This window comes from Phaethon aethereus (genome assembly GCF_964289735.1).
Source record: "Phaethon aethereus genome assembly, chromosome: 12".
Classification (NCBI taxonomy): Eukaryota; Metazoa; Chordata; class Aves; order Phaethontiformes; family Phaethontidae; genus Phaethon; species Phaethon aethereus.
Window position 1 is genome coordinate 9409001 of NC_138588.1, and position 71314 is coordinate 9480314.

General features: G+C 43.8%; 3 protein-coding genes across 6 annotated transcripts; 2 read left to right on the top strand and 1 right to left on the bottom strand.

Moving 5' to 3' along the window:
- Window positions 1-15589: 15589 nt before the first annotated feature.
- On the top strand, window positions 15590-28441 carry ZFAND6 (zinc finger AN1-type containing 6; the record flags this gene model as incomplete). Of its 4 annotated transcripts, none has more annotated exons than XM_082004878.1 (5): window positions 15590-15752; window positions 16951-17062; window positions 19230-19330; window positions 26367-26480; window positions 27081-28441. In XM_082004878.1, the coding sequence occupies 5 exons, from the start codon at window positions 15602-15604 to the stop codon at window positions 27227-27229; spliced, it is 627 nt and encodes a 208-aa protein (XP_081861004.1). In that variant the 3' UTR covers window positions 27230-28441. The 4 variants fall into 4 exon arrangements, with proteins under 4 accessions (XP_081861004.1, XP_081861002.1, XP_081861001.1 ...); XM_082004876.1 differs by having other exon boundaries at window positions 15602-15752; window positions 19287-19330; XM_082004875.1 differs by having other exon boundaries at window positions 15602-15734.
- Window positions 28442-31225: 2784 nt separating this feature from the next.
- FAH (fumarylacetoacetate hydrolase) lies at window positions 31226-49161 on the top strand (the record flags this gene model as incomplete). The annotated part of the gene is made up of 14 exons (XM_082005451.1): window positions 31226-31306; window positions 33731-33841; window positions 34469-34590; window positions 35665-35714; window positions 37085-37175; window positions 37718-37815; window positions 38077-38129; window positions 39549-39648; window positions 40399-40529; window positions 41307-41382; window positions 41968-42014; window positions 42987-43088; window positions 44082-44199; window positions 47928-49161. 14 exons carry the CDS (start codon window positions 31226-31228, stop codon window positions 48005-48007), a joined length of 1260 nt encoding a protein of 419 aa, XP_081861577.1. The 3' UTR covers window positions 48008-49161.
- A 9630-nt stretch (window positions 49162-58791) lies between these two features.
- On the bottom strand, window positions 58792-58971 carry CTXND1 (cortexin domain containing 1; the record flags this gene model as incomplete). The annotated part of the gene is made up of 1 exon (XM_082004974.1): window positions 58792-58971. The coding sequence occupies one exon, from the start codon at window positions 58969-58971 to the stop codon at window positions 58792-58794; it is 180 nt and encodes a 59-aa protein (XP_081861100.1).
- Between the last annotated feature and the right edge of the window lie 12343 nt (window positions 58972-71314).

Sequence of the window (71314 nt, forward strand, 5' to 3'; positions counted from 1 at the left end):
AACCCAACTGGCTCTTTTTCCCCTCCTCTTCCTCCTCCCATTTCCCAAGTGGTTTAGTGATCGTTTCTGCTAATTGCTGTGTGCCCAAGGCAGAAGGAGTAATGTCATCTTGGAGAGTTCCAACCCTATCCAAAAAGGGACATCTGCCCATAGTTGTAGACGTGGGGTTAGGCCTATTAACGAGTTTGCCTGCAGTTTCTAGGAAAGACAGGGTGAAGGGGCGAGCTCGGGAGCTGTTGATCATTACGGTGTGCTGCTGCAGGGAAGATTGGCATTGGAGGGACAGCCCTTGCATGCAGATACAGGGACTCTGCAGAGATAGTTGGCCTCCTGTGGTGTGGAGCTCAGTCTGGGTGGGGCAGATGATCTGGCCGTGATGTTTACACTGTAATAAGGTTTTGTGAAAATAAGCAGTTAATTACACATGACCTACAAAGAAACAAAAATAGCTTGGATCTGTTCTTGCTTTAAAATCTATTTAACAGAGGCATGAAACATTTGGGATTTTTAAACCTGGTTATTCTTTTTTACCTTTAGAAATATCAGGAACATTAAGTCCTTCTTCCCTGTTCTTGTTGGATGTCTCAGATGTGTCATAAGCTTCTCAGCCCTTAATTGAAGGGGTGGGGTGATATATTTTTAACAGATCCCTTCTTCCAACTGTGTTTATAGGGCTTTTGAGCTAAATAGAGATTAGTAAAAACAAAGCTTTGATAGTGTAAAAATCATTTCTCCTTGATCAAGTTGTGTTTTCTTGCTCATTCTCCAGTTGTTGACAGAAACTGAGATTTTTTCATTTGAAAAGTAACTTTTTTGGCTATTAAATTATGCATTAACAGATAAACTGAATTAAATCCTAACTTGATCCTTCTTCTGCTCCATTTAGATCAACTTAAGACAATCTTTTGAGTATTACTTAGACAAATGAACTCTTGCATTTAAGTATTTCCTAAAAATAACTCCTTTTTAAGCAGCGGTTTTATTAAACACACAGCTCTTCCTTTAACTTAATGGTTCAGCAATCTTGTGGAAGCTGAAGCCATCTCTACGCTGAAGACCACTCCTGCTCAGCCATCTGCCCTGTCAGGACATATTTGTATCGCAGCACTCTAACCTTCAGGATACGGTATTTGTCAGTCTGAAACGTAGTAATACTGTATCTGGAGAACTGAACTATAAACAGTGTGGCTGACTTGGCAGGCCCAAACAACCACCTGAACAGTTTAACTAGCCCAGGGTTTAAGACAACACTGCACTGGTATGTCCTGTGATTCATGATGCTAATGCATTTATATCCTTGTGAAGGATTAGGGGAACAAATACGAACTTAACAACCAAATTGGAGTGGGATCATAACAACAGTATATCTGAGAGGTGAGGTGCTTTCAGCTTGTTTCAATGTTTTGCATTGGATTTGTTTTTTGTTTTTTTTTTAAACAAGGACTTAAGTTTTCACCATTAGTTTGAACAAGGCAGGAGTCTAGACAGTTTTCGTGTGTGTGCCATTGAATATAATTGGGCTGATAAAAGCAGAATATTGCATGGAAATTTGGAATTGGAAAGTGCATATTTTCCATTTAAAGTTTTAAATTATATTTGGAGGTGCCAGGCAAGAGAACCACTAATTCTGCAGGCAAAAATGTAGAATTTCTGTACCTAAATTGGGCATGTTCATGCCTTTTTATACAAAAGACTATCTTTGAGTTAAATTGTCAGAAGAAAACATTTAACGAGTTATTAATCATGCTGGTTTTGAGGATGGGGTGGCAGGGGTGATATGAGATTGAAAAGAAGGATAAATTTTTTTCTCTACTACCTCTTGTATGAATTCAAGGTGTTTTTTTCTGTAATCATATAGAATCAAGGCTTTAATGCAATGTAATATTGTTATGTAGCAGAATGTTTTATGTGCAACAGAATGGCCTTGCTTTGGAATCTGCACCATTATCAAGGTGGGGCAAAAGAAGTGACTGTTTTGAGTGTTAAACGGAAGTGTTTGGAGATGGTTTTTCCTCCCTAGCTCCTTCAGATTTGGTTAAGAAGCTCACAAGGTTGTTTTTGTTGCTGATACAGGAGAGTTTTCTAAGTGATCTTCACCAGACTTCTTATGTTGGGATTATGCTATCCAAAATATCATGCTAGTATGACATACTGTTGGATATTGGTGTGAAGTCCTTGAATAAAGTGATTTTGTAGGTATTAGAATTAGTTATCAAACAAATGTTATTGTCCTGGTGAAAAACTAGAAAAGTAATTATTTTAGTGGTTTATGATATCAAAAACATTTGATTACTAACTTGCAAAAAAAAAAAGTTGTGGCAATACTGAAGGACTTACCGGGAACATTTTTTAGGGAAGAGACTTTAGAATTGCTCAATAGGATTGTTTTGAATATCAGCATGTTTTCATGGGGTTTGTTTAAAGTATCCTGGGAGAGGAGGAAGGCAGCATTAGTAAGAATAGGTCAAGGTAAGCATGTTATTAGTTAAATAACAAACATTGTCAGCTGAGTGTGACAAACCATGCAGGGGCTGAGGCTAGTGCTGAGATCAAGGAGTATTTGATTTGTTGTGGACTGGCCTGGCAGCTGTGCATGGATTGTTTGCCTTCCTAACAAGTCTAGTCAAACTTGACTTCGTGCTTTGATTGCGATTTAAAAACTCCTGTGTGTAGCAGTGGGGTAATTAACTGGCTTAATTTTTTTTTTAAATAACAACGAAAAAATCTAATGTCACACTCTGGTCACTTAGTTGCCTGTGGTGTCTTCCTGCATTTGTTTTTCTCTAACTTGGTGTGTGTGAAACTTTTCACTGTTGCCTATGGTCTCTCTTACTGCAAGAATTAGCTTGTTATTCTGCAAAGTCATAACATGACTGTGACCCATGGTCTTAAGTTTTTATACCTAGTCATTCTGTATATAAATAAATCCCTGATTAGTTGCTACCTACTTTTCCTTCCATCTTCTACCTCAGATCCCCACTGCACAATCAGAATGCTTGAAATGTCAGTCTGCTCTGAGGAATATCTCTGTCCTTGTCGCAGCTCTGACACCTTAATTTCTCAGACTGTCAAGGCCCGTGATGAAGAATTTATTGAAACTTCTTTGTATGGCCTAATAACTCTATCTGGTGAACTTACACAGAGTGGCACGTACAGTGTAGAATGTGTGTTGCAGTGTTGCTGGGTTTACTTAAGCAGCATCAAGTTATTTGTTAAAATGGGAAGGTCTTCTCTTGAAACACAGGGTTATGGGTTAAAATTAATTATTTTTAATGTAAGGGATACAAATATTCTTCAACAGTAGTGTGGGTTCTTTTGTCCTCATAAAAAGAGTGCGAGACAGAAAAGGTTTCTGGGAGATGGGGCATTGAGCTTTTGTTTTTCAAGCTATAGTGAGGACATGGTAATTGTGGAATTAGCCTAGTGTAGTGCAGCAGCTGAAGCTGTGGTGACTGTGAATGCATCTTTAGGCTAAGCTGAAGAGCACTGGTCTTGCTCTTGTTTCTGACCTTATACCATCATAAAAATACTGTGTTCTCTTTCCATTGTTTCCTAATAGAAGCCCCATTGGCCTCTGTTTGTGAATGAAAGGGAATGAGCATCATGATAGAGTCACACCTTGCTGACAGTTGAGGTTCAATATCTTCTGAGCAGATCTTGTTCCTTCTTCATCCATTCTAAAGTGCTATACAGACTTTAATATGCCAAGCAAAATAATTGAAGAGAGATCTGGCTTGCATTTTCTATGTTTGTCTACTTCTCCTTTATATCATGAATTTTCCTTTCTCTAGAAAGTGCTGTTACTCTGTCGTCTCAGTCTGTTCTCTGGCAGAATACAATCATTATGGCAAGAGGATAAAAAGAGAAGTCAGATGAACTTAAAGAGTTATTGTTCGAAATGCTTCTAAAAATGCAAGTTTCTGTTTATGTGGATTGAGGAAAAAGGGGAATCCCATGGCACTACTTAACAGCTTGGCCCTTTTGGAGGCAAGTCCCTCCCTTAAAGCCATTTATGGCTGTATTTTTCTATGTAGAATTGTAGAAAGAACTCTGTACAAAGGTACCATCATAATAAATGGGGAGACAGTGGCATCCAGCCATGCTATTTTTAGGCTATTGTGCTCTTAACTTGCTGATCTAAGTGTTCTGGACAGTAAGTGGGGGGAGACATTGTACTAGAAATGCATGCTCACATAGCTGAATCTTGTCTGAAAACAGAATGAATAGCAAACTTGGTTATCAGAAAGGCAGGTTACAGAGTTGTACCTGGAGTATTAGTAGGTAGAAAGGATGCCCTAGTGGTTAAAGCACAATGTTTGCAATGCTGACTTTTACTCGAAAGCTGTCAGTTCGGCTTTCTCATCAGTTGAGAAACTGAAATGCATGCAGTCTGTTCTGTATGGGCTTAGGAAAGAAATATACACCCCCACCCCATTTTGCCTTCCATGATGGCAGTGGGAAAAATGCCAGTTATCCTCAGTCAAGTTTCTTCCAATAGTTGTTAAGCTTTTCCTAAACAGTGTAATGACCTCTCCATCTGAGCAAGTGGTGTAGTTTTGGAAACCTTCAGAAAGGAGAGTGCCTTACACTCTGCAAATTTCTGATCATTCCTTAGCCCATTATCTATTAACCTGACACTATCTTGGATAAGGCTGACGCAAGGCAACTCTTACTTAATTCTTTCTCTGACCTCTTGGTGGTGCATGCATTTTTCCTTGGCTTATACTATGAGTGAGGCTATGCATTAGAGTTTAGCTTTGATACTAAGTAGTTTCACATTCCTTCTGCCAGTGCAGTGTTAATCTTGACTCTTCTGGCACAGAGCTGTAGAACTTCACCATAAACCAGATACAGGAACCAATCCAAGCTTTTGAAGACCGAAGGCTTCAAGGCAGATCAGTTCCTGGCCCAGTAACACTCTTGACAGAAGTATCTAAAGCCCCAAATCAGCTGTATCATGACGTTGTATTTGGGCATTTACGTGTTTGGAGTGTTTCAGGCAGTGTAAGGTGACAGTTCAGAGGGAACTAAGGAAAGATGCAAAACTTCACATTGTGACCAGTGAGTTGGTATCTTCATATCTTCAGTGAACCTTGGCAGTATATTAAGTGTTAGATAAATATCAGTTGCCCATGGTGGCTGCTTATGAACTGTTTAATACTTTCCTGTGCTTTGTGCACAGGGATAGATTTTAATATTTAGACATCCAGTAACTTGTTTGGGAACATGTAAGCTGGCTTCCCCAGTGATTGAAATGACAATTATGGAAAAAAAAAACCCCAACAAAACAAAAAAACACCAACAACCAAAAAAACCCCTTAGAATAGCATTAGGGTTAAGACAAAGGAGCACCTTTGAGTCCCTTGGCTAAATTTAAGTGTGTTGCAAAAGATGAAGAATGCAGCTTTGCCACAGGGGAATGTCATACTTATACCTCTTCTGCTGAAAACTTGTCCCTAAATACCCTCTTCATTTGGTCAGGCTTTAGCTTTAGGTTGAGTTCCCCATCAAACCACAGTAAGGGTATTGTATAATTTTGAACACTTAAATTAGACATAGAGCAACACATCATGCATGATAATCATAATGCTCTTGGAAGTTAAGTTGAATTCAAGATGTGCTAGCCAGAAATGATGATGATGATCGTTTTATTTATTAACAGCTAGGAACCCTGATATTAGAGCAGGACCTCCCTTAGCATTAGGCTCATGTAGAACTGTAGCATTATAAGCTAATTAAAATTCTAGACAATGCTGTTTACAAAAGCAAATTATATATTTTGTGCTTACTGTCAGTTCTCAGCAACAGGTGTTTTGTTAACAAGAAGCTGTTTATTTTGGGAACCCGTGTTAAAGCGGCTTTTATCTCTTCTGGGTTTGATATGCTTAAAATAAGTGAAACTTATGCTGTATTGAGAGAAGATTACTTATTCACTGAAGCTCAAAAGAAGCGATTACTGAATCTGTATCTATTCTTTCAGTAATCATATGGGTAATCTTGTAAGTGTTTGAATCCTTCTTACAGATTATTTTTTATCAGTTTGTGAAACCAAACCTGTTTTAAAATACAGCATCAAAGTTAGTTTATGGCATTGTCCTCCTGCAACCCTTAAATTTTGGTCTGGTATCTTAAGGGAATGTAGAGAATTTTAGAATCTCCTGATTCTAATTTTACACAACCTCTGATTTCTGAAATGGTTGACTTCAATATATGATGCCAAAGAAAGCAGAACATAGCCTTGTCTTGTCTTTTTCAGAGTAGCTTTCTTTTTTATAGAGCATTGTAAAAGAAGGCATTTCTAATTTGACAGATTTCAAGTAAACTCTAAATTTACAGGACTCTGTAGAAATATGGAGAGCAACTTGAAGAGTCCTGCAATCTTTGATGTAGGTACCTTTATGCTGAAGTACAGCTATGAGATAGCACAAACTGTAGAGGAAAGAAAAGGGCTCCTCAAGTAGTATCTGCAACTAGTACAGCTCGACACCGGTTCAGCTACACATGATGGAAACTGTGGTTTGTGCGAGTTGACATAGCAGACTGCTGACAAGTAATTACTGAAATGGTTTGATTTTTGCAATGGGTGTAACTCTGGAATTTTTATTCCTCTTGAGCAGAGACGCCAGTGCAAGCACTGCTCTTTTATTAGTAGTTCTATCACAAGTGTAACTTCATGTAAGGTTTTTGCGGCAGTCTTGTCATAGAGACAGCCATCTCCCAAAAATGGACCTGCTGAGCCTGTCTGCCTCTAGCCTTGAATCTTGGGTGATCTGGGTAGGCTAAACTGAGTAAGTACAACCTCAGATTTTGGGAGAAAAATGCCTTGGTCTGTCCTCTGGCTTGTGTGTGGACATACAGTGCTTTGGGTAGGACAGCATGACCAGTGGGGCAGCTGGCCAGTATCCTCTTGGAATTCCTCGGATATGCCTCTTGGACTTCTTTGACCATGACTCTCCCAGAGGTACCAGTACAAAAACAGCTTCCTGAAACATGTGACATGCTCTTTTCTCATCTTCACTTTTCTTGGTCTGTAATTCACTCAGAAATTGTCTTGTCTTTATACAGAATGACTATAGTTACTCTGTTGCTCTCGGTGCTTTTAATGTTTAACTAGTTATCTTTACTGAAGGTCCCTGTTGTGTCTTGCTGTAAACAAGCATGTCCAGCTCCAAGGGTTATTTTCTGTCTTTTCTCTTGAACTCAAGAAGTGACTTTTGTGGTGTGGGGGGGGTTTTTTGTTTTGGGTTTTTTTTTTTGTTGTGGTTTTTTTTCCTCTTGCACTTAGGTTGACCTCTTCAAAAAGGCAGCTTGTCAGCTTAGATTTTCTGATAGTCATCACTGAAAATATGGAAACTTAGAACATGCTAGTGGTGCTCTTTCTGAAAGCATCTACATATTTCTCTGGGCTGGAGTATCCTGGATTAACTGGGGTTGCCTACAAGTGTATTGTGCTGCTGGGGAGTAAGAAGTAAATAAGAGGCTATTAAGCTTTCAACGTCGGAGAAGAAAAAATTTGTTTCCTTGATTTTTCACAAAGTTTGGATACTGTCATGTGCAAGGGCCTAATTCAAGTGGTGCTGCAGTGCTAGCTTTGAACAACTAAGAAGTCCAAATGTGCATGCTTAAATGTACTAACTGTGATAATCCTTGGCATCTTGAGTTGTATTTTGCTGCTTTAGTCTCAAATTGAAATACATGACAGGTAGGAGAAAAATTCTTGAAGGGTTTATACAGAGTGCTGCATTTAGTCGTCTTGGTGCCACAGCAGTTGCCATATGCTCCAGCATAAAGTAGTGGTCATTCCTGCAAAAAACCCACCATCATGTAGTGAAAGCCTGTAGCTCTGTGTGGCAGCTTTCTGGAATTCCAGCACTTTCATGAAACTCCTTTTGTCTGTACTCTGCCTGTTCGAAATACCATGTAAATAAAATGTGGTTCCTCTTCCTAGTTAATAAAATGTACCTGTTACATCGCTCGTTACTTTTTTTAGAATTAATCTGTAGTAGAGTAGTGAGCTTAATGGAATTTCCCCTTTATTTGGTATGGTGACTATACTAAAAACTTTGGAAATTAAATAAGAAAAACTTGCTTATAGTTCTGGATTTTGTTTGTATTCTTTAAGTGGTCACTGCATTTGCATGAGGTGAATGAGAGTTTCTGAGGTACCCTGTTTCACAGCAGTTAATCTTTGGTTCTAGTAATCTGTATTTTGTACAGGTTGAATGTGGCCACAAGTAGTAATTACAGTTTCAAAGTAACATCTATTAATAGCATATGCAGACAAGCGTAGAAAGCTGAATCCTTACTATCAGTGATCTTGATACCCGTATAGAATCTGTGCGTCTTTGTTCTTGCCTAGTACGAGTGAAGAGATTGTAGTGAAATGTTTTCATGTTCCTTGTGTAACCTTGAGCATAAGAGCAGACAGCTGTAGTTAGCAATATACATGCTTTAACACTAGAGGCTTTGTCTATACCAAGTGTTCCTGGGTTGTATAATGATGTAACATTTGTAGTATGATATTCTGGCTCAGATTAGTTATTAAAGTTGCTGATGTTCCTTCCCTTGCTGAGACCTGAACTCTCTCTTCTGTCCATCTGCCCCTCCTCTGACTGTACTTTCTCTCATATGTGTGGCTCTTTTTTTCACCAGTGTGATTCTTTCACAGTCTTTCTGCAATCTTAAACCCAGGATTTACACTGTACAGGGAATGGAGCTTTCCTGAGGATCCAATTTTACTTATATTTTAATTCTTGCACTGAAGGATTTAAACTTGCTGACTACTTAGAATTAGAAGTGAAGAAAAGACTTCTGTAATTCTTTCCATCTTTTTGTAGAGTTTCTGCTAAGAGTGTCTAATACAAGTGCTTGATTTTAGCCTAAAATAAGTCTCTGCATGAAACAAAAATAAAAAGCTGTCCAACAGGAATAGACTGGAACATAAGTAGATATTGGATGACTTGTCAAGTGAGTTGAGAGAACATCTTATGTAAGTCTTTGGTCACTAGTTTGACTACTTTGTTTTCAATATTAAGTCATTATATAAATTCTACTTCCATAGTTCAAACTGCAACTTAAAACTGCATTTAGTTGTGAGCAGGAAGAAAACTGGAGGCCTAGTGGAATGAATTGAAAGCTTTAAAATGCATGGATTCTCTTGGTGCTGAGGAAGTTGGATAACTCCTGTGTTTTGAAAAATGCAGCTGCTGTGTGTTCTGCTGCTTACAGGAACAGTGAGGTCACTGCTCCTACAGATCTGCTTGCATAGTTGGTCCTTAACCATATTCACTTTTTTTAACTCAAAGCATTCTGATGAAAGTGGGTCAGAGTGTAGCTACACGTGCAGCTATGCTGGCAAATCTGAACCAGCTGTAGTGTTTTAGCCAGGGTGAGCTGTAGATGAAATTACATGTCTGACTGCAGCCAGCAAGCAGGGCTGAGCTGTAATGACTGAGGCCCCTATTCAAATCTGCCAGTTCTGCTTGGCTCCATAGTAAGTGGTTGGGACGTGGTAATGCCTTAAAGCAGCTACAAATGTCTTCTCAGTGAATGTAAATTGGGGCCTTTTGGGACAGAGCAACGGGGTAACAAGAAAACAGGACCATGCTGTAACTTGCTATTAATTTGTGAGTCTAGTGCTTTATACTCCAAGTAGTGTCCTGCTTCCAGGAGGACACCTGAACAGCTGTATCTCTTCAAACTCCACTATGAAGCGGTATCCCTGAACACAGCCAGTGCTTTGGTAGCTTCTGCAGCAGGATTCAACAGAGCTTTACTCTTAGCCCTTTATTTGCCATTTGTTTTGATAAGCCTGTAGAGGAATGCATTTCCTATCTATTGTTTTTTGTACCAACATGCCTTTTCATATGGTGATACAGGTCTTGTCGGATATCTGTACCAGTGCATGCTCTAAAATGAAATGTAGCTTTGGCTACGCAACTTCATATCTTGCTTTTATTTGTGCCTGGGATGAAGCTTTATATGTTTCAGCAGCACAAATTACCATTTTCGCAGATTATTCCTTGCTTCCTTAGTGCAAAGGGAAAATGTCCATGAGTACTGGTGCTACTTAAATCTGTGCTGAACTGCTTAATTATAAAGGCGATTATGATAGAGAAGGGAATATTTTAATCAGTTATTAAAAATTGCATTCATCCTTTGAGGTGAGTGTCAGCTGAAATCTGTCAGTGCATTGATCTTTGATAGAGAAGAGAGTAGCTTATACTAAATGCTCTGCTCTCTCTTTGAGAAGCATTTTCAAAGCTGACATCAGTATGGTTCAAACTGTGTCCAGTTTGGTACCGCGGCTGAAGTGGAATGCTGTTTGGGTGGTCTGTTTGCATTTGGGAAGGATCCTTCCCATACCAGTCACAAATTTTACGAGTGTTTGCAGAACACAACACTGTACTTCAGCTGGGGTAGTGGATGTGAGGATTTGCTCACTTTCCCTGCAACAACTTGAAGTATGAGGACAATTAGAATTCCAGACACCTTTTTCTTTGGGGAAGACAGATGAAGGGAAGGCTGGCTTCTGTGTGGGATTTATTTTTTCCCTTGGTGGGGCAGGAGGGGAGAAAGAGATTATTCCTAAACCGTGTGTGTTTAATCCTGCTAAATGCTGCGCTCTCTGATCTTACTGATTAACATTTGAAGCCTATAAAGCTAGGGTATCAGTTTTTTGAAACTAGTAGCATATAAACATTTTAATTAAAAGGAAAAAGGAGGGGGAAGACCAGTATCAAGGTGCCTGCTCTGTGGGGAATGGATATACACAAGTATTTTGTTACTTGCTTTGCAGAGTATTGAAGAGGTGTCTCTCTTCCCAGACAACCTGATGTCCAAAAGATTTACCCTGCTTGAGTGTTTCTACAGCTCTAGCTCTATACATTTTATAATTGGGAATGTCTGTTATGTGATATATTGTGGGTTTTGTGTGGTACAGAGAATAATTTACTCTCTGAGGATGTGCACTGGTGCAGGGGGAATGGTAGGACCAGTAGCAGCAGCAGTATGCAGGTCTTAAAGATGCATGAAGTTGTGTGTGTATGACAGGAGTAGCAGGAATGGGTACACTTTTAAGCAGCGAATTTATAGGAAGAGGACTTAGCCTGCCCAGCTCTGTGCTACCATACTTCTTGTGGCAATAAATATTTTTGAGAAGAAAATTATCAGAGGTAAGTTTGGCTTAAGCTTAGCAGTTTTTAGGTAATACAAAAAGAGGGTGTTTATTCCATAATCTTCACCAAAGTGGTTGTTCTGGGGTTGTGTTGAGTGGGGTTGTTTAAGGCTCTTGCCTTTCCCTCTAGTGTGCTTCCCTCTTGTTAGAGCTTGTACTACTGGTTATACAGCTATATTGTAAAGCAAAGTGGGGAACGTGCTTAAAATATTCTAAAGAGTTTGTTTTTTTTTTTTCTTTAAGACTAATCAATTCTGCATTCAGACTAGCAGGATGACCCTATAAACATTGTGTAAGCACAGCTCAGGGAAAACAGGCAGAGCACAGAGGTATTTCCAGCAGCTTTACAAACTCTATGCTTGTTTTGTGACATCTCAAACCGAGCAGGACATACATGTAGCCACGTTGATCCCAAGACCTTGCTGTCACTTCATCTATGAAGTTGCTTCAAGTTTTGTGCTGAAGCCAAGCTAGGAGACCAATTTTGAAACTATGGATAGAGTATGAACTTGGGATATATTTTACAGTAGGCTTGATGCTCAGCGAGGGCTAGCTGTCCCTAGAAAAGGTTGTCCTATTTTTAACCTTGTCATTCCCTTTGCACTGTATGTCAGTTCTCTAGAGTTGATCTTCTGTCAGATCAGCAAGCTCTCCAGTCCACCAGAGTAAATATTCCTGTGTTTTCCATCAGATGGATGAACTGATCTGATGTGAGGAAGGGATGGGGGTGAGCAGAAGGGGCCAGGGCTGTGGGAGCAGGCTCACCCCTTTCACAGCGCTTCCAAGACTGTCATTTCAGTGACAGCCCACCATTACTGGCTTATGTGATGGTTGGGCTGGGCAATACTATGGATCTTCCTGCGTGAGGAATTATGGACAGTTTTGAAACAAAAATAATCTGAAGCTGAGCCAAGAACTGTGGTGAGGGGAGATCTTCCCTCCCCCAAAACATCTGTTCAATGGTCTCTTGCTGTCCATGTTTGCAGAGATGGGGACAGAGTCCGGCTGCTCTGCTTGTGGCTGTTTGACTCCTGCCCGAGCGGTGAGGAGGAAGAGTCCCTGAGGCCCAGTGCTGTGTCATCTGGGCCTTTGCCCTCCTGCAGTAGTGGATGTGTACAGGAGAGGCACGTCTGAAGTGCAGTGGCAGGAACTGCCAGCACTTGGATCTCTGTTCCCTTATATTTTCAATGCCTGTTTTTGGCTAGTGATTCTCGTAATGCTTTAAGCCTGCTCTGCTGCTGAAACAAGTGGTTCCACACATGTCTTTAGCTAGATCCTGTCTCATGCCTAAACAGCACACGTGACAAACACAAGCTCAGAAATCAGTCTATATTAAATCTAATTAGCAAAAGATGGAGTGGTTGGTTTTCTAAGTTTGATCACTTCCTTGATTTATTTTGGTGCATGTGAGCACTAAGAGGGAGGGAACAGTATGGAAGAGGGAGTGAGAAGCTGGGGAGCAAGAGTTTATTATACTGGTTTGGCATTCTGTGGCTTTAGGGTTCAGATAGATCAGTTCAACCATCTCAGCAGCTTACAGGCTGCGAAAATGTGTGTTGTCCCTCCTGGTCACATGTCATCCCTCGCATCGGTTCCAGAGTTTTTCCCTTGTGTGTTGTGCTTTTTTCTTTTTGTTTTTTCTTTTTTGTGTATGTGTGAACTGATTGAGCTCACTGAACTGTCAGAAAATGTCCTGTGGTGGTGATGGCCCCTTTTTTTTTCTGGTGGGTTTTTTTGGTGGCTCAGGGAACTAATTGGGTTGATGAGAGTCCAGCTGAGCACTGGAGCTGGTGTGGGGGATTGTATGTGATTGCCCCCTTCTGAATGTAACAAGCTATTGTATTGGTTCAGCTTCTTTCTTGTTTGACTTCATAACATTGCTTCAGTTTGATCCTATCTCTTCTCCATTTTATTCCCCAAATATTAGCAACCAATGAAGGCTCTTCCGCTTCCTGTGGCTTTTAATAAAACTCTTCAGAAGAATCCCTGGCACTTCCCCTTGGAAATTTAAGTGTTCTGGAGCCTCATGCCAGTGGCTTGTGCTTCAGCTGGTGGCAGGATCCATTGGTTAATCAACTCGGGAACTGGCTTAGCTGGAACTCAGTCCAGCTTTTCTTGTTTTTCTTCTGGGCATCTTTGTGCGCCTTTCACAATTTGTTTATTGAATTGAAGCAGGCTTTTTTTTTATGTACATGTTAGAAATTGTTACGCTGTGATTGCATTAGCACCTGGTCCTTTCATCAACGATTGTATTGGGGGAAATAAGCAAATTACCAGTAACTGGTGCTGTTACTGAGTTTGTGTGTGCTGCTTGAAGCTAACTGTTGAACAGAAAGGCAATCATGGTAAATTTTGAAAGTTAGTGTAGTGGGGTTCTTTTAATGTGCTGCTGTCTAAAATTAAAAGGATTAATACTTGTATTGTGACATTGAGTCTCTATTAGCCCTTGAAATACTCTGTCCAAAGTGTTTTTTTAATTAGTCTTCCAATCTTAAACACTCTATGCCAAGAGTGACTTGCATAAGGTTTCGTCTTTAAATTCCTTTGAATTACCAAATCACAGAAAACTCGTGTTCATTTACACTTTCCTGAAATGGCTTTGCTGAATGTTGGGCCCAGCATAAGAATTGAATTCCCACATGCGCTACTTACATTTTCATTCTAAAGGGCTGTCTGGAGAAAGGCAGGAATGAAAGTGCTCTTTCAGCTACAAGTACAGTACTTCAGCAAAATCAAATTTAGCTGTCGTTTGAGGTCAATGGGGGCTTTGTATGTCAAAAGCAAATGCTTCTATATTGGGGTGGGGGAGTGCAGTTAAACTGCTGAAATAAGCTTAATTGTTGAAGGTTGAAGCTGAATAAGATACTATCAGAGACTTTTTATTTTTGTCTTCCTGCCTGTACATCTTCCTTGTCTTATACCTTGAATGCTTTCTCATCCATAGAGTATCTTATTGCTGTGAATGGAAGACTTGACTGTTGTTTCTGTGTTGCTGTTAGCTTTGCTATCCAGAGGTTGCTTTTGAGGTATCAATTTTATATGCTTTGGGGAAATCAAAATGCAATGGATGTGGGTGTGAGAAGAGATGAGGATATTTGTCTAAAAACAAAATAATGGGGTACTTGTTTGTGTTTGGCTTCAAATACATCTTGTGTAAAAGGAAATCTTTTTACCCTGGTGTACTTCATACTGTGGTTTAATCTAGTTTTATAACTTGGCAGTTGGTGAAGTATTCAAGCGTCTTGAAACCCCTTCCCCTCTGGGTTTTCTTTTCTTTGCTTTTGAAATATGTAATGATGTTACATGAAAGATGGATTTTTTTTTTCAGTAATATTGCTCATCTTTTGGTTTGACTTGCAAGAATTAAAATTATTCATGACTAACTTTTAATCAGGCAGTATAAAATGGTAGACCTAAGTTGATCTTGAATTAATTAAATAATTGATACCTTGAGATACTTCGTTTCTTAATGAGAAGGGTTTTTTTTCTTTCAAAACTGATACAAAGAAAGGCAAGAATATATTGGAGGGGCAAAAAATGGAAAATTACTTTTATCTCACTTGAGTGACGGATGTCAATAACTGATTTACAAGCTAGAACATTTGAGAATACTTACAAGGCTCAGAACAGTGTTGAAAATGGTAATTTGTTGTCATTTTCTTGTATTAAGAAGGCTTACATATTTTTACAAACTGGGGATGAAAAATACAAGTTATTACAGTTTATGAAAACAAAATCTAAAGGTGTTTTATGAGTTGCCCTGATGCTTATTTCTTGCTGCTCACTTTAGTATATTTTCATACGAACTTGATATATAGGAGGTATGTGTATGTAGTCTAATATTTTTGACTGAAAGGGTGATTTTTCTTTTTGCATGTGAAAAATCATAATACGGGTTTTGTGGTAAGGCATTGTCTTTCACTAATGACGTGGTGACTAAACAGTAACTTGCGAATTCATATGACTATTGTCAATTATCATTATTATGCAATAAGTCAGCCTGTATTGCTGTGCTTGTCTTTCATTTTACAGTTCTCATTCACAGTATCAGGTGTTTAGGTTTCAAGAAGAGTTCGGCACAGTTTCTCCTTAACTTACTGCTAGAAGCAGTAATACTTCCAATATTTTCTAAAATAACACCTCTTTGTGGGCTATATATTAATCATAAAATGGCGGGGCTGGAAGGGTCTGTATATATGGGTCATGCAAAGCATACATATGGCTATATTTGTATTATTGGGCAGACTTTATAGACTTTTTAGGAAAGGGCACTGAGTTACCCCCAAGGCGTCTTTGCTAGAAGATCTTTTTGCTGAGCTATAGGAAACTCCAGATTTTCAAATGTCAACTGTTAAAGAAGGGTATTCTCAGACCTCTAAATGCTGGGTTGTATGTATCAATTTCAGGTTTATAGAAGAAGGGAAAATGGCTCAAGAAACTAACCGTAGCCAAGTGCCTATGCTTTGTTCCACTGGTTGCGGATTTTATGGGAATCCTCGTACAAATGGCATGTGTTCAGTGTGCTACAAAGAACACCTTCAGCGGCAGAACAGTAACGGTAGAATTAGCCCTCCTGGTAAGTAATGCTAACATACATCTGCTTGAACAACTTGGTGACATAATAGCAACTTGCTTCCTGGTCGTGTCCAAATGCTAAAAGTATAGAAGCAGTAGTGCAAACCATTTTATTCGCGTATCTTACCTTATGGAATGAGCTTGGATGAAATGCTTATAATATAATTGTGCTGTGATTAATCTTGCTGATACCTTGTATTAATCTGAGTGTTTCCAATTTGAAGATACAAAAATGCAGAAAAAAATACTATACCAGCATATTTTTCCTGAAATTACTGACAATAAAGATAACATTTAAGTTGGAGAATGTTTGTAAAAAGCATTTACAATACAGGCATTTAATTTCTGCAGGCTGATGCTGAAGGATTAACCTGTAGACACTTCTTAAGAACAGTGTCTCCTAATTTCAGAGAGAGATACTTTTTGTTCTTTTTGGCCCACTTGCCCCCATGTACTGTGGTCTTTCCTGCAAAGCAGATTTCCCATTGAAATAAGTGCTGTCTTCCTACATTCACTCTCTAGAAAAAGATAGAGGGCTCTTCCTCCTTTAAATTAATGGTAGTGCCCTCAGAAAGAGGAACCCTTTCTTTGCTCTGTATGCATCAAAGTTTTCAACTTCAGCATCTTCTGCTGGGGGAAGGAGGGTTAGGGAGTGCTTCCCTGGAGCTTCTAAAATGTCTCTTCTGCCTTGGCTGACTACTGACAGCAAGGAATCTCATGGTGCACTTTTGAAGAGTTTCCTCCTTAATATTAACTTGACTTTTAAAATTGAAGCAATAGCTTCCATTGAAATCTGGGGGTCTAGGTGGACAACTTCAAAATGGATCCTAAGTTGGCATTAGAATGCTACATTACTGTTTCTCACAGATCCATCTTGTTTTTTTTAAACAAGAACCAAGCTTATGTCAGAATACTGCCATTTATGCCAAGAAAGCTGTTTGTAGATGCTTTAATTAGCAGAAGATACTCTAAAGTTCCAGCTTCAAAATTGTGTGCTATGTAACTTCTGGGGGCCTGGGGCTGGAATGTGATCAAAATATGGCCATAACTACTTTTTGTAAAACTAAGTTTCATTATAATTTAGGCTAAAATTCAATTATTTTCCTGGTGTCATGGGTGTCAAAGAATAATTGCATTGTATAACTTTTGTAATCCCAGGAAGTAATGTTACACATTTTACATTAGTGTTTTCCTTCCAGCAACTTCTGTCAGTAGTATAACTGAGTCCTTACCGGTTCAGTGCACAGAAGGCAGCACCCAGGAAACTCAGTCAACTTTAGATTCTACATCGACTCCATCTATGCAGCCAAGGTAAACTGTTCCTGTCTGTAGTTCTGTGTTAAGTAAAAATCTGTATCAAGATGACTAAATGAAGAGTACTGATAACTGCATAACTAAATGCTAGGACCTGGATTAGGAAAACATGTAAGATTTAACTGCTAACTTTAAAGCATGGGGTCTCACAGTAAATAGTAACTGGTCTGTTAGCTACGTCTTGCATTCAAATGCAAATTCATCTTCAGAATTTAGCCTCAAATAGGAGCATTGCCAGCTTCACACTGTTACAGAGATTTATCTGGCTAGTCTTCTGACTTTACAACATGTAGTTGGTTGTACATTTACCGAAGGAGAGCCCTTTCCATTTTACAAATTTGAGGATTTTGTAAAATGGCAGAAAGCTCTTTACTAGCACTCTCATAAATAAATGTATGATAATGTGTTAACAAACCAGTGGCTTTGCAAAAAGTGGAGCGTACTAGAACGGGGGAAGGTATCTGAATCTTAGTACAAGTTGTGCCACTGAACTGATTTTTTATTAAACAAGTAATTTCCAACTGGATTGTTCAAGGAGACCTAATGTCCTCTTGTAAATCACTCAGACTTACTAAGTGCTCTCCATTTGTAAAAGCTAAATATTTGTTTATATTTAGTGGCTGCATTTCAGGTTAGAATGACACAACTAACAGTGACTTAAGTGCTTCGGAAATTTTTTGAGTGAAAAATGTTAGTGTGTTGTACTGTGGAAGCAACTTGCAGTAATATTCATTCTAACTTTCCTTTAAAAATCAGAACGTAGTAAAACACAGGCTGAGGGTGAGTTCATCAGTTATTGTTGGCTGATTCTGTTCAGACTGTGTTTTCTGCTCCTTAGCTTTTTATAGGAGGTGTTATCTCATGCTTAGATCCTGCCTATGAACTGAGAGCTAGGTGCCATGCTTGATGCTATATTTGGCCTTTCCATTCTGGGATTTCTAATTGGGATAGAAAATATATATCTTGCCCTGATACAACTCTTCTGGTATGTGAAGGGAAAAAAAAAAAAATCATCCAGGTCAATGCACAGAGGTGAACCAATTACAGTACCTTGGGTTTGTTTTCTCACACAACCTTTATAATACCGTGAAAGAGAGAAAAAGTATCTCTGATCACCAGCTTGCTTACTGGTTACAGGAGAGAATGAGTTACTGGTTAAACTGGTTACAGGAGTGGATGGTTGCTTAGACTTGCACTTCAAAAAAAAATTTTTTTTTCCATAATAAAGCAGGGATTCAACTTCGGTCTCTGGTAATACCTCAGAGTTATGATACTCTGAGGAAACATCTAGTAAATTGGCAATGCCGTTTTGTAGGTGACCAAACCTGCAGTTTGAGGCCTACATGCAATTCTTGGCAATTAAAATTGTGTTTCAGATGCCCTGGTTGTGTCATGGACTACGGGTAGGGCTTTGCTGGTTCGTGGGCTGCTGGATAATCCAATTTCTGAGATTCCTTAAAATGGAAAGAGAGAAACAAATTGGGCAAATGGGGTAGTGCTACCTCTCGCTTGGGACTTCAGCTCTGTTTTGTTCCATAGTAGAGCTGCTGGATGAGCAGTTTGGCTGTGAGGGACTGCTAGTATTGAGTCTCCCATAACTGTCTGGGATATTCATCTGAGTGTTCAGCCATGCTGTGATTTTTAGCAGTATGGCTGACGGGGTTGGAAAGGTTGGTCAGCACTGCTTTACAGTGCAAAAATCTAAGGGGTTCTGTGTACAGCTGTGCAGATGCTTTATTACTGGAAGCATTGACATGCTGCAGTTTTCCTGTTTGTATCACTAGAACAGCAAAAGTAGCTCCTCTACAATTAGCTTGCTGACTTAACGTTACAAAAAATCCTTGCATGTTGAATGTTGCATTGTTGCTTCTGCGTGGAAGGATGATATCCCAAACTACCACAAAATATTTCTTCCCTTTTTATAGTTGAACTTGCTTATTGCATTCAATATGAATGCAAAAATGTTTAACTTTTTCATCAGTTCAGATTGTCCGATATTCTTAGACACTGTGGTGTTTTGAAATGGTTACAGAAACAACTTCAGAGTGAAAAGTTTTGGCATGCTCTTTCATCGAGACACACTCCAATCTATTTCTTTCAGGAATGCTCTGTAGAACATGGACATACCTCATAAAAATCATAACTTTTTTTTCCCCCCCTCCAGCCCTGCGTCAAGTCAGTCACTTTTAACAGAATCTGTAGCGTCATCCCAACCGGATAGTACGGCTGTGGACAAAACAGTACCTGAGACAGAAGATTTGCAAGGTCAGTGCCTAGTTTTCAGAGGCAGAACTTAAGAATAATGTTTCTAAAACTTTGACTGTTCTTAATATACTCTTGTTCAAGAGATGGCTTATTCTCAAACCCAAATATTCTGTGAAATCAGAAGGCAAAATAGGGATAAACCTTCTTTTCTTAAAAGGCAACTCTTAAACTGAAAACTTCTATGTTTAACTGGTGATTTCAATATCTGCCATAACAAGTGTGTTAATTGGAGCTGGAAATGCACATTGTAAATCAATCTACTGTTCTGTCTTTATGCCACAACTATTACACATAAGTAGAGTTTTGAGTATCTGTTACTTCTCAGAGTAGTCATTTGCAGCAAATATCACAGAATTTTATGAGCATAGTTGTGATAGAGGATGTTATGACTTAGCTGTTACAGGAGCAGTGTTAGTATCTGGTATAAACATGAAACACCTATAAAAAAACCTTTTACCTATGAAATGTAGTGGTGTGATATTTTGACTCACTGAAATTGACTTTATCAAATATAAAATTACCAAACCACAAACTCTGGTTGCTTGAGGAAAAATGGTTGAGTGGGTGCTTTTAACAATATTGACCTAAAATCCTTATTGCTGGTACAATTTAAAGGTTTTTTTTTTCCCCTCTTTGAATTTTTTTTTGTTATTTGTTTTTCTGTGCAGGCTTGCAGAGCTTAAAACTAAAGAGTTTTTAGTAGTATTTCTTAGGAAAATGCAAAAATGCCAAATAGTATACAAAATTTGCTCAGACTTGTAATCAATAGACATTATAAAAGGTATTTAAAGGTAAGTCAGTATGTATTCTGCCTTTACTTCTGACACAGCTGAGACTTCAGTGGGTAGAATTATGTTTCTGTAGACCAGTCTAAAGATAAGAGTTTGGGTTTTCAACAGATACAATGTGCAATTCCTCTTAAAAATGCTAAATATAAGTTCTTTCATTGTACCTCTGGTATCAAAGTCCTGCTTTTCAGATACTTTTCTAAACGTGAGCTCTCCCTTTTTGTAGGGTGGAAGAGTTGTTATTCAGCTACTATGCTGAGTAAGGCCACCTCCTTGGTCACACAAACAGTAGCTGTAAGACTCGAAGAATATGTTTTAGTGGTGATTGTCAGTTATTAGAAACATGTTTACTCTTAAAAATATATATTCTAGACATGTTCTAATACCTGCTGTTTAGTTAGTTTTCTTGGAGCTGAGAGCTCTTGTGGCCTCAGTTTTGACAGGGCACATAACGTGTATTCTTAATACTGATCAATGATGTGTGGCCTTACCTAGCTTGAGAGAAGAGCAAGTGCTGAAAAGGCTTATGTTTCTCAAGTTCTGTGTATTTGCACAGCAGAGGTAGGTTTGAAAGCTAGACTTTTAATTGATGTAGCTCTGAGTAATACAGCTGTGGCTCTACTTTCATCCATGTTCTGCAGTATGGGCAGCCTGGGATGTGCTGCACACCAGTTGTAATGCAGCTCCCATGCAGGTACATCACCTTCTGGGAACCTCAGAAGTAGAACATGTCGGTCAGGCACATAAATATTGCACTGCAGGTTTACGCTAGTATGGATGTGGCCTATATCAGAGAATATAAAGGTAACTTCTGTAAGCTGATCCTGCTATCTTTTTTTTTTTTCTTCCTATTAGTCTCATGATTCTTCATCTTGCATCCAGTGCCTGAATTAGTCTCTCTGTTTACATATGTATCTTACTTGCTTGGCTTAGCTGTGAGTTGAAACTCTAGGTTTGCAGCATCTACTGTCTTTTCACTGGGAGGTGGAAGGAGTTCTTTATTTTAAAATAATCTTTGGTGGTTGTACTGTGAGGTGACTTGGGCCTGTGAGAAGACTTTTCCCAGCAAGTTTTCAGAGGAATGTCTCTCCTCATGCACATTTGGATGAATTTATGCTCCTTCTAATTTTCCACCTTTAAAGCTAATTCTCCCTGTGAGAAGATAAGATAGGTTTCTCAACTAGAATCTTTGATTTCAGGGGTGTATTCACATTTTGGAGTATGTATTTCAAGGATCAACCTTTATCAGGTGTTTAGAGTACTCAGCTGTGTCCTGTGTCCTTTTCTTTGTACCATAGTGATTTCTAAACTAAGAACACTACCACCATGTAATTAAGTTTTAAATTACAATCCCTATTTATAACTCACTGTGGCAGAGTCAGCCTCACTTTCTGGAGTTGCTTCTGTGCTACCCCTTAACTGAAAATCATGGAAATAACAGTGTTTCTAGTTTTCAAGTATTTTGCTGTGAAAGTGTAAGTTCGTAAAGAAAGCAGCTTATAATGGCTGCTAAGTGAATTTCATTGAATTCTTACAACTGTGGATCCTAAAGCTTTTTAGTTTGGTTTGTTTGTTTGTGTTTCCCCCATGTCATTCAGAATTTGATTTTTAGGCTGCTAACAAGAATGTAATAGAAAGATGTTCATCACAGTTACTTAGTATTGTCTGGCTTTGTAGCATTTAAAAAAACCCACAGAGTCACAGAACTGTGGGAGTTAGTCCCAGACTGAAGAGCTTATAATGCTACTTCTGTTGATGTAGGGGAGGAAAAAAGAAATTATGTCTGGTTTGTTCACTTGTTCAGTATTTATTCTGATAAAAATCTTGCTTCATTGGAACATCTGTTCTGGAGCAAATTGTTTTATGCTACTTGTATAGTAAGTTACTCTATTGTAGTTGTATGTAGTAGAGGTACCCTTAACTTGCTGTTTAACAAAATGTACTAGGCTACAATAACAATAAATGAAAGATTGGGTGAATAGTTAGGCTTTCTTTAGATTACTGTATTTTTTAAAGCAGATGGATAAATGAGACTTGAGCTGTGTGCACACAGTCCTTGCTTTTTGCAGACAAGCTAAAACTACAAAAGGATAAAAAACTCCAAGAGCAGTTTGGATTTGTTTGTCTTCATTGGACTTATGCATTGCAAAAGGAATGGAGGAGAATGATAGACTATATTAATAAATGTAGGTTTTTATGTTTAATGACTGTCATAATACTTGTAGGTACTGAACACTGCAAAAAGCCCAGATACTAGGTAGTGGCTAGCAGATACTATTTTTTTAAGCTTAATGTTCTTTAATGAACGTATCATTAACAATGACCTAAAATGAAATGCATTAAGGTGCAATCCAGCTTTTGTAGTAGCAGCTTTCTTCTATTTTGAGCATTTCTCCAACTCATTTTGGATTGTCTCGTGGACTGTTGTACCTTTTGGTCAACATTACGGCCCTGTTAGGATTAGCTAGTCAAGATTCCTTATTTATTAGCCAGGGGATTAACAGGGCAGCCTCCCGGCAAGCCTGCAAGTGGGTAAAGAGGTGCTTCACTTCTCTAGGATTAATGAGTTTAAAACCATCCATGGTTTTAAACCATATGCTTTATATTTCAGGGAGGCTTTTAAAGGTAAATGAAACTTGGCATGGAAGGCAGGAGCACTCTACCACATACGTATGGAGCTCTTACAACTAAGAACAGGGCTAGAAGTATAAATCATGTTAACAGGTGAACTTTTAGCCTCTTGGAGGCTGAAAACTTTGGAGAACCAAAACAGCTGCTCTGATTTTTTAACCCATTGCTAAATTGGAGAGGTCCATATATGTTAGCATTGCAAAATGCAATCAGTCATGTAATATACTGTGGTCAGTATTTTGAAAGATAAAAATACTAACTAGGATTAGGTAACTAACTAGCTAAAAGGTGCATGGCTGTTCTTTTCAATGAAATCACCTGGTTTTGCACTTGTCAAGGATTTTTGTGAGGTAAAACAGTTTAAAAATTCATTAATTGCTGACTAAATTTAAAAAAAAAAAAATTAAAACATCATGGAGATGTTCACATGGACATAACGTAGACCTAAGGTGGATGCTGTTGAACTAATGGCATCAACTTCAGTGGACCTTATCAAGGCTAGCTTAGTAGGACACAACTGGAAAGGAGTTGATGGATACTTCAGATTTGTGATGGTACCAGGTCCTCAGAGGTAGAGTATGATTATGATAAAAGTGTAGAAAATAATGTAGGACATCCTGATTTACTGGATGAATGCTCCAGAGAGAGAGGAAACATTCACAAGAAGGATTTAAAACTGAATTCTGTAGGTAAGTGTGCTTTTATTTAATTTGCCTCTTCCTAACGCTGAAACGGTGTATTTTAGGCTGATTACTTCAGCTTAGTGTTAAAATGTTAGGAAGCAGGCATCTTCTGTTACGATTAGCTCCACATTTCATTCCTCTGGAGGAGTGGGTATTCTTTGCAGGCCTGGTCAGATGCAGTTAAGAGGTAAAGGTAGCTGTTCATACTCTTCCTGTGGGATTGAGGAACCTTTTTTGAGAAGCTCTGCCTGGTAATACAGAGGCGATAAACGTAAAACATCCAGAGAACAGATGAGGTGTCAGCGGTCTTGCAGCAGATGCACAGAGTTCTGTGTTGTTCCTGCAGAGGTGCAAGGACTGGAGTGTGCTCTCTCTCACGGTGCCGTTGTCACGGGCAGTCAGAGTACACTGAAGTTCAAGCAGGTTTGGCACAAGCTTCAGCTGTTATGAGGAAATCCAGACTCTGCTTGTTCTGATCAGCTGAGAACGTGCTCTGTAAAAGGGGAATTCTAGCAGCCAGCCCAATTTTTCAGCTCTAGAAAAATGAGTGTGTTCATGCTTTATTCCCTTTTGGTTAGTTGGCAGCTCGTACTGGTGCTGCCAGTGCTTCTCTTCTCTAGCTAAAGGCAGAGCTGGGGCTGGGGGAAGGAAGGGAATCGGTTCAAGCACAGCAGGCAGCAGCATCCTGGAATCCAGACAAAATACAGCAGCTGGGAGAGGCTGCAACATGTTTCCTGTGAGCTCCAAGCTGGGTGGTATTGCATTTTACCTGGCTTTTTTCTATTGTGTTCATCACAGCTAGCTTATAGATGGAGTACTAAACATTGGCACTTTGTCACATAAAGGTGGCTTAGTGGTTGGGATATTCATGGTTATCTTAGAGGATTTTGAGTCAAATCTCTGGCTTTTATACAAAAAGCAAATTGAGATATAAAATTTATGGTTACTACAGTTGATACAAAGTGACTCGTGGCAACAGTAGAAGAATCTTCCCACTCGGTTTTACAGTGAGCAGCAGCCCTTAAATATTTTTAAACTTTTTTAATGTGATAGCCATATGCACAAAGACAATGTAAGCATGTATGTATTAGAGAGTTGTGTTATGCAGGGAACAGTGCCAGATTTCCCTAAATTTGGCTAATAGTTTGAGAGCCTTTTAGTAAAACTTACATTGAGGTAACTGGATTTTGCTACAACAGGGAATGGAAATTTAAGAACGTTAGCTGCTAAATGTGAATTCATGGTATGAAGCTTTCTTAATGAATTATAAACACTTCAATGTCTGTCCTGTATAACACTGCAAGAGTTCATTTGAGTAAGTCTTACCACTTCTGATACTTATCGCCCATCTTTTAATCCTTACTGCTTTCAACTCTTATCTTGCAAACCTTTGGATATAATCTGTCCACTCAGAAATGTGTCCTTTAACAGCCATTTAAAGCTATTGAACCTTCTTTGCAAACTGCCAATTCTTACAAATTTCAGGACACAGAAAAAAGCTCTGCTTGTAACATAGATGGTGGTTTTTAGAGGATTTAATAAACTATGTAGAACAGCCTATCTTTGCCAGATTAACCTTTGGAATATGTCCACCTGGGCAAAGTCTTTGCTGTTGGTCAGTTATTTTGCTACCCATTGATGTTGCTTGGTACAGACTACAATGTTCTGATACATTGCAAAAGTGGAAAGTGCCCTTTCCTTTAAAAAAAAAAAAAAATCATAAGAATAGCAACACAGGAAAAAAAAAACCCCACCACAATTGTCATGCAGAATAGCAGTCAGCGCATAGAACTGCATCGGACAGTCTCTGCCTAACAAAAGTCCAGCTGCACAGAGGTTGCTGCAGCTTTTTCCATGACAGATGTCTGGGCTTGCTGTTGTATTCCCATCTTCACAGCACTGGTTCTAGCTCTGCTTCCATTGATAGTCCTCCCAGCTGGAGCTTGCTTTCGTTCTTTGCCTCTTTGCTGCAAATACTCCTAGCTTCTGTATAATTTACTCGCTGGAGACTTGTCCTGCTGTGATCTAGCAATGGCAGAGATTGGCTCTTAGCCCTTCTTGAAATGAAGGTGGGTTTTTTTGGTTTCTATTTCTGTTTTGTAATGTAAGGAATGTGCAAATACTTGAGGAAAACCAGCCAATTTCTATTTTTACCTGGGTCAGGCAAATACTACCATTACTTGCTTACGTTCTCCCACATAACCTGTAATCTTGTCTCTTTCAGATGTGAGAGAATATTAAAGTAGGTTTAAATTTTGCAAAAGTGTCTTTAAAATGAGGTGTTTACCTGCTTCCTCCTGGGTTTCAGGATAGCGTACTTCCTCCCTGTAAGTTTGTGTATCTTGAGCTAATGATGTCTCACCCCAGGTAGCGAGTAACCCTTGTGTAAGCTTTTTCCAAGCGTGCAAGAGAAGCAGTGTCACAGTGGTAGAGATTGTTCTGAAATGCTGCATTTTTGTGTGGCCTCACTACTGCAGCCTTCAGCAAAAATAATGTTGATTCAGTATTTGAAAGGGAGTGTTTTACTCGACTGATCCCAATAAATACAATGCTTCTTACAAGCAGATTTTAGGAACCGGACTAGTAACACTGGTGGGGAAACACTTGGATTCTCTTCCCAAATCTGACAGCACTGAACCTTACACTTAAACCTAATTTTTAATTATTGTGTTTGTTTACAGTGGTTTTGTACTATGAACTTTATATGAGCATTCAGTGAATTCTCCAATTAAATTAGATTGAAGGTCTAGAAGGAGGGAGTTTCAGTACCGTTACTGAGAGTCCATTACACTTTTCACATGGAAGCTACAGGAAAATGGCTAATCCCAGAACCTAAATTTACTACATGGGCTTTAGATTATCATATGACTTACACAGAGGAAGGAGAGAGACACAGACTTTTTTTTCCATTGTTCTTATTAACTTCTTTGTTAGCTTCAGTGTCAGAGAATGCAGAGCCTACACCTGAAGAACAAGACAAGACGCTTGATAAACCAAAACAGAAAAAGAATCGTTGTTTCATGTGCAGGAAGAAGGTTGGACTTACTGGTAAGAAATTCTGATTTCACTTTTCTTAGAGAGACTTGTTTAGGCTTTGGACCTTTGAAAGGTTCTTCTCTTAAGGGGAAGATGGGGCATGATCATCTCGATGTTGTTGATTTGAACTAAAACTTGGCCAAAGGTGCTTTCAGCTGGACTCTTACTAGAGTTAGTCATTCATGTATTACTTTGTTTTTCAGCTTTCTGTCTTTTAAGTGAGATTCATAATTCCAAATGCTTCCCTTTGGAAGTCTGGTTAGCTGAGGAATTGGATGATAGTTTGCTGCTGTTTGCAGTGGTTCAGTGAAAGGGCCTAAGAAAGCTTGAGTTCTGCGGGGTGAAGATTAATACAGAAAAAGAGCAGGAGGTATCTAGGAATGTGTTTTGTGTTAGTGTCTTGTGGTAGGAAGGAATGGTCAAGTCAAACTTTACTGTAATCGCTTAAAAATGTATTATTTGTGATTCTTATGCTTTCTGCAGCAGAGGCTCTTTGGCTGATTGACACTGGTGACTGAAATTTATTGCTAGTGAGTGAACACATTCAGGATTTAAAACAAACCAGTATAATTAAGAATGTTGAAATGGCTAAACCAGTATTTCTGTCCACAGGGTTTGAGTGTCGGTGTGGAAATGTTTACTGTGGTATGCACCGTTATTCAGATGTACACAGTTGCTCTTACAATTACAAAGCTGATGCTGCTGAGAAAATCAGAAAAGAGAATCCTGTAGTTGTTGGGGAAAAGATCCAGAAGATCTGAACTGCTGCTTCTGCTGGAATACAAAATCTGACCATCTGCAGATTAAATTGACTTGAGCTTTTTTCCTTAGTCATCAGGAATGTAGAGCAGTGTATCTTGCCTAGACCTTTTAATCATGCATGTCATCAGATGAATAGATTTTTTTGTTTTTGTTTTTTGTTTTGAAAATGACTCTGAACATTTATTTTCATTGCAGTTTTCTGTGGCTGAAGACTTAAGTAAACTTTACAAGTATTATCCTTTAAGATCATTTTAATTTTAGTTGAGTGCAGAGGGCTTTTATAACAAATGTGGAGAAAATATTGGAGGGCTGTGCTTTTCCAGGATAAAACATGCATGCATTAACTTTGCAGTTTATTTTCTTGTTGTATATAGCTTTTCTCTGCAGCACAATTTCCTTTTTTTGATAATGCCTTGTACGGCACAACTAGTTATCAGTAACTGAATGTATTTTAATCATTATGGCTGCTTCTGGTTTTTTTTTCCCATTAACGAGAGGTTATACATGTTCGCATATTAGCTTGTTTGCACCCTCTACCTATTTATGTATGAATCATTTGTAATGAGAGTGTGTGCTGAGATTGTCTGTGTGGTTTTTTAATTGGTTTTTGTTTTTGTGTGTGTGGGGGGAAGGCTGTATGCACTTCATTGACTGCAGGTTTCATTGGGATTACATCCATCAGTCTGTCTGTACACAAATATGAAGAATGATCTGAAGTATCTGTGCTGTATTTATGTTTATTCACGTCTTAACTTTGATTAAATAAAATTTAAAAAAATCAAAGCCCCTGTGGCTGTCACTGGCATCTGTAATTTGGATTTCTCTTGCTTTATTTTCATGGGGACCTTCCACTGGTGGTTCTTAGTGCATTTATCCACAGAGACCATCCATATCCCAGTGCCAGCTAACATCTGATTATTTTTTTTTTAACAGTTTCACCTATAACGATCAGACTACACTTCTCTGTGCTTCCTGTGCAGTGTCACTCGTGCAGGAGTTGGGGTCATTTGTGATGATGTACTTCAGTTGGGGGCAGTCCTACAGGTAAAACAGATGTGGCCCACGGCTAGGCTGTTGATCCATGCATGTGATTCTGCTTCTAGGAAACACAGCTGTGGGGTTTGTGATCCAGTCTCTGTCAGGCAGCACTGCACAGATGATTCTTAAGACAGTTTCTCCAGTGAGATGTCCGTACTTCTGAGGTTTGAAATCCATAGACTTCAATGTTGAACACTACCAAATGTTGAACACTACCAAAACCACCCTCCACGTGCACCTTAGTGGATCTCCAGGCTTGTCAGTGGTCCCCATTTGGGGGTAGGAGGAATTGTTCTTTTATTGTCTTGTGAGGCTGTTCAGTAACTTTCTTTGAATTCAGACTGCCTTGTCAGATCTGAGTCTGTGCCTCAACCATTCAACTGCCCTAGTCATCCATACAACTTAAAGGTTGAGTGGTTTATGTAGTACCATGGTAACTTCAGCCAGTGCTGCTTAGCACCAGACTTAACAGTACACTAAAGTGGAACTAATTCCTCTCCAGATGGTACTGATCTGCTGTTGAAATTTCACTTGGTGACTTGCTGTTGCTTTCAAGCTTTTGTGAAATAAATGAGATTGTGTGGCTTTATTTAAAATGTTAAATTTTTAATCAAAGCTAGCTACATCCTTCAAAATTCTGAATGCTCTTTAAAAGCTATGGCTGGCAATTAGTAGATAAAGCACTACATTTAGCATATAAAGAGTATGCAGCAGAAGGAGCTTTCTGTATCGGACAGCTATGGAAAGTAATCTCCAAGATGCAGAAATAAATGAAGTATCTTGTGCTTGCAAAAATGACTTAACCACAATCTGAAGCACATGGGTTTTCTAGTAAAAGAGGGAATAAATAACTCTGGCAGGTTTTGGTAATTGTCTGCCTTTTTGTGGGTCGAAGATCCTGTATTTCCTCAGAGCATTTACTGACCTTCCTCTTGCATAGCACGGAGCATGGAAGAGCAGCAGCATCTTTTCTTTCATGGGTGTTTCTCACTTTGCTTTTCTCTCTGCTGCTACTTCCCTATTCTCTAATCCTTCTCAGTTTGACTCCTCCCTCTTACCTATTTCTGGTGTCTCCTCCTCCCCTCCTCCTCCTAAAAGTGTCTTTTTTTTTTTTTTCCTCCCCTGTGCCCTCCCCTCCACTCTGCCTTTCATCTGATGGTGATACTTGTGGCCAAGCAGAGAAGAGACACTGTAGATTTCACAATGGGGGGGAAAGCAAATCCTGTTTGTATTTTCTGGTATCTGAGAGACTGAAAGAAGAAAAAGTACAAGAAAAGCAGCTGCCTCTGGAATTTACATACTCCCTTTACCACTGCCTGTTACAAAGCAACAACTCTTCAGACCCTCAATTATATGGTAGGAACCGTGACTCTGCCAAGAGGAAACCTGCCTTGCGCTGCTGTGGCAGTACCCACTGTGAGGCAGATCAGCATCGGGCGACTGCTTCCACACCTATTGTTCTCAAAGCAGTCTAACAAACCTCCTTTGGCCTGGCTTGTGTGTATTTCTCAGCGTTAAGAATATTGAAAGAGTATATGGTCCCGATTATATAAACTTGCATTCACACTGGAAACTCACCTTTCCCTGATACTTAAGAATTGAGCGTCATCTTTGTTCGCTTTGGCATTGGCTCTGTGTTATCATGGTGGTTGATCTGCTTCTCGATCTGAAGAGCTAGTGAAGCTTTCTATTTTGTGTCATCAGCTTGAGATTAGCAGGTGAACATTTTAATACCAGCACATTCGCAGCACTACACAACACTTGAGTAAATTTGTCTTCTCAAGATGCACAGAGTGTTTTAAAACATGCTTTCAAGATGTTTTGGTTTTGTTTTTGGAATAAGCAGGTTGTACACACAAATCCTATAACCTTGGCATGAAACCTCTTCACTGTGTTAAAGCTGTATATTAGGTACAGGTATTTTACAGGAAATTGTACAGAAGTTTGCGCTGGGCATTGTATTATTTAAATAAGAACCCCTTTCAAACAGCACCACGTGAACTTGCCGTCTCCACTAGTGAAGAGCTGTCACCGATGGGCTGACACGTCACGTCAATGGTGGTGTGTCATCTTACACCGTGTATCTGGCTCTACAGCTTGCTGCATTTCTTCAAATGAGTCTTCTCTGCCAAAAAAAAAAAAGCTGAGCAGGAAACCAGTCCTTTGGCTTGGCAGTCACAAACATCTCACCATTTTTATTGAAAAGGAGTGTTCTTTACTATTTAGAACTAATTTCAAGGATATTCCCTCACTGGTTTCTACTTTTGCTGAATATGGGTGAACTTTCTTCGGCAGGTGGGGGAAAGCTGGGGCTGGGAGCAGAAAGACCAGCCTCCCTTCCCTGCTCTTTATGGTTGGTTGCACATGTATCTCTGGTTTTAAGCTGCTGGAGCTATCGGGAGAAAATGGAAGGACTCTGTCAGGTACAGCTTTACAAAACCAGCACACGAAGTGCAGTTTCAGGTGTGAGTCGTGCAACTTCCCAAGGGTTCCTGAGCTCCTGCTGGAAGAACTGTTCGGCGTGGGCATGATCGTTTCACCGTCGCTCTGGCACGTTAAGTCACCCCTGGGGAGGTAAATGGCGGAGTTACCTCTGCTGCTAGAGCTGTCTGCTCGGGTCCCCCACCCGCAGCGACGTACCTGTCGAAAGAAAGGCCCAGTGAGGGTTTATCGCGCAGGGAGAGCCTGTTCCTCCAGCCGCCCCTGCCTCCTGGGAGCAGTTGGAGCTGCGAACTCACGCAGACCTCTGGCACTAATTAACCGGGCCCGCTGCCACCAGAGCAGGCAGAGGGGTGGGATGGAGACAGGTCTGCGATTGGTTTGGGGCAGAGGGTGGGATTTGGTGCTTCTGTGCTCTGGGTTACAACATCTGGAGAGGATCTTCCTGCTAGGAAGCCGCGTAGCAGCCCGCGAGGAGGGGGCTCTCGTCCGTAAGCGGGGACTGCGCGGTGTTCAGCATGTCTTTCATCCAGGTAGACAAGGACTCGGATTTTCCTCTCCAAAATCTCCCCTATGGGGTTTTCTCCACTAAGGAGGAGGTGAGTAACAGCAAACATTGTCCTTGGGGTGTTGAAATTGCTCAGAGGCTATGAATACGAGCAGAAATTCCCGGCAACCTGGGAGAAAGGAAAACTTCCCAGCCTGAGATGCTTGCACGGGCTTCCTGACTTGACAGTAAAACTGTAGCTGCTGCATTGTCTTTTTTCTTAATGTGGTTCTTCCGATGACAGCTTCTTCAAAATTGCACAACAGAAATGAAAAGTGTCAATACTTACGAGAAGTACTTTGGCTAATGCAATAGTTTTTGTGTGATTTTGACTGGTTTTGTGCAATCATTAAATCTGCGGTTGATATTTTCACTCTCTAAGTAGAGGCACGGCACAGTTTGCACTGACATTTTTAACTCAGTTCCTCATTTTCGTTGTGACTGAGTGCAATCACACCGTCATCCTTAAGAAGCCACATTAAATAACCTACCGTTAATCCTGTAGCATCCAGTCCCTCTTGCACAGCATGAACTGACAAGGGAAAAGTGATGCCTGTATCAAAAACACCGTATTTGCCAGCGAGTGTCATCTCCTGGTCTGTTAAGAGCCCGCTTTTGGTGAGTTTGTAGGGCTGGCTGCAAAAACATTAAAGCAGGGCACAAAATGTGTGTTTCCTTTCTGTCTTTGCAGCTGACCCATTGTGTTTTATTGGGTGTACACTTACGCAACGATGCATTAAATGTGTAAAAGTGTGTTACATTTAAAGCTGTGCCCAAAGGCTACCGATTGAGCCAGCTTCAGGCCTTATATTTTATGACATAAGAAAATACGGCGCAACCTTTTTTTTCCAGGGAGGTAGCTCCCAGTTCCCATTTTCATGAGAACTGAGCCCAGCTGGGCTGAACCTCACACCTCCAAGTGCCTGACGGGACGGAGCCCTGGAGATGTGCCCTCCCTGAGAAAGGGAAATGAGCCAAGAGCCGCATCTTGGAAGGAAAAAGTGGAGGATTTATTTGTCATTGCTCACAGAAACTTCACGATTATCTCCTGGTTTCTGCTGTCCCGGCTTATTTGTGTAGGTTTAAAAAAAAAAAAAAAGAATATAAACAGGAAGATTGTGTTTTCTGATCTGGTATTTTCCAAAGATAAAACCCAAGATGGTTCGTTTAATCTCTTCCTAGATGGGTGCGTTGTTATCTAGCAAGTTTGGATTATTTCCACCTTCTCCAGTTACTGTTCTCTGAAGAAAACATCATCACTCAGACCCTATGAAAAGAGAGGCAAGGACTTAGGGAAATTGTTTAGGAAAATAATATTGTAAAAGTAGCCCAGTGTTTTAATGACATCAAGCAGTCGATGTTATTCCTGACGATCCCAGTTACAGATTAACCTGATGTGACCTTTAGAGTTTCCTGCAGGAATGTTTGCTGAATAAATATACATTGTCATACTTGGAATCTTGTTTAGAAATTCAAGGTTGAAAAATAGGTTTAATAGCATGGATTTTCATAGATGGTTATTCCCTTTTGGTAAGCTAGTTTTCATAACGACTGCAACTAGTTTCTTTATTTGCCTAAAGACACAAATAATTGCAATTTGTCTTTGAACACTACAGCATTTTTATAACCCCCGGTACAGCTGTGGCAGAGCCGCAGTGGGATCGTCCGTGCTGCTCCTGCGCCGTCGCCGCCGGCTCCGCACGCGCTTGGTGCCGGCCCTGCAAGAGCTGCGGCGGATGAACAGGGTCTTTGTGTCTTGGGTTGCATCTGTGCAGCCAATGGAGCCACAATCTATTGTAGATGTGGGAAGCTGTCCCTGTAGTGAGGATCTAGACTTTGCATGCAAGTCGTGGGCTCCTTGCATGGCACGAGGATGGGTTATGCAGGACAGCCTTACTCGACATGGTACAGAAATAATGCGGTTCCCGGTACCGTCAGTGGAGTCCAGAGCACCCTTCATCTTCTGGGAAGGAACTGTGGTGCAGAAATGCCTATTTCTCTCTCCAGTTACACGGTTATAGGGATAAGATCAATCCTGCCCATAGCATGTCTATGCATCGGTTCCCTGCTGTAGGAGGAGGAATAGTGTTTTCCTACTTCATAGTGTATTTCAGATGTATGAGCTTATTCTGAAATGCTTGTTGTTAATGAGGAGTGGGGGGAAGGGAGCAGGGAAAGAAACATCTATTTGTTGTCCTATCCTTCCCCCAAAAGATGGGGATGAGGAGAATGCTCTCTCCCACCCCTCAACGTCTGCGAGGAGTCTGCAATGATGCTCTGTCTCCAGGTCTTAACATTTTTCAGCAGCCAGTCTCATCGACTAGCTTTTAATGGCAAATTGCTGTGAAATCAAGTCCTTGTCCCTGATGGATTAAATGCTCTGTGGTCACTGTCTGCCCCCGTGCCCTCCTTGGAGGGTTTCTGGGTACAAGCATAAGCTCTTCTTCTTTCCCCCTCCCCTCTTGCTGCTTTGCAGCCTAGGCACAGGCTCGGGGTAGCGATTGGAGACCAGATTTTGGATCTCGGCATCATTAAGCATCTGTTCAATGGACCAGCTCTTGCCAAACATCAGCATGTCTTTGACCAGGTATTTGTCGTAGCGTCTGTTGTTCTAATTTCTACACACGTTTTAGAAAGATCTGTAAGAGTTTTTAGAAACTTGTGGTGAGATAATGAACATGAACTGGAAATGTGTCATCAGGTGGGCTCTGCTTACAGGGAAAACTCATCACACCTGCGGTAGCAAGGAGAGCAGAGGCATCGGGGGTCCAAAGCACATTTTCACTGAAAGTTTCATCAGACTTTGGCGATGCAGGGATCTGACACAAAGCCTAAACATTACTTCAGTCCCGCCTGTGCCTTCAACGCTTCATGGCAAGGAATCAGATGGCATTTTAATGACAGGGGGGCTATGTTAAGGGAAAAGGTAAATACAAATGACCTGTGGTTACAGCTAGTTGGGATACCAAAGCCACTAAGGCCTGAAGTAATGTGTTAGGACGGGCATGATGCAAACATGCAGCAGGTCCTGCTTCAGAGGACTTGTGGTGGGAGGACGGGCGTGCAGGCAGTTATGAACAGGGAGGACAGGCGATCTGGGCAGCCACCACTGCGTAACCCTGGGATGAAAGCACAGGACATCTTCCGTGAACGTGAAGGTTAAGCAAAATGTGGTCTTTTTTCTGCCTCCCTGCCTCTCTGTGTCACCGGTCAGCCTACCCTGAACGCCTTCATGGGGCTAGGCCGGGCGGCGTGGACGGAGGCGAGGGCTTTTCTCCAGAAGCTGCTGTCAGCCGGCGAGCCAGCCCTGAGGGACAACGCGGAGCTGCGGAGAAGGTGAGGGAGCGGAGAGTTGCTGCAGGACGCGGTGACCTTTCAGCTGTGCCCTGCATCGCCCGGATCACTCAGTGATCCAAGGCACCAAAATCGAAGGTCTGAACGTGGCCACCTGCCACCTCCATGGGAATTAACTGGGGTTTGGGCATATTGAGAGCTTCCCTCTCTTCATTAATCCTTTAACTGCCCACAGATCTGCGGTGTCACCCTTCGCCTGGGAACACCGAGCTCTGCCCTGGGGTGTGCCCAGACTGGCTCTCTGGCCACATCCCCTCCACCACAGCCTTTGACGGAGACGTGGCAGCAAGGGTCTCCACTCCACCTCTCCCACCTCCCCCAGCACTGCCCTGCCTTGTCCTGGCCAGCGCATCTGCTGTGCGGGGACACCCCTCCAGTTGCTCCTCAGAAACTACCTGGCTTCCCTAAAACCAGCCCTGCCCTCGCCGGTTGGCATTGGACACGGGGCAGCGCACTGGTAGAGGGGCGGGAGGGGGGGGCTGGCTCTGCTCCATGCTGTGCTGATGGAAGACATGCGTGTCCATTAACCGCACACCTTCTTGTTTGTCCAGAGTGGTGCTTGGACGCTGTGACTGCCTGCCCTGGCAGCAAGCAGGAGCCATTCCTCCCTGTCTTCCCGGGGCGATTCAGGCACACACGTGCAGCAGAGGGGTTGAGCTGCTCCTGGTTACAGGGACTTTTCCAGAGGAGGCCCAGCAGCTCAAACTGGGCTCCTCGAGAGCCACGTCCCATAAAATCATCCCTTCCATGCAGCAGAGGCAGCGGTGACCTGCTTGGCTACGGGTGCTGGGCCTTTCTCCGTGCCCTTTGGGAAGCCGGCCACTCACCGCCGGCGGGCCTCCCCGCTTGCGCTCTGACGGACGCTCCCGTTGGTCTCAGTAACAGCTGCCCGTGCAGCCATCTTACTTCTTCTGCAAGGTGTTTTGCTGCAGGGCTTTGCGAAATAAATTAAGGAAGGAGTTAGGAGACAGAGTCAGTCCCTTACATGCTTATAAACCACTAAAGGGCGAGCGCTGCAAGTTTTCTGAGAGCTGGAGTTGTCGTTTTTCATTTCAGAGCGTTTGTACCTCAGGCTTCCGCGACGATGCACCTGCCAGCCCACATCGGTGAGTCCCCGCAGCCGAGGCTGCTCAGCGCTGCCCTTTGCTCTCGCCCGGAGAAGCTGCTTTATTTCCGGCTTGCTCAGACAGACCGATCACAGCTGTGACAGGGAATGGGTTTTGCAGGAGCCAGGAGTAGATTATTGTACGTCATGAGCGGTAGGTGCTGTCAGTGGCACAAGAGTAAAAGCCTGGGGAAGCTCAGTAGTGGCCAGAAAACTCCTGGATGTGTTTTTCATCAGGGTTGTCTGGTGCCATGTAACTCTTGTCATCAGACTGGCATCACCAAAGGCAGGGAAGAAACACTTGTTCAGTTTCCAGTGTTTTCCCCATTTGCCATCAGAAAACAGTTCAGATCTTCCAAAGTTTTGCAAGGCAGACACTCGGCATAGCCTCATAAAAAAGCCTGAGTCTCCGCTCCCAGTCTATTACTCTTGCATCCCAAATCTTACCTCCAGTCCCTTGAGGCCATGGACTGTTTTGGGGTTAGTGAATCCATCCAGATATATAAACATTTTCCTGTTTTTAACAGAAATTCAGATTTGGACCCAAAACAACTTGATCAAAATCGCTTGAGGGATGTGCCCTTGCCCGTTTCCCAGCCCAGCGCCCCGTTCCCGCTGGGCTTTTGGCTCCTGTGGGGCAGAGCCCTGGTTTGGGACGAAGTCGAGCCGGGCCCAGAGGACCCGTGACGAGTATCCGTAGATGTGATAATTTCCCGCAGTTTCAGGTGGAACACGTCTGGTAAAAGGTCGCTGGCCCCCAGCACTCGCGAGGGCTGTGGGGGAGAGCGCTGCCGTGGCAGCGCGACGTTGGCCGCGTCGCGCAGCTACAAGTTATTTAGGTTTCCACGACGCTTCCGTTCGGCTCCGTCAGGCGCGCGACTGGCGCTCGTCCCGCCAGCAAGCGCCGGCCGCGTGCGCCGCCGCGCCCGCGCGAGCGCTTCCTGCGCCGGCGGAGCAGCGCAGCGTCACGCGGGCGCCCCCTCTCGTGAGGCTCCGCCTCCCCCCCACTCCCCCCCCCCCCAACCCGGGCCCCGCGGTTTCCCGCGGGCCCAGCGGCGGCGCCGCGCGCCGGGGCGGGCAGCAGAGGGCAGCAGCCGCCCTGCCGCGCGCCGCGGCCCCGCCGAGGCGGCCGTGGCGCGGGGGCGCCCGCCCCCGCTTTGCGCTGCGCGGGGCCGTCAGGCCGAAAGGCCAGTTCCGTGCGCGTAACTTCGGAGGTGAGCGGTGCCAAGCCACCGCCCGTACGCTGTGCCGTGCACCCCCGCACTAGTAACGTTAGCTGCCTCGTGCCTCTGCCGAGCGCGCGCTCTGGCCCCAGCGGGTCAGGGCCTTTCCTGCCGTCCATCCCTGTTTTATGGGTGTCTTCCCACACAGGAGATTACACTGACTTCTATTCCTCACGCCAACACGCCACAAACGTCGGGATCATGTTCAGGGGCAAGGAGAATGCTTTGATGCCCAACTGGTGGGTAGTTCGGGTTCTTCTCTGGCGCGGTGTTACTTGCATGCTTATCTGTACGTGTACGTAACTTTTTAAAGCTCTGAGTAGTCTTTCAGCACGATGCGTCTGATTTGAGTCCATAGCAGATGAGGACCTGTGCTGTCAAGAGTTCAACAGCGGAACTGAAAACCGCATGTTCCCCAGCCTTAGCCGAGTCTGTACTGCATTTCGTGGCAGCCGCTGCACCCATCGCAGTGCAGCCCTCTGGTTCAAAGACAGATTTACCTAAAAAATCGGTTTTTGCTGAGTGACGAGAAAGCAGGGCCTAGGCTCCAAAGAATTAAGTGGAGCAGTGGCACAGAAGTGCATTAAGACAGCTACGTGGTTTTGGGTTAGGGTTTGTGCACATCTGTGTCTCGGAGCAAGTAAGGTGCAAGTGTCTGTGCCAATCTATGCAGAGCTCTCTCCTCGTACTTCGCACCCCCATGGTGCTTCCACCCCAAAAATCTGCTCTGGACGGCGATGGTTACACAGCTAACCCGTGCTGTGTGATGCTCTTTCACAAGGCTGCACTTACCTGTCGGTTATCACGGCCGGGCATCGTCCGTTGTGGTGTCTGGGACGCCCATCCGGAGACCCGTGGGGCAAATGAGACCTGACAATGGTGAGTCCACGGTAGGCTTTTAATGTGGCTTCTCATTTCTTTTAGTTTTGATTTTTCCTCTACATGGTAGAACGGTGGGGAGGAGGGGTCTGGGAAGCCTTGTCTAAAGCCCAGCCTGGGGTCAGGGCATGCGAAAGCCCCGAGCCAAGTCCATCTTGTGTTTGCATGCCAGGCAGCATCGGCTGCTCTGTTTCTTCTGCTATTACTTTTTATTTCCCTGCCTTCCTCCCTGTCATAAAATACTCTTTCTTCTACCCACAGATAAACCTCCAGTGTTTGGTGCTTGTAAGCGTCTGGACATCGAGTTAGAAATGGTAAGATGGGCCTTTTTTTCCCTACCATCTGAAAAACATTAACATAGAAACAGGAAAGGAAAGGTAAGTTCAGCTTCTTCTAAAAGAATGAATGGCTCATTGGTCCATTCCTGTGCTTCCCTCTGAGCAGTCTGTGCAGCAGGCAATAAAGATTTCTGTGGTGGAAACCTTCCTTTCTGATGAATTTTAGGGTGCGTTAGCTTATTGAGTGGTTTGCTAATACTGCTTTCAGGCTGGAAACAGCTCGTCTGGCCAAATCTGAGCACCAGTGCCCCAGTCTGGAAGCAGGCAAGCATATTCTTTTTATCAGACAACACAGCCTGTTATCTGCTTAGCAGCCACCTCTGCACTGCAGCCAGGATCTTTTAATGGACACTGGGGATTTTGGAAGTACAAGCTGTCTGCGCCTTGAGTCTAGAGCAGAGGAAGCCCTGGGTTCTTGGGAGTGCAGTTCAGACACCTCATCCTTCAGTCTGGAAAGATGAAACCTGTGCTGTGGGTGTTGTAACAAAACATCCTTGGAAGGTGCATCTTCTCATGGCTTAGCGTGGTCCAGAAGGGAGTATTTTATAGGATCGTTAATTGTGATTGATATGATTTATATCATTTTTATATGATTTATTCCCCATCTCGCCCCCTTAAAACAAAAAAAAAGTGGAAGAAGCCTAATATTAAGGGAAACGGTACTAAAAATGAACTGAAAGCCTTTAATGCGGTATGCTTTGCAGACCAATGCTGTAAAGTGGGAGGCAGTCCCATAAAGCGGGGAACGCGGAGTGCTGCCATAGCTGTGCTTGGCAGCCGGATTTCTGCTGCCGGCTGCTCTGCAGGCGGGCTTAGGTTGGTGAAGGCTTTGGAAAAAACCAACTTCCATACTGTTCACAGGAGGGGATGACTGAGATCCCCTGTGCACCAAGGGCTCAGACTGTACATTTCCTAAGCGAGCCCGTGCAGGCACCCAGTTCATGACCTGTTTTACTTAGTGGGCACATTTCTCCACTTGCCTCCTCTTGCCTATGGTCACAACAGGCTCCAGCCGTGTCCAGCATCCCCTCGGGTGACGTTAAACACTTTCCTGTTCGCTGCCTGCAGCAAACAGAATCACTTCAGTAGGCAAACCCGTTCTGCATCCGGATTGTGATTAGGAGGGACCGTTTTTGCTCCTGTGCTTTGACACAGCCATGCCCATGTTTAATGACTGTCTCTTAGCAACACGGTGCTCTTAAGTATTTCAGGCCTGCCAACTTCATGGAGGGAACAAAGAGGGAGTAGGCCACGGGTTTTGTCTAACTGTGTATGGGAAATGATGCAAAATCCCGTCCTATCCAGCCGCCGCTGCTCATGCATGTAACCCTCTGTGCAGTAAAGATTTTTAGCTTCAAAAGCTTCCTTAATCAACATTTTGCTTTTTAATTTCAGGCGTTCTTTGTAGGTCCTGGAAACAAGTATGGGGAGCCAATTCCTATCAGCAGAGCCCAGGAGCACATCTTTGGGATGGTCCTTATGAATGACTGGAGCGGTAATTGGTGCTGCGGGATTCTGCCTGGAGAGGGGGTTACAGCGTCACGGGAAGCCTTGGATAGGGATAAATTATGTATTTTAATAATAGAATAGTGATCATTGAAACCACTGGATATGGTTGAAAGGGGTGAAAATGAAATGCTGTTTGCATTTCTGAGGCTATATCTCAATCCATCTTCGATCAATCAGTAGAACCAGAAATTGCTGCCTAATGAAGATTTATTTACTTATGAAAGAGCTAATATCAGTCTAGTTTCTTCTGAGAAGGGATGGAGCAGCCCTAAGTATGGTGATTTCAACAGAGGATTGATTTCAGTGTCAGGAGTAGGAAAAGGATTTGGCAATCACAAATCCCTCGGTCTCTGCATAGATTTAAGGAGACAAAAGCATAGTTAATTAGTTGAAAATGGCCCTATGATTGGCACGGACCATTGGCTGGGTGTAAAAGCATTAACTATACTCGGGATAAAAATACGGGTTATAGGGAGTTGGCCTGACTTGTTTTAATTACTGCTGACTTTTATTTCTACTGTAGTTGGTTTGAGAGAACTAGTTTGAGGGTCTGAAAGGGATGGATTTAAATCAGGATTTGGGCACAATGGCTGGAAAATGATGGTGATAACTTTTCCAAGTCCACATAGCTGGTTCTACAGCTGTGCAGAGACCCGTGTTACTCTTTCACAGGCATGAAGGCTGTGCAGCTCCTCGAGCATATTTAACTGCATTGCTTTGAATTTTCTTTTCCTAGCCCGTGACATCCAGAAATGGGAATACGTTCCTCTGGGTCCGTTCCTGAGCAAGAGCTTTGGCACAACCATCTCTCCGTGGGTTGTTACCATGGAAGCTCTCATGCCATTTGTGTTGCCAAACCCTGTCCAGGTTAGCAAGAGAAAGGGTTGAAACAAAGGAAAAGCAGGGCTAGAAAAATCCCAGCAGGACTGGTAGGTCCCATCAGTAGAAATCACTGAGCTGTATCAGTGCCAAGCACTTTTTTCATAGAGTTTACTGGTGTGATCCTGCTTCCAAACATACGAAGAAACCCTGGGCCCTTTGTGTTCAAATGCTCATTGGTGTCACAGGCACTGCCACATGGTGCCCTGAGCTGTCACCCTGCCTGCTTGAGCAGGGCAGAAAAATCATCTCCTTCAAAACATCTGGAAAATAAACTGATCAGAGAGCTTCTTGTTAGTGTTTGGTAGCCCTTGGCATCCAGCAAGCAGTGGAGAAAGAACGGACTCAAGTCAAAACACTTTGTTCAAGCATTTCCAGTTGTCTGCTTTATGTCGACATTTAGTTAAAATGGAAAAAGATAATAAAGAGTCCTGCAGAGAACTCACCATCTTCTCTGTGTGGGCACAGAGCAAAAGTGCGCTAGCACTGTATTTGTTTTGGATTAACATCCATGCCATAATGATGGAGAGGGCTTTTGGAGCCCACATGCAGAAGAAGGAATCTGATTAAATGGATATCAGTCTGTTTAGAAAGATCTTTAAAAGTGTGTGCATGAGAGCAAGAAAAACAATAATCTGAGCAGTAACAATGGTGAAGTAAATGGGGTGTGCAGCACAGCCTGGCTGAACAAAAAGTCATTGGGATGGCTCGTGGAATTTTTCCTTTCTGTTTGTTTAGACTGTGATGCCTTTTATATGCTTTTAGGATCCCAAGCCGCTGCCCTACCTTCAGGATAAAGAACCCTACACTTTTGACATCAAGCTCTTTGTTGCTATTAAAGGTACAGTAATGCTGAGGGGGTTATAAAGCTGAAATTGCCAATTAAGGGATGCAGAACTACCACGTTTCGGCCAATTTGCTCTTGGCTCTGCGGTCCTCCTTTTCCATCTTTGCCCAGATTGCCTCTGTCCAAGAAAGAAGCAAAGCTCTTCCTGCTCCCCGTTGGCCATGCAGCAATGTGTCAAGGAGGGAATTCCTCCCAGATGATCAGCTTATGATGAGGAGGGTCCCTGTGGGGTCTGCTTGCATGGGCAGGTGTAAGCAGGGCATGGAAAGAGCAGATTACCTGAGATTCAGATGTTAACCCAGCTCATGGCCCTGCTGACTGGTAGGTCCAGGTGTTGCTCCTGTAGTAAAGCAGAGAGTGGGAAATGGGCACCTCAATACTACCCCAGTGCCATCCACACGCTTGTTTTCTATGAAATGCTGGCCTTCTTATGGGAAGGAAAATGTTATTACTTGTTTCTTGCTAGGGATTACAATGATAAAAGAAGTCTCCACCCATCTGTAAAATCAAAAATCTCCAACATCATTCATCCAACACAAACAAATTGCTTCCCCATTTCTTATTTTTTATTTTCTGCAGGAGAAGGAATGAGCATGCCAACTACTATATGCAGATCCAATTTCAAGGTAAGACTCCCGTATCTTTTATGTGCTTGAAATCTTACCGACGCCATCAGCTCCAGCCTTAAGTGATTTCAAACACCCGTGTTTGCATTAGCTGAAGATCAGACCTGGTGCGTGCGCACGTGGGGGACAGAGGGAGAAGTGGCGAGTGGCGATGGTTCACCCTGCCGAGATGGAAACCTCTGACTGCTGGAGCACTGCGGAAGGGGGCAGCTCTTTCCGCTTCTCAGTTTAGGGTGCTCTGAGCATTGTAAGTTGGGTGCTCGTTTGGCAGGGCACGGAGGACTCGCCGGCAGCGGGAACTGCCTCCCACCGTGCCGAGGGGCCGTACAGCTTTGCAGCTGCAGCTGGTTATTTAGATGCAGACGCGCTGCTGCGACGCTGCTCCGAGCCCAAGTCTGCCCCAGCCCCTCTGCGGGAAGCATGGTGGCTCAGTCCCGACAGGCTGATTGAAGGGATCCTAAGCCAGGAGGTGTGTGTACCAGCTGCAGGATCGCTCAGTCAATTTTGTATTCACATTTGGTTCTTTGTGTAGTAATTACCTTCGTCAGCAAATCAGTAATAAGGAGATTTTTCTAGAAACCCATTAAAATACTGGATTTAATCATGAATCCTGGGTTAGCAGTGCTGGCCTTAAAGAGGAAGAAGAGGGGAGCGGACATCCAGCTGAAAGAAGAGACGTTTTAAAGGACTAGGTTGCAGGTTAAAGTATGTGTCTCATACGCACGTAGCAGCTCCTGGTCATCCTTTAGAAAGCAATCAGCCAGGCCACAGTAACTACTGAGAATGCAGCACTAAGTAACTGTGGAGGTTCCTTTTAGGCTGCTGGATGTTCCTGGTTAAATAAGGAAACTTCTCTTGAGGGACAGTCTTACCAGCATCATCCCGAGAACGCAGTACGTTCTGCATAGGCTAATGGCATGCCGGAGAGGTTTGTCCCTCATTGCTTTATCCTCCTCTTCCTCCTTCCACCAGCACATGTACTGGACCATGAAACAGCAGCTGGCTCATCATTCGATCAATGGCTGCAACCTCCGACCTGGAGACCTCCTGGCATCCGGCACCATCAGCGGACCCGTAAGCGTTTAAATGACGATGGCCACGGACAACTGGTCAGAAATCCAAAACTGACTGAGCAGGGCTTTGGGTCTAAGCCCTGTTTGAGTTCAGCAGCTGTGAAAATATCTGCAGTCCTTTCCTAGGCGCTTTGGGCTGATGCTTTGGTAGCCCCAAATTGCACTGAGAAGTGCTGTTTGTGTTGTTCTTGTTTTCTGTTTTTTAATCTCTCCCATGTTGCTTTTCCTAAGAACTATTTTACTACAGATGCAAATTAATTTCCATGCACAAGCAGCCACATGGCCCGTTTTACCCTCTATGAAATGCAGCTTTTTTATTCTAAGAACGTAAAAGGTGCATGGGTATGTCTTTTAATTTCTCTAATACTACATATCTGGAACTAACTTCACAAGCTGTTTTTCCCCTTGTACTGCCATATGCACAGCTGTTGCAATATATGGTAAGGTACTGTGGCTTTCTGAAAACATAAAATATAAATCCTGTTCGTGCTGTCTGAAAGACAGCCTCGGGTAAGTTGTTTCCAAGTTGGGATACCTGTGCTTCCATTTTGAGCATTTCTGAAGTGCTTTTTGCTTGCTCTAAACCATTGTACTGCAGATTGACATTAAAGACTTACAAACCTTTGCCAACTCTACTTTTCTGAAGAACAAAATATAAGTAAAACTCTGAAACGTGACTACATAAAAGCACTGGGTTTGTAGAAGTGCCCTCAATTTGTTTCCATTCTTGCTGTAGCAGACCCAAACTACTTTTACAGGATTTAGCACTATGTTAAACATAGCAGATAATGGCTGTAAGCATGACTGCTTATAGCGAGCAAACAATTAAAATGCAAAGGCAGGGAAACAAGCCAATTTATCAATGAATTAAACCAACAGCAAAACTCTGTTCTATAGAGCTAACGTACTGGTGTGTCTGCTTCCAGCAGCAAGTAGCTTAACAGCAGGACAGATACTAAAAAGTTGTTTATTTGTTTATGAACTCTTGCTGCAGGAGCCGGAGAGCTTCGGCTCCATGCTGGAGCTGTCCTGGAACGGAACAAAAGAAATCCCTCTTGGCAGCGGACAGTCTCGTAAATTCCTGCAGGATGGAGACGAGATCATTTTGACAGGTAATGGCCGAACAACTGCCCTTACACTGCCCCAAGGACATGTTTCCGTGGACCGATCCTGGTCCTGTAAGCGCCTGGCAGGGAGATGGGCTGTTCTGTACATACCTGGCACGCGAGCACGGTCGTTTCCATCCTGCCTCTCAGGAGGCAAAAGCAGGTGGATAGGAATTTCCCTGCAATAAATACTTTCTGGATTCGATTATTTGCTTTGCTAGGTAGTTAATGATCTTGCTATGGCTGTGCGTGAGTGCTAAAGCAATGATGGGGCTTTTGCCTTTATGGGCAAAAATACCCTGGGACTAAAAGTAATTGATATGTTGTTGCCATCACAGTCCGAGTTTCCATATGGAGCAGAGCTTGGCAAATGCTGAAAAAAGTTATTTTGCAAATAATATTTCATTTGTAACATATGCATATTCAATGAAGTGTGTTGCAAATCAAATATGTGGGAAACAGCATGAAGCCTGCTAGAACAGCTGACCAGCTCCCCTCTGAAAAGGGCTGTGCTTGAGAGCTTTTTCATGCTGGACCATGGTTTTAATTTTCACCTTGAAAAACTAAGGATTTTGTGAATTAAAATCTACCGTGGTGGTTTGTGATCTAAATCCCACTCCTATTTCTTTTTAATCCAAAGACTAGTGAAAAAAAAACATAGTTTTTCCTTTCCTGCCATCTTATCAACCTCTTTATGACTTTGAGGTGGCAAATATTTGGCAAAACAGCCACAAGAAGCTTTTGATTCAAGCTTGTCTATGTCTTTGCCACGTTGTCTACTGAATTTTTAGAGAATAACTCGTGGGATGTTGTGCCTTATCAGATGAGACCCCGCCAGTGCTGCACCTGATGTGATCAGAGGTAGTCATCTTGCTGATGTGATCAGAGGTAGTCTGCACAGAGAAAAAAATGGCTCAAGCAATGAGAAAACACTTACAGGTGTGACTGAGGGCAGAGAAAATGTGAATGACTAATGCCTATGCAGCAACCTGAAGGACATGAAGGTGTGATGCTAGTATGTGTTCACATACTGTGCCTGCTTAATTCAGCCAAGACTTTTAGGATTTTTGCCAAAACGGTCTAAAATTTCCCATTTTTTTCAGAAAGCTTTTTAAAAAAACCCAAGAACTTACCTCTGTTGGAAAAAAAAAAAAAAATATATGGATGTATTCCAGTCTCCCAATGATGGCTCTCTAAGCAGTTTTGGTCGTGCTGCAGCCAGAGCCCCAGTCCTCCTGCCTGGCAGCCTATGCAATAGCTTTGAAAATCATGTTTTTGTGAGGTGCTGCCAGTTTTGCAGAGGAAGATGCTGAGACAAATGGAGATTGAGATGTGCTGGAGAGAACTGTGGATGATGAAACTGAAGAGTCACCAGTACCTCTGACATCCTTCAGCCTTCCAACAAACCAGCGACAATTCATGCTGCAACATGTAGGCTTCTGGTGCTGCTTTCCATAGGCTCCCTATACATTCAGTGCAGAGAGACACTCCTCCAGCAGCTCAGAGTACCACGTTGCCCTCCAGAGGTGCAGATGCCTCTCCAGTAACTAGGCCAGAAGCTCTAAATTAGGGTACAGTTAGGTATTACGCATGTCCCCTTGGAGTTAGATGCTGCCATCCTTATCGGCAGTGAGCAGCTGGCAGTTTGGGAGCTGCTGGCACACGGTGGCCAGCTGAGGGACAAATGGGACTAGACCATGCCCTGTGTTGTTGTTCTTGCCCAGAACAAGCTTCCCTTAAATACATATTTTAAATCCCGAATGTCTTTTATCTTTAAAGATGGGACTGTTGTTAACCTGGATGAAGGGAACAGCCTCACATTAATCACTCTGCTGTGCTGTTTTACACTAGCAACAGCTTGTGGTAGTGATCAGGGCATCACAGCATTCATGAGAGCCAGGTGCTGCTGGGGCTGTCTGCTGGGACAGTTTGGGATCTGCTCCTATTTAGTGATGCATGGCAGATCCAGTGCCCTAAGGCACCCTTGAGGCAGGGCTAGTGCTATTGCATCCTCTCCCAAGGCACTGCCATTATCCCAAGGCACTGCCATTAGCTCTTGCCGAGTGCCCAACCCATAATTTCTAGTTTTCTATTTCAACTTTTTGTTCTTGCTCCCCTTGTGGGAGCTATTTTGGAGCCCTAACACATAAAATGAGAGAAAAATATTTTTCCCAAGAAGTGCATCTCGAGGAGGGAGCCTTGCAAGGGAGGGTTTGCGGTCGGTGTGCTGCAGCCAGCTGCAAAAGCCTCTCTGTAGCTCCCTGGCACTCTGCTCAGGCCGATGCTGCTGGCAGCACAGAGCTTGCTTTGTTAAATGTGCTGCTCCTTGGTACTGCTCTAAATCATAGTTGACAGCAGGGATAACTAAACTGGGCTGAAATAATAAGCCAGTGCTCAAGGAAAGCTGGCAATGAAGCCTAATGAGACAAATGGAAACTGAGCTGAGCCTCAAAGCAAGCGTCTTACTCAAGTATTGCTTATGAGTGAGGATTACCCGGCAGATACTGGGGTGGTGTCTGTGGGCAGGCTGTTACACAAGCACTTGCAGACGCTGCTGTCCTCGGAAAAACTTCATTTCAGCCTGGCTGTGAGAGCTGCACCGTGGGTCAGAGCTGGCGGGGTCTGTCCTCATGCCACAATAACTTCGACTGCCCTGCAGCCTGAGCCCACCTGGCCTCCTCTTCCTCAGAGGAGGATTCCACTGATCTGTGCTACGGGTGGGAATTAGGGTTAAGGTCTGTTCTGTTCAGCTCCCTCTTGGCTTCTGGAAGGCAGCTGGTTTTTATCACATGCAGGGAAGATGATGTATTCCATTATTTTAAGAAAATCCACCTCGAGCTATGAAACCAGTCCTTAAAATACAGCATGTGCCACTTGTGTCCTTCCTTTCATCAGCTGTTGTTAGCGGAGAGCTACAGTAGGTCTCCTCAGCTGTTTCTTCCCAGAATAGTCTTCCCAGATGGGCCAGAAGCCCCTGGCTGTGTCCTCTCCCCTCCTTCACCTGCGGCTTAGCTAATGGATGCTGTTTCTGGAGCCGCTCGGCTGGCCTGTGGCAGCAAGAGTCACTGCAGCATCTCCATCCTAATGTCATCTCTCCCACCACGCAGGAGTAGGGAGAGATTGAATCGTCCTGTACCTGGAGATGTTGTCACAGACTGGTAACTTCAGCAGCAGTCAGCAGACCTTCAATGCCTGCTTTTATAATAGAGGATAAAAATATTTTGAGTCAGATGCTGAGTTTCTCATGGAACTAAACTACTTCATTTTAGCGAGCGAAACAGATTCTGCAGGGGTAGGACCTGCTGTTTGAGGGGGTTTAATGATCATCTTTCAAGCTATAAGCATCCTGATGTCCCAAGAGCCGTCCTAATGCTGCAGAAAGAGAAACCAGATTTACTTTATTAATTGCAAGGCTGGACCAGGCAGCAAATCAGCAGATTGATGATGCTGCAGGTTGGGTTTGAAAACAGAAATATTGCACATTTTGTTTGCTCTTTGATCAATTCACTGAACTTGAATATTGCTGTGTTTAGCATTTTGTGCTTCTTTTTTTCTTTTTTTTAATATTCCTGGACTGACTTGGACTTTTCCAGGAGGTTTTTTTTTTTACCCCACATTGCATTTCTGAAATGTTTCCACTCATTTTTGGTCTCTTTATGCCTTTATTTGCTTTTATTCCTGGTAAAATGCTGTTGTCCTTACAGAACAAACTGTCTGTTGTTTTCTGACCCCAGGTTACTGCCAGGGCAACGGCTTCCGTGTGGGATTCGGCCAGTGCTCAGGAAAAATCCTTCCAGCCCCGTCAGTTCTGTGATGACTGGAGTAAGGTGACATCCGAGGAGGAGGATCTCTCCCCGCCACAGCAGCTGTTCTGCTTTATTCAGATTTATTATTTTTATATGAGTGATTGGCATCTTACTGGTTTTAATTATCAATAAATATCTTAAAGATGAGTGTGGTGCTCTGGTGCGATAAGAAAGGATTTCAACACTAGCTTAAAATTCTCGGAATAAGATGATTGAAATGGAAAGTGAGATTCTTAACTCTTCTACTATATTAATAGTTTTTTCATAATTCTAAAAAGAAGCTTTCAATTAAACTTAAATATTCTGAGTACTAGGTTGATGGTAACAGCAGAGATTGAATGCTGACTTCTTTTTTTCACAGTGTTTATATGCTAAAACCTTGTAGACCATCCTGAGTAAAAGAGAGTTACGTGGCTGCACCCTAAACTAATTTATAACAAGGCAATTTGTAAATGTGATAATCAATACAACAGAAAGCAGCAGGAAAGTAAAAAAAGTATGAAACTAACAACCTTTTAAAATAATGAAAACGGAAATTGTACTGTACAAAAAAAAAAAAATGCCAGCAAACAACTGACGATGGCAAACAAGGCTCAGCACTAAACTCTTGCATTGTAAAAAGAAAATCCGTGCAGGCTTTGGAGCTCAGCCCGTACAGCGCAGCGCCGATGCGCAGCTGGAAATAAACCCCAGCAGGCTGCAACCTACGGCTGCCACCCCCCCGGCCCGGGAGCAGGCGGGTTGTCCCCACTCCCGCTGCCCTTGCACAGGCAGAGGCAACTCTCCGTCCCAGAACGAAGACTGGCATCAGCCCTGAGCTGGGAGTCTGTGTTGGGGCACCCCTCGACAGGGAGCACGGAGAGACCGCGTGCACCTTGCCCTGCTTTTAGAGGAGGGGAAATCCCTGTTGCTCTCGCCCTGTGCACCAGCTTCCCTGGGGTCAGGGAGGGAGGGTGAACGTCGTGGCTGGAGCGACCCCCGGGCGCTCACCGGTGGCGGTCGCACCGTGTCACCTAACGGGCTGCGGTAAGAGGATGCCGAGGAGGCAGATGCCCTTCCTGTGCTCCTGAGAGGCAGCTCTTGCCCTGGCGTCCCCTTGCAGCAGGCAGTAAACAAAGCCACATGCCACTTTTCTCAAGTGTAAAGGGCATCTGCCGTCTCCCGCTGGTCTACAAATCAATTTAACTCTATGGCCAAGTGCCAAATCACATCAATTAGAGGATATTACTGACTGAAGGAGCTCAGGAGACCGGGTAATGAACTCTGGTACAGTGCAAGGGGAACTTGTTAAATATTTGCTTGGTCCTCAAAGTGAAGAGCCTGATGAGGCTGCCGGCTTCGTGTGGCGACAGCAGGATGAGCGTAGGCTGCTGCTTTTCCGTGGCTGCCCCGCTGACCCTCCCGACGTCTGGAGGGTCAGTAGTTTTGCTGCTGTGGGCCATGAGGGTATTTAATGTCATCCTGGGAAGCACTCAGTGCTCGTCGGGAATGTGAACCTCTTGGCCACACAGGAGAGAAAAATGAATTTGAAATGAAGATTAATGAAAAAATGTGGCAGTGCAGATAAATCACTGCTAATGGGGCGTGTTCACTGAAATGGGCTCTCTTCCAGTGTGCAATAATAATAGACCCTTTAAAGAATGATACTTGGAGGATCATCGCTGAATCAATTTAAATTTTTAGCCTAAAACATTCCACTATCAGCAGGAGGGATGACCTGGAAAACAGTGGCTCGTTGTTTATCAAGGAAAAACTATTTCCCCTTCAGGGTCCTGTGGAAACTTGGAGTTGAACTAATAGGAAGATATTTATTTAATGTACTCTGACTCAATTGTCAATTTATAGGATGCTTGGTGCTCTCTTTTGACCTCAAAGGACAACCACAAGTTGACACCTTCCCTCTTGGATTTGGAAATAACTTGTCTGGTTTCTCTAAGCACAGCTTGACTTTACTCCTGGCAGCAACAGGAGGACACAGAAAGCATTTATCCAGTGGAGAAATTTCTCCACAGAAGCAACATCCATGTTGCACCTTGCCGTGTCTGATGTGTTGGAAATGCAACGTCTGAGGAGAGGGCTGCACCCAGAGAGAGACAAGAGCTTATGTTGGGGCAGTGTGTTATTAGTCATGGGTTTTGACCTTGATGCAAAGTATTTTGCAGCCAGGAAGGACCATGGTGTCAATGCTTTCTGGGTGCAGGAATACTTATTAGAAACTGGAAGTGTTCAAAAGACGAGTGGACGGGGCCCTTCAGGACATGGTTTAGCGGGCATGGTGGTGTTGGGCTGATGGTTGGACTTGATGACCTTAAAGGTCTTTTCCAACCTTAATGATTCTGTGATTCTGTGAAATCCATAGTGCTCTTCCCTAGCTTTGTGCAAGGCAAAGGCGAGTCCTGTACACGGGCAACGAGACCCTCTCCCAAGAGCCAGCCTGATGCTGCAATCGCTGCCGAGTAGGAATTGGGCTCATTGCTGGGACAGGCAGGAAGGTCAGTGGCCCTGAGAGCCCTGCTGCAAACCAAACCTTGGCAGGACGGAAGCGACCAGCCACAAATCCCCCCAAGCTGGCTCCCGGCCCAGAGCAGCCTGGGCTGCCACCCACAGCCCCAGCCCTGAGGGAGCTGGCTTTGCATCTGCTGTGGTCATGTTTTCCATCCCAGGGCCACAAACCCCAGTGTCTGGCCAAGCACCCCTGCACCATGCTGGGGATGGGGTGGTAAGGTCCCCCCTATGTCCCCACAGGTGACAGAGCTGAGCTACTCTAGCCTGGGGACATCTGGAGAACTCCCAGGTTCCCAGAAGGTGGAGATTTTCTGGAAAGGAGCTCAGATCCAGCTCTGAGAGCAGGTTTCAGAGGTGAGCTGGAGAAGCTCCAAAACCACGCTCAGGACAGAGCTCGGAGACATCTGCTGCGTCTTGCATGGATGGTGGCCAAAAAGTCAGGAGGTGCTAAAAAAGGAGAGAAACTTTTTTCCATGCCCAAGGTCACTTTCTTTTCACCTCCAGGAGAAGGTAATGGGCTTTGTCTGGGTGGGTGCTGGAGAGAACGGGGCCCGACAGCTGGGCGCAGCAAGCCCAGAGCCACCAGCCCCCCTGATCCCCGGGTACCCCGCGTCAAGGGGGGAGCGACGGGTGTATCGGTACTGCAACGCGCAGCGCTCTCCTGAAAGAGCGTTGCTTTTGCCTGGGACCAGCAGCACCACAGCCACAGCAGCACCCGCTGCCTGGGGAGGCAGCAGCCTCCAAGGCAAGATTTGGGAAACAGCCAGGTGCTCTGGGCACCTCCCGTGTGCTCCGTCTCCACCGGGGCAGCTGTGACCACTTTGCGCCCTTGGCCCTTAAATTGAAGGTCATGGAGCTCTCTTCTGGTTTGGGGGGAAGGTGTCTCTAGGGGGGGGGTGAAGCTGAACAAGGGTTGAAAGGTGAGGGTCTTGGAGCAGGAGGGTGCATCAGCTTGGGTGCTCTCGGTTCAGCACACAGACCTGGCGCTTAGAGAAGTTTATTTCTGAAGTGCTCTTTCAATTGGCTTGATCCTCTCCGCAAAGAGCTTCCCTTCTAGTTTTGGAGGATTTTGCTGCAGTTAGGCTTGAGCATGGAGCTCTCTGCTGTTAGAGATAGATTTTAATTTGATTTAAGTCTGTTTTCCTTAGTTTGCTTATATCTTGGCTTCTAGCAAAAATGAAAAAGAAAAAAAAAAAGTAAATCTGAGAGCCCCTTTTCCTCTGTCCCGTTGTAGCACCTGGGCATAGGAGAAGAAATTCCTCCTTGGATCTTCAGAGGCCTGGAGGAAAAATAAAGCATTTCTGCTGTGTCAGCCACCTGAGAGGCCTCGTTCAGTGACATGGAACATTGAGAGGGAAGAGACACCCTGCTTTCCCGACCAGAGGAAAAGGAAATGTGTGTCTAAATGGAAACCATGGCTCTTGTGCTTGCCGGGAGCATCCTTCCTGCTGGCTGGTGTTTCATGCTCGGCGGAGGTCAGCAGTTCCCAGTAGCGACCCGTGCTGGAGCGCAGCAATCCTGGGCGTGAGTAATGCTGAGATGTTGGATGAAAAGTCTTGGAGGGATGCAGGAGGTGCTTCTGTCTCCTCCTGCCTTATCACGGGGTGGTCGTACACGCAATGAATCATACTGCCTGCTAATATTTTGTCTAGTTTTGTTATTTTTCCCATAAGAAAACTAAGGGTGGCCTTTGTTTGATACTGTTTGAGATGCATTTTCTTATAGATCAAAGCATCGTCTGGTTGGTGTGTAATGAAAAAGCTGGGTATAATTTACAACAGCGCTGTTGGTATAATTAAGTGTCAAAAGAAAAGCATGGAGGAAAACCCTAAAGCGTGTTTCAGAATTTAAAGGAAACAATGAATTTTCTATGTGAAATGCTGACATTCTTCACCAAAAATAGTTTTCTGCAGAGATTCTAACTAGAAATGGATGCGATATGACAAAAAACCCAGTTTTGACAAAAATGTTCAGGTCAGCAGTGTTCATAACTCCTTCATTAACCAGGCAGTAATAACTCAACGTAAAATGCTCTTTCAGTAGCCATTCAGGGTCAAGGTAGTGACTCTGAGGGGGACGGAGCTACTAGGTGGTATTCACATTGGTTTGGGCTTTAAGCAGTAAGGCAGGAGGCCATTTCTCGAGCTTGATTGCTGCTTCTGTTCAGGATGCCCACACAGTTGCTGCTTAGTGAGAAAGAAAGAATATTTCTGGAATTTTAAAATTGATGAAGGCTTTGGAAGTACGTGAGGGACATGCTGAAGTACTGGCACCGTGCTGCCCCACACTAATCTGCTGTGAGCTGCTCATCTTTGTGTCCCCGCATCCCCAAGAACATCTTCATGACAACGCTTTCTCTGTTGCACACGTTTGGTTTTCCAGGAGGTTTTAATTACAGACCTGTGCCTTCTAATTTTTACTCCATTTGCTCCATATTGTCTAATCATCAGCTGTGACAGAGCTGGGGTGGACATGGTTAATGTTTAAGGGAAACGCTGCAGGAGTAGAAGTCCCCGGCGGCAGCTGAGCACCCGCTGGGACAGCTTGTAGGGTTGACACCTTGTCAATGAACATTAAGGGATTGGTTGGGAGTGTTTCTTGTCCCCTCCTCGCTGCGTGCTGGATCCAGGGCAGATGTGCTTCGGGGCTCAGGACCCGCTGCCCCGCGGAGCGATGGATACCCTGGAGCTGCCGTGTCCCAGGACTCTGCTCAGGTGTGGGTGGCTCTGGGGTTCGCCTGGGGGGCTGGTGGGGTGCCCAGCTCTGCTGCCGTGTGCCCCTACCAGGTACTTTGTCCTGCAGAGGCCATACGGCTGCTGCCTGAGAAATCCAGTTAGTCTTCAATATAAAATACGTTTCAAAAAACTTCGCTTTCCTTACGGCTTCAGCACACTTAATGCGATTTTAATACATTTTTGATTGATTTCTGCTTTCCATCTGGGAGCTGCCTGGCCAAGTCCCAGTACAAAACATCGAGTTTTGTAACTTAAGAAGTGTATCATTCAACATTTCTTAATGCCATTGTGGATTGAATTGAACTCAGAGTAAGTGCAACCAGGAATCTTAAACTGTGTATTGCTTTAAAAATGTATGTGTGAGCAGTGTTTTCCTCCTGGTTAGCAAGAAGGAGCAGTGGCCAAAGGGTATCAACCATTTTTAATGAAAACTATTTTTTTTTAAAAATAAAGAAGTGCAAATGCAAAAGAACATTGAGTGAAATCAAGAATTCCCATTGCAGCATTAAGACATGATTAAAATTGGGGATTTAATAGCCTTTATTTAAACAAGTCACCTGAGATGTAAAACCACAGGACAGCCAAGACAAGTGGTTTGAAGCCTGGCAAATCTGAGTTGACAAGGTCAGAGACAGAGAGGGTAAGGAAGGGGAGAAGATGAATTTGAATTTTCCAGCCTGTGTTTAGCAGGGTTTTCACACCACGGGCAGCTCAGCCAAAGCCACTGCAACGGTGCTGCTGTGCCCGTGGCTGGTGCAGATCCAGCACCACCACGGACCAGGACTGAGTTGGGCATGGGATGGGGGAGCTGGCGCATGGTGTCACTCCATGCATTGCCACGCTGACCTCAAAGATGCAAAACCGCAGGGCTGGCTGCTCCTTTGGGCTGCCTCCTTGCCACAGCAGTAATGCTCAGTCTGCATGCAGGTCATGGTGTCACCGCTCTCCTCGGGTCTCTCCAGGTGGAGAAGCTCAAGGCTTTGTAGGCTCAGTTATCGCTAAGAGCTAGTGGGGGACCGCATGCAAGCTGCAAGTAGTGCAGGGGACCAGCATCAGCCTGGAAGTTTAATTGGGGTCTGTGTTAAAGTCAATCCCTTCACCTCATACACCCACTCTGTTTTCTGGGGCACTGGCTGCTGAAGTGAACCTGTTAGAGACGCGAAGTCTGCTGTGCTCTCCACCCTCCCCGTGTGTGCCATGGAGATTGCCAGTCCGAGCACAGCGCTTTCCCCATCAAAGTCCTGAGCTGACTTGACTTTTGAGCTCTGGTAACGTGGGTTGAGGTTACCCCTGAGACCTGCAATGACCCAGCAAGTGGGGACGCACAGGCTGCAGCAGCGTCGCTTGTGTGGTTCCCTGGCTGGCATCAGTCCCTGCTGCTTTCAGAAACACCTTTACGCTCACAGTTCTGCGGGGTGTCTGCCCAAATTCAGCCCCTGCTGGCTTCAGTTCAGATGTGCGCTTACGTTAACCGTAGTACCCGCTCTGAAAACAGCGTGAGGACTCCAGCCTCTGCTTCTGACCAGGGCATGGTTAACGATTCATCAGTGGGGTTTTGTCTTTGTGGCAAACTGGGTTTCAGGCACAAACGTCCTTGTGCCGGAGGACTTGCTGCAGGGACAAGCAGATATATAAGGTGCCCAGCTTTCAGGCAATAGAGTCTTTTTTTACAAGATGAAAGAATTGGCAATTTGCCTCTATCTTTTTTGAGAGCAGGAGTTCCCTGGGCACTTTTTACTCAGCATATCCCATGCTCTGTGGCTTCTTCAAAGAGACCCCACAGATGCTCCATCCTCTTAATTTTCAGTTGCTAGCATGAGGGATTCCAGTCTCAGTGGCCCTATTTCTTTTGGTATGCAATTTGTTACTGACAACGAATTGCTGAAATACAGCGTGTCCCCCACTGAACTGCAGCTCTGCTCAGCTCAGCGCTCTTCCTGACCGAGGGAGTAACCTGGAATAGCCCCTGTGGAGGGGCTGACCTCCCAGCAGAGCCACAGGAACACTTGGAGCTCCATCAGCTCTGTCCGGAGCTCCTGAGAGTCTGTAGTGGTGTTGCTACACAGAGAGCAGTTTTCTGCTCTCACCCTCCAAAGGAGGGCTGTCAGGAATTTATCTTTCTTGAAAACCATGCCGTGCTGTGGGTGGTTTTTAAGAGGTCCTGACAACCAGAAGTGAACCACAACAAAGGCAACAAGAAGGCTTTCCATGTTGAAGCTGTTTATTGCATTAGATAAATACATTTGCAACAAGCTTGAATTATTTCCTCTGAGTGCAGTTGCTGGTAGTATGGCATAATGATTAAAAAAGAAAGAAAACTAGCAGAGGCACTTGTTGCATGCAGCTGAAGTTACTACCAAGCCCAGCAATGCAGTCTCTGCTAAAACAGACCTTCCACCGGCCGTGAGCACAGCTTTGCCGACGGGGCTCGCGGGGTCGGTGTCGGGCGGGAGCTGCAATGATGCCCCTCGGGTGGGCAAGTCCCGACTGAATGCAAATAGGATAAAATCTCTGCTTTCAGCATGATGTTTAGTATTGCTGTTGATTAAAGAGTGGTGAGGTTGTGTGATTGTAACCAGTGGGGGTAAGCAGAAATTAGAATGCATTTACATTACCTATATAAAAAGGATCGCATTGAATTTTACATATTCATGTGAAAAGTTTGGATGTGAATGTGTAGATGCTTATGGAGACCTTTTTCGTCAACAGAAGGATGGACTTGACAGGCTATGCCAGGAAGATAAGTACCTTTTTATTAGAAAATAGAGCTACCCATAGGGATCTTTCCTTTAGGATCTTCAGGAAAATCCATAAAATAGTTTGTACAGCTGGACAAACAGCAAAAAAAAAGAAGTGGCAGACATTCTTGCAAAGCAAACTTGTTAATTTGCTTCCCCAGCATTTGTAACCCTTTGGTCTCACACGGGCTTTGCTCCTGCAAGGGCCGTGCGTTGCTGTCCCTGCCCTGCCAAGGACACAGCGCGACTGACCCTGGTCTCTGTGTAGTCAGACAGTCTGCTCAGAGGCTTAAACTTAAGCACATGCGTAAGCCTTTAGCTGAACAGGGGCTTATCAGTGGTGCATGACAAAGCCAAAGAGTCCTGCATGCAGATAAACATTGAGTGGAGTATTGGCATTGGGAGGAGTGATGGCAAGCTCTGGTCCTGCTCTGCATCAGCTGTGAATGCAGCCAGGTGACTGGCAAACTGAAAGTGTCTCTAGCCTGGAAATAGATTTATTTTGGGGGGTTTTTTTTTGTTTGTTCTGTAAGTAGCCCCACTAGTTTCTTGGTGGGATATGAGATTTTACGACAAAAATGGGTTCTGAACTTTACCCCAAGGAACAGAAGCAATCTCCTTCGATCTAGGGCATCCATTCCTATAGTACAGATAGACACACTCATGAATGAGACACCAATGCATGTGCTCAAAGTATGGTGAACATTAAACATTCATGCTTGAGAAAGTCCTGTTAGTGGTGATTAAATGGCTAGCAGAAACTGAGGCGAAGTAACAGCCCGATGAGCAATCTGGAGTGGGTAACTGAAGCAGTGGATGTGGTCTCTTGGTAGAGCATAGCAGGATTAAAGCCATTCCTCAAATCTCCCGCTTCCTGAATGGGATCTCCTACCACAGGTGAGCAAAAATTGTGCGGTGCAAAAGATCCATGTGAAAATCTCCACGTGCCTCACAGCCTGCTGTTGTGGGAACTCCAATCACAGCGCTGAGCACCTTACATCCAGACTGTCCTCCGAAATCAGTGGAATATGTAACAAAGCCAGGTGCCATTTAGCATGACTCAAAATACTACAATCTTAATGAGAGAGTTAACGGAGGTCTTGACAAGTCCTCTGCCTGGGGAGAACTTCTCTGTTGGTATGCAGATCCTCCCCATTAATTTCACAAGGAAACCTTATTTCCATACCCCTGTCTGAGGCTCTCCAAGCACGCTCTGGTATTGTGAGACAGACAAAACAAGGTGAGAAAAGTTAATATTGTTGTACCCATTTCACCAATGGGTAGACTGAGGCACGTAAAGTGACTTGTGTGATCAGCAAACAAATCTGTCAGAGCTGAGAATAGTAACCTACATGGTCTACATCCTGAATCCTTGTCCCAACCTTTGGCTCCGCCTTTCTCACCCACTGCGCATTGCCTTATGGCAAGAACCTAGAGGTCAGGTAGGATGGTAAGGAAGGGGAGAAATAGTGAAACACCCTTCTTTTGCAGATTTGTGCTTTCAAGTCTTGTCTGCTCATGATGCTTGTTGTGGTTTCAGTACGTACTACATATCGTTTTGGCAACTCCTTACCAACCCTTAAGCCAAACATGTCACTAAAAAAGGCAGCTGTGAACAAAGCGTAGAATTTGGGGGATACAGGACATCAGAATCCCTCAATCCCCACTCTTCAAAAGGTAAATAAATTCCTAAAGGATCCATGTTCACTTATGCTTTCTTCCATAATGGCTGTTTTAATGAATTGAGAGAAGAAAATGTACAGCTATCCACCGTATGAATTTGTGGGAAAATTCGTCTTTCAAAGGTGCCGAATTTCTCCGAGGTAGAATGCGTATCGTTGTATGTTACTGTAACTGTTATGCTGAGGAGCTTGAGACAAAGCTAGGAGCAATGTCTCCTTGTTTATTGTCTTTGTCATTCTATTTGTGTCTCATCCCACTGAAGTGCACATGAAACAAAAGACGGATGAAGTTGCATGTGGAATCACTCTTTGAAAATCACAGCAAGTTCTGTGTAGTTGAAACCAGCAGCATCCAAGCTCTGCTCCATGGACTTTCGGTGGCTACCAAGCTCATCCTAAGTGGTCTGACACATCTGTCTAATCCATAGACCTGTGGCAGATGATAAAATACCTAGTGTTTGCTTGAGTAGGATAGAGTGAGGCGGTGCTACAGGGACAACAGCAGTCCATGACCCCCTTGGGAACTGCAGTCTGAGTGCTTCTGTGTCCTGATCGCTGGAAATATGACTGCAGTGTGGTAGGGACTTTATGTGCAGAACCAAGCGAGGGGAGAATAAATCTGCTCGTATAACCCTACTTAACATTTAGTGCTTTAGTGCTTCTACTTACTGATGCTCTGGGATACAAAATTATAAAATCTGTGCCTTTTTGAAACATAAATATTATGGCTGAGGAAGATAATTGAAGCAATCTAATTCCAGGAAAGACAAATTGTTCTTGTTGCTTTTCCAAATTCTGATTGTTACCCTGGATTTGTGGAGATAATGAAGGGAGGACAACCTATGCTAGACCAAGAATTGTATTAAGAAAAGTCTGGAGAGTCTTATGCTACTTGAGTTACAATGATAACTGTTTGCATTAAAATAAGGGTTGCTGCATAGTAGTAAACTGTGCTGGCAGAACGGCTTGCTGACATCCTGATCTGTTGAGCAAGAATCATTTACGCTGTGTGCTCTTAAAGACATTGCCATTGCCCTGCACATCTGAAAATGGCTGTTTGTGTGTTGGCCCTCCCAGTAGGGAAAGGCCTCCTGGATCGCAGCATTTTATGGCTCTGTCTACTGAAGTCCTTTCAGTCATCTAGATGCTGCTCCTCCCATGTAGATGTAGGGATGGCACTGTAAGGGTCCATGATGACTTTTGCACAGCGAATAATCATCACAATCAAGAAGAGGCAGAGGAAGACGAAACAGGCTAATGTCAGTCCCTTGTCCACATCAACGTACACAGGCTCTGGGGTTGGTCCCTCCATTGCTTACGGCGCTCTTCATCTGGGTTTATATTTACTCCTAACATCATCGACCACCTGCAAAACAAATACTGTCAGACATGAGTGACTAAGTGATTGCCGCGCGTGAGTACGGGCAAACTCGGGGGCAGAACTGGAAACAGAAAATCTCTGTGATATATTCTTGTAGGGAAGTAAACCTGCTGGAAATGTCATAGCTTGGGTAACTGAAAGCTGTGAACAGGAGAAACCTCATCTCCCTTAATTTTGCCCATGAATGCTTCTTGCTAAAATATTAGGCAATAAAAAGAGATGCTAACAAAGAAAAGAGAAGCAGTGGTGGATGAACGCTATCCGCTTGAAATATCTCGAGTACAGACACTGAGGTACAGATGCAGTTCTTGTCTCAACATTTCCCAATCATAAAAATATTTCCTCTCCTTTGCTAGTGTGAAAGAGCAGACAAATGGTGGAGCAGATTGTTTCTATCCCAATTTTCCTCTCTGCCCAAACATTCCCTGTCTCTCACTGGCACAAAGCAAAGTGAAAATTACGCGTACTTATTTTCCATAGCATCTAATCTCCGGTACTCATAAGTTCTCCAGGCAATAGAAGATTTTGAGGAGCAATATAATTTTTAAGTGGGTGTTTTATCAGCCAGAGAGGTAGAGGTGATTATGTGATTAGTACAAGGATTATATTATTTGATGCAGATGTCTGCATAGCTGGAGGTCTCTTCTGACCTCATCATCTGAATCCATAACCAAAATGGCTTCAGCAGAGACTGATTCCCTTCTGCCTCTGTAAGTTTGCCTCTGGGTCGTTCGTTAGCTGCTAACACTTATTGCTTTGTATGCTGAGGCTGAAGGAGAGGCACTGACCTGACTCATGGAATTGAGTCACTGCCCAGGGACGGGCGAAACTTTTCCTAACAGCCACCTTTGGCTAAGGTGGGAGGTAGAAGTCTTGAGGGTTACTGCAGTAAAAGAGCAGGAATATGGAATGCTGCTTTAAAACAAGCACCAACAAAAGTCATTCCCATCACACACAATAATCAACCTGAGAACGGATTCCTACTTCATTTGGAGAAGACAGGTGGGAAGGAGAAGATACTGAACCACAGGGAGAATTGGGTGAAACTTGGGTATCAAATGTTCCAGTTGCTCTCTGTGACTACATTAATGCAGTGAGGAAATCCCAGGTATGGGTTTTATCTACACAGCCAAGTTTGGTTATCTTTCCAGTGAGCTGATGCTGCTGGCAGGGCTATTCCAGTAGCAGCTCACATGTGCCTGCAGCGTCGTGTTCTGGCAGCATCGTGCTGTGCCAGCTGTGAGCGGGTGTCCCAGTGACTCTGCACCTCTTGTGCCCTGAGAAATTTTCTCAGGGTGAACTGAGGACCTTTTATTTTAAAAGTTCACAGTTCCTTCTTGGACTCATAACTTACTCCTTTTCAAGTTGTTTTCCAATCTCACCACCTCCTAGATCCTACACGGCAAGTATAAATCAGCTGGGCCCTCTAGTCTATATTAAGCACAAGGATGGCAGATTTTTTTGATTTCCTGAAAGCACAGAAATTACTACGACAGCTGGCCCTGAAGCAGGGAGAGGAAAGAGAAGCTGATGATACAAAGTGAATGAAACCAAGCAGACATCACACATATTTACCAGTCACATCCTTAAGATGGACCAGCAAGTTTGGGCTCATGAAGAAACCACCGAGGAGTGGGGTCAGATTTGCAATACTCTCCTGGCCTGACCAGAAGTCTGTTATTCCCAGAAGACTGTATTATCACTCTATTTCACCGGCCAAGAGATCTTACATTACAGTTTATAACTTCGTTTGGTGAAAAAGAGTCAAGACTTTGTCAGCAAGGCTGAGTATTAAGTGTGGATAATTGTTTTTGTGGAGCAGAAGGAAAAAAATGTTATCAAAACCAATATAGCCCAGTCTTTCCTCAAGTACTCTTGTGAAGGTCCAACAAGGACGGATTTGATTTCTTCCCTCCTGACATTCTGGCTATTGTACGATGTGTTGTTATTTCACGCTAAGTTACCTCCTGCAGAATATCAGAACTACCTGGTAATTTCCATCAGTACTGATCTTTGATGAAAAACTGCATTTTCAATCAAATGTGCTTTCTTCTAAAAGATGAATCATTTACTCGGAAAATGATCTGAGGTTTCAAGCAGAGATCCATCCCTTGAAGACTTTTCTAAATAGCATCACACAATCTCATGGGAGTTGCGGTTCAAGCACTGCATCCTGCTGGCCTCTGCCCACGGGACTGTGGATGGACGATGTTTCCCGTGAAACACCTGAGCTGTCACGCAGCCCTCTCTCCTACTGGAAGGGAAAAGCATGTTATGGAAGGGATATGGCAAGCAGAAAGGTTTACCCAGAGAGCAGATTAAAAGCGTATGGCACCTGAGCTCTAGCTCGCACAGGAAGCTGTCTAGTGACAGCTTGAATCTAATGGTTTCAGGTTTAGGTTGATCTGTTTTGCCAAAAAGTCAGCATTTTCAGTGGGAATATAAATATTCTTTCCAAAAAGCTGTTTTCTTGAGGTTGTATAAATCACATGTCTTCCCTCCTTCCGCTCTCTCCATAAACTTGGTAACACTTCTGTGCTGTGACCGCTGTTCTGCATTAAGCCATCAGTGATGGAGAATGTGTTTCTTGGGGCTGGCCGGAAGGGTCTGGCTTTCCAAGTTGCCCTCCCCGCTCACAGCTTGACTGCTCACCTGAATCTGTCTGTGCGTTGTCGGGGGGGAAACCTCCTCCGCGGATCCAGCTTGGCAGAGCCGCACCAGCAGAACGCTCGTGCCCATCCGAGTCGCGTGGTGGATTAGGTGTCAGAAGGCATTTGGTGGTGTTCTGGGCTGTTAGTTACGGCATTTCAGCTGGCTTGGCAGCGCAGAGGCAGTTACTGGTGCTGAACAGATCAAGGCGCTGGAGCGGCGTTGTGTCTGAGGCAGTTGTCTCCAGGTTGATTTATTATTGCTGGAACATACCACTGTTCCAGATCAGGCATCTGGGGACCATCTCTTGCCGGTCCCCAAATGTCAAAGGAGTTATTTGCACGTGTTCACTAGGACTGGTTCCTCTCGAGAAAGTCCAGCTCCCCGGTTTTACCACGGACATGCTGTTTGATTATTATTTCCTAAAAAACCTTTGGCACGGCCACAGATAGGAATCTGCCTGCAGATCCACCAGTGCACAGGGAGGGAACGAGCTTGTTCCCGTGGGAATAGCCAACATGCCTTGTGTCTCCCAGCACAGACAGCTGGGGCTGCTGCGTGGCAATGATGTGCTTACGTACACGAGCGAGGGAGGGTACAGCAGCTACGTGCTGCTCCCCGCTGTCTGCCAGGTACTTGTGGTCTTCCATCCCTGTAGCGGCAGAACAACTTGTTCTGCTTATCTTCCATCTCCTTGGCCAGTGCATCCACCTCCTCTTTCATTTTCTTGGTGCCCAGCAGAAGAGCCAGGTTTGGAGGGGGGTGTGGAGGTGTCTTACAGGTTGAAGCAGAGCTGGTCCGTGCTGGAGAAGGTGCTGCCTGCACATCCTACCACCTATCTCAGCCACAGGGGGATGTGCTCTGAACGTTAGCAGAATGGTTTTGCAGATCCTCGTCTGGCTTGTGAAATCCATCAGTGCTACTGAAACTAACTGTCGCTCCAGCTACAGACTGGTTGGCGGGATGCTTTGCTCTTATTTACCAGCACAGCCAATGTTGACAGCATATGTGTGTGTGTGTGGGGGGAATAAATTAGCAGAAACAATTATGAAGGTTCATACTTGAATGATCAAGTTTCCTCTGAATAGCTAAATTGTAGAAAATGGCTTTCTTTCCAGATTGTCAGCACTGAGCTGTAGAATTGTATTTTTTAAAATGTCTTCAGATTTGTTGAAAACATAATTTGGTCCAAACAAAGCCAAGAGATGAAGAAGGGCAATCCCTGGTTCAAACTATTAGGTAGTTTAGCAGTCCTGAGTGTACGCTCTTCTGTGAATTCCCAGGTGTTTCAGTACAACCTCTGCCCCTCCAACTCCTCTGAGAATAGATGGGTGCTGCAGGCAGACTCCTCAGCCCGCTGGCTTGCGGTGGGCAGTGTAATTCAGCACCAAGAGTGACTTGTGCGCTTGGCTCCTGGTAGATTGCAGAGGGCCAGGACCAGGCAGCAGCTGTATCTCTTCAGAGGGGTCGGCGTCATCTAGTTTTGATGCCCCGGTCCCCCGGGCTTGTTCTTGTCTGACTGTTCTTGCAGTCAGGAGACCCTACAGCCTGGCAGTCATGTGCAACTGAGACCGTGGCCTGGGGATAAAGAACTTGGGTACCTCAATGAAGAATCTGTCCTGAGCATTTGGTCTTTGGTCTGCTGTTTGTTTTGTGTTTCCCAGTGCTGTTTTCATGAGGGACTGCCGTAGAAAAAGGGCTACAGTCATTTTTTATGACCTTATGTACACAGGCAGAGATATGTATACAGAGATATGGCATTCTCTGTAGTATACCAGCTCCCTTACAGACTCTGTGTAACGCTTGTGGTCATTGGCGTGGCTGAATTTTGCAATCATTCTTACCTATGGAGGATATGTTAAAAGACTTTTCTTTTTTCCCCAAACCTGACAATCCTGGCACTGTTGCTTTAAATACAAGGCAATAATGTACCACACCTATTGCAGAGAGCTGGTCTAAACTGTACCAGTCTCTATGCTGGTTAATCGTGTTTCCACTCATCTCAACCTGTAGGATATATTTAAAAACATTACTTTTTTTTTTTTCCTCCTGTACTTCTTTCCCTAAACAATAGATGGGAGGGGAGGGGAGGGATGGGAAACTATGTGAGTTCACATATGCAAGCAGATCCCTACCTTCCAGACCTGGGTAGGAAGCCTGTCACATCCCGGCATAGCAGCATTGTGGAGTTAAAATCCTGACTGTAGTCATATTTTAAGTTTTGTTAGTCAGTGTGGCTTTAACAGTGTTCAGGCTCCACTCAGTTTCATGTCCACCCACACCTGGTAGCAGTTCTCACTTGTGTGTTCTGGAAAAAAAAAAATAAATTCACCGTTGCTCATCAGGCAGGATGTGGGCATTACGGATTCGTTAAGCATCTGGGAATCACCGCAGTGGCAGCCTGAGGCTGTCTTGCAGTCATATGCAAGGTGGATTTATTTGTCAGACATTCCCAAGAGGAACGTTTATGATACAAAGAGCAATGTTCGAGCCCAAAGTTGTCATATCCTTATTTCTTCTTAAATAAGCAAAAACCCCATTTTTAACTTATAGCGAAACATCAACCATGTCTGAATTGATACTGCTCAGGAGTCTGCATCTTCAGTTAGCTTTTGGAGATTTTGAACTTTTTTTACAAAAATGTCCGGAGTTGAAGTGAAATATTTCAGTCGCTTAAACAAAACTGTTTGATCTGAGCTGATATACCAGGACTTAAAAACTATTAATTATTAATCATTTGGATTTTTTTCAATCTGATTTGGGAGGATATTCTTTTTTACACATCCACAAAATAACTTCAACCAGACAAACTCTTAAAACCTGCTGGGTGACAAAGCCGTTTCCCTACTCATTTTTGCTAACTCTCTGAGAGTCCAGAACACGTTTGTATAGCTCCTCAAGCCCTGCCCCACCACTACAGTAAGCCAAAGGGTAAGAAAACTTGTTACTCTTCTTGGGGACCTCCGTCTCTGATGACCTTTCATGCTTACAGCCCTAATTAGGCCAGAGCGAGGGGCTGGACGTGGCCAGTGATATCAAACGCGCGTGATACTGGTAACCACAGCAGACAGCCCTGACTCCTGCTCAGCAGCACCGCTCACCAACTCGTAGAAAGATTGCTTAAAACCTTATTGTTACTCATTGCTCTGGGGGCATCAGGACTTTGTCATGGGCCGTATCTACCATGCGAAGGTCTCTGTGAGCATAGACCAAAATGACAGCAACCGTTCCGGGGAACTTACAGTCTAAGTGTGAAGAAGAGACTATTTAGCTTGGAGAGCACATGGTGAGACCGGTAATGGCTGGGGAAACCAATGCCAATGACCCAACTCCTTGAGTACCAGCAGGACAGTGAAGTTTGCTTTGCAAACAGCCTCTGCAGGGCTTCCCTCACATCTTTAAAGGGGATTTGGGGGCCGACCAAGTGACAGATGCTGGAACAAGGGCCAAAGAGAAGTGTGGATTAGCCTTTTGGTAATAGAGGTAGAAGGTGGGAAGAGCTGGGAAGAGGCTGTTGTGGCCCCTGAAAGAGGAGGTGGCTCACATGTCTGGGGGATGCTCTGAAGGAAGGAGCAGGAGCTGATGTCTACAGTAGTATTCGGAGCAGGGGCGAGACACTTGTCAAAGCTGGCGGAGAGGAGGTTGTACTGAAGCTGTGAGGTGGTAAGAGCCTGCCTGATTGTTTTCAGATGCCTGCAGGGATGGTTACTCTGAGATGTTGTATGGAAAGGAGTTTTAAGATGTAGGATGTGAAGGCTGCAGGCAAGAACAAGCCAAAGATGACCCCAAACCCCAGGTGAGGGGACTCAGCCGATCAGGGTGGTGTTTGGGTGCGGGAGTAGAGGTGAATGGCCGGGAAAGAAGGTGAAGTGCTGCTTCAGGAATGTGTTTTGTGTGTGTCAAATGAACTCACCTTCAATTTGAGGTTCAAAGCTATTCAACAGGAGTCCAGACACTTAATCATACTCTAATATTCTTAATCTAGTTTTGATTAAAAACTCACTGCCTCTGAGCACAGAGTCAAATACCGTAGATATATATAGATGAACTTTTTATATCTAGAGAGCAATAGTATATGACCACTACCATCATTTAGAAATTAATTGTCCTTTCATACTTACAGTTCTTTCAACAGAAAAATCAATACTTTATTTCAGTAACTCTGGCTTCTGATGAGCATGATTTCTCCTATGTACCTGTAGCGCACAGGCAGGTTTAATTTTTTTTTTTTAACCCCCTGTTTGGTTGTGGAATTTTTTTACTTACTCTACATATTGACTTCAAATCTTTATGCTCAACTTAGTTTATGCAAACTCATTTATTTAACCTAACCCACTCAGTTATGTTCAAGAGACAAATAATCTTCCCTCAACACACTTGCTTTTAGCCAGTCATAAATTGATGACAGTATTCCCTCTGAAGGCGAAAGACATCATTTATGGGTTCCCAAAAAGCTGAAAACAAATAAACACATAAATCAATCTGGACAAAGTGTTAAAAATTGCTGCTGCACAAATGTTTCCTTCTTACATAACCCCATGGCAAGTATAACATTAATCTTCATTGAGAAAAAGATGCAACATACATTTAAAATAACTGTGGGCTGCTTATAATTTGAGAGCACCCTAAATCAAATAATCATTTCTCACTCACTTGAGGAGCATGTGGTACTACTTGTTAACAAAAGGAGGAAAAAAAAAAATATTTTATCCTTGTGAGCAAGTAACTGTTTAGAGATATTGAGTGAACTGATGGACAGTTGGGTTCTGGAGAGGAAAGAGCCTCCAGTCTCCCGGAGTTCAACTTCTGTGGATAATCCTTGATTAAGCTTTGAAGTGAGAGCCTGAGAACACCTTGGAACCTTTTTCAGACTGGAAATGGTAGTTCAGAGGCAAAAAAAAAGTGGGGTAGAATCAGTGATGGACCTTATGAGTTGCCGGCTGCCGTGCACAATGGCGGGAAGCGCTAGGACTTACGCAACGCAGACTGGCTGAACGAGGGCAGGTAAGCCAGGCCTGAGGCGGTGATGGTGCCTTTGTATCGGCTGCTTCACTATCCGTAGGGGAGCGGGAGAAGAAAGGACACCCAGCGCTCCCTCAGGCCCCGGCTCAGGGCTCTTGCCACCGCGCCGTCCTCGGCTGGGCTGGCGCGGAGCAGCGTGCGGGCCGGCGGCCCGGCGCGGCCCCGGGAGGAGGAGAGTCCCGCGCCAGCCGTGGGGCCGTTTCTTTGGTTCCTTATCTGCAGTTCTGCCGTGGGCGCGGGAGCTGCGGCGACCTTGTGACACCCTCGGCCTCAAGCCGTCCTCCCTGCGGTACTCGCTTCTGCCCGCGGGCCGTGGGGAGCGTTGACTCACCGGCCGCCGAAATGCTTTGATAGACCGTGCCAGGAAAGCGCAAAGCGATGCCTGTGAGATGTAAAGTTTAGATGGGCTTGAAAAGGAAGGTCCATCAACGGGTATTTTGAGAAGGGCCCTGAAGCTGCTTTTCTTGCCGCTCAGCGCTGTGATGCGCAGCGCGTGCGTCCCCTTGCACCACGGTGAGTGGGAAACGTACAGGGGTCTTAGAGGAAAAAAAAAAAATGGTCTTGGCTTTTAAGCCAAGGCTTGTCATGTCTGAATAGATATGATATGAACTCGCTTTAATGGAATCTCTGTTTAAACTCTCTGCTGTTTAAATCCTATGGAAGGAGACGAACATGCCTGTTGGTCCCGTCAGTTATTTTATAAATTAAACTCTGGCTGTTTGCCAGGAGAACTATAAGCGAAGCTATGTGGAAATTTTTCACTGCAGCAAAGCTGACAGCAAGGAAAAAAAAAAACACCACCAATTTTTTCCACTCCTGCTCTGAAGATTTTTTTTTTTTTTTTTTTTACAAAACAAAAGGTACACTTTGAGGTAGAAAAGCAACTCCTTTTTACATGAACCTCTACCTTGTGGTCACGATGTCCAGTTTTCTCTGACTTGCAGAATAGTTCTCAGACGCACCTTTTGCCCTTTCATCTTGAAAAGCTACATATGCCTGGATCAGATTGAGGCTGTATCAACGTTTTGACCTTTGAGGAAAAGCATTGTGGATGAATGCTTACTGAAATAGCTGGGTTACAACTGTAGAACTGCTACAAACATTGGTGTGAAAAAATCACGCAGCCCAGCTTAATTTCCGAATTGCTTATTTAAAATTAAAATTTAAATTTCCACTAATGAAGGAAACTCGTAGTCAAGAAGATATTAATTTAATAAGTCAGAGGCAAAACAGCAAAAAAAAAAATTACAGGTAGCTTTGCTACCTAAGATGTAGGTTTTGTGTATGCAAGTACTCATCCATACTGATAACTAATTCATAAGCTTTTTTAATACAGACTTTTCTCAGACACTTCAGAAATTGGCGGGGAGAGGGATTTGGTCAAATAAACATAAGCAAAAACAAAGCTCAAAGCCCAAAGTGTGACTTGGTTCAAAACAAAATGACCCAAGACTTACACTGGGCTCCCATCAAAGGCGCTGCTCGTGCCTGTTCATTTTCAGAACCGGTTTAGTCTGCGGGGGACACTAAAGACAGAAGTTTGTAGCTTGTGCTCATGCATGTAATTTACTGTGCTGTTTCTCTGTTTCTTTGTGTTGATCTAATCGGAGGCGCGATGCCAGCTGAACTACATCCTATCTCAAACCGAAAAAATTTTGCAAAGGAGTCGTAAAGATTGAGTGAATGAGCCGTGGGACATAAAGGTGCTTCTGTGTGGGAATATGGATTTGATTGCGAAGTAGGACATGATGTTAAATACATACTGTCCAGCATCTGTTGCCAGGTCGTTGGGCAAAAATGGACCTACAGAAAAAATGGTCCCAAAACCTGGAAATGTTGCTGAGTAAGGACGAAAAATCCTTAAAAAACTTTGGCAAAAACAACCCTACTTAAACAGATTTATCTCTCTTCACTGGTACGAGGAATTGGAGAAAAAAAACAGTTGAAGGTCTGAAATGAAAAGTTAGGGGCCCCAGGTGATCTGAAACGCATTTGGGTTAGGGTCGTTTCAGGGAGTGGTGCTTTGTGCTACGTGAGACATCCAGAGAAGCTTGCTGCTCCTCACCCTCTCCAGCTGGAAAGCCAGAATTGTTGCAGCATGTTAGCTAATTTTGGCTGTAATTTGCCAACAGGAGAAGTAGAAATAGCATTACTAATTTTTCCCTATTTTCTTTTCCCAAGAGAACAGTTTTTCTCTTACTACTAAAAGAACCGGGAGAATGAAAATTGGCCCATTTTCAGAGACACTGAATGCCTGGAGCACCATCTGGAATCACTGCGACCAGCCAAACAATTCAACATCACAGAAAATCTTCCTGTTGTCAGCCCCCTCTTTCCGTACAGTTCTGCACATGAATACTGCACAAAAGCTTCTTTCTGATGAGGATCCAGTTGGCTTTCAGATAAACTATATTTTCAACTGTCTCCCAGTGGGGATGGATTGCGTGTTCCTTCAGAGAGAGGCCTGATGATTTTTATTACAAATGAACCAAAACCTTGAGGCAGGACATGCATTACATTTCCCTGACAGCACTGGTGGGAGTGAAGGATCCTGATAAGAATTTAAGGATAATTGAACTCTAGTCTCCAGCTCTGCAGGTAGATAACAAATATAGCAGTCTCCAAATTCTGCATGTCACTGAGCAAGGTTGGGTTGAAAGGATAAATGGTCCATTGCTCAGAAGAGCGAGGATCAGTCAGGATCCTGAGCCTAAGTCCCAGCTGTTCATGGTCTCTGTCTCTTGTCCTTCACAGGGCATGTGGGCTATATCTGTACTAATGTGCCCGAGACTATTTTTTGGCATTGAGGCTGGCTGGCAAAGAGCAGCCCATGCAAATACTGTTCGACTTGCTTGACCTCTGTGACAGGTCATCACTCTATAATGTCATTATAGAGAGGGATTACAAAAAACTTGTAAACTTTGAGTATCTTTCAGTGGCAGAATATATTTGAGAAGTGCTAGATAGATGGGTGTAAAATACAGCTTGTGCTTAATCAAAGACAGAGAACAGAAAAGACAGTCAGAAATGATCTCTGAGAATGGTAAAGCAATTGGCCACTTTCTGAATGGGCTTTGGTGGCATGAAGTGGGCAGAATACCTGTTTAGTGACCACCAGCACAAGCCTGACATTGAAGACTGTTCAAGTGGTGAAAAGCCACCCGATGGCTCTTACTCTGGTCATAATTCCCATTTCTGGGGTGTGCTCCCTGGATCACCTCCAAGTCTGCAGTCCTCGGGCACCCGAGCTCTGGGGGGCTGCTGCAAGCTAGGCTGCAACGCAGCAGCCCTGAAGCAGCTCTGATCTGTGCTGGTGGTGGCTTTGGCCATGGCTTTGTACTAGGGCTTGAGGGATGATTATTGCCTTTTCATTTCCTCCTGCCCTCGCATCCCAGTCCGTGCTGATGGTATTACCAAGGCCTGAGTTTTACCTGTGTTTCTACATGCTTTTTTTTCTGATTATGCTTTAAGTACATGTGCAGCCATTTCATTACATCAAGAAAGGTCCTTTCTTCAGCTGGAAGCTCATTGACTATTCTGTGAAACTTGTAGTCAGAGCCACTCTTTAATTAAGACTGTACTGAAAGGAGCTTTGATTCCAGCCATGTATTACAGCCTGATGTTGTTTTCTTTGTCACTGCGGCAGATTATTGGAAGTGTAGTCCTTGATTAAAAAGATTGTGTGCAATTACATTCCACCTCCACATCTTCAGCTAGATCAGTAGCTTGTCAGTGGGTCACTGGGAATCAGACTTCCGGAACCTTTGTACATGTTCAATTTATAAAAGACTGTGTTTCTGGCACAGCACCCGACAGTCCTATACAGCCAATACCTTATTAATGTGCAATTAGCCACAAGGAACACTTTGAAGTGCATCTAATGTATAGGGAGCGACGAGGGCTTGCTTGAACTGACTCAGCCGTTTGGAAGGTCTTTTCTCCTTTGCAGGGATCACACCAATTTCTGAAGGTGCTCACATGTCTCAAGCCTAAATGTTGGTTTTCCCCTTCTAGCCACCTTTATTACTTTGGTTTCCGGTGAACTATGATCACTGTAGTTTGAAAGCAGGTCAGTGTCCTGAGGAATAGATACCTTCTATGAGGGAGTTCTCTTTAGAACAGCTAAAATAGTCAAAGGGATAATTAATTGCTTTACAAGTGCCTGAAGAAGACAGGACTCTTGAGTTTGAGAAAAAGGTTGCTGAGGAAAAATGTGTTTGAGCTTATACAAAATCACAGATCAGGTGGGTGGGAAAATGCTTTCTTCCTAATTAAAAAAAATTCTTCCATTTCCAAAATAGGGAAACTTGGGGGCATTCAATGGAACTAGTAGGAAAACAGCTTGAAACAGTTAAAAGTACTTTATTCAACTGGTATTGACATTCTGAAACTTGCTGCCACAGGAGACTGTGGAGACAGTACCAGCATGCTCAAAAGGGGTTAGATGAATTATGGACAACAGGACACTGAAAGCACTAAGCAGAGGTCTTCTCTAAAACTTCCCTAACACATCAGTTGTGGATGTTGGAGGATGGACTGCCAAATGTGGCCAGGCTTACATGATATCCCTCATGAGCATCAACTCCTGATGCTACCAGAGACA